General features: G+C 36.7%; 4 protein-coding genes across 4 annotated transcripts; 2 read left to right on the forward strand and 2 right to left on the reverse strand.

Annotated features, from left to right (window-relative positions):
- The first annotated feature begins 21,296 nt into the window (after positions 1–21,296).
- On the forward strand, positions 21,297–22,022 carry LOC112089705. Its single transcript, XM_024160455.1, has 3 exons — positions 21,297–21,594; positions 21,638–21,727; positions 21,790–22,022. Exons 1-3 carry the CDS (start codon positions 21,297–21,299, stop codon positions 22,020–22,022), a joined length of 621 nt encoding a protein of 206 aa, XP_024016223.1.
- A 27,204-nt stretch (positions 22,023–49,226) lies between these two features.
- LOC18025902 (25.3 kDa vesicle transport protein) lies at positions 49,227–52,073 on the reverse strand. Its single transcript, XM_024160456.1, has 6 exons — positions 52,001–52,073; positions 51,577–51,712; positions 49,727–49,887; positions 49,595–49,622; positions 49,414–49,529; positions 49,227–49,360 (listed from the first exon to the last, which is right to left on the reverse strand). The coding sequence occupies exons 1-6, from the start codon at positions 52,071–52,073 to the stop codon at positions 49,227–49,229; spliced, it is 648 nt and encodes a 215-aa protein (XP_024016224.1).
- Positions 52,074–55,428: 3,355 nt separating this feature from the next.
- LOC18025903 (defensin-like protein 50) lies at positions 55,429–55,982 on the forward strand. Its single transcript, XM_006409393.2, has 2 exons — positions 55,429–55,563; positions 55,736–55,982. The coding sequence occupies exons 1-2, from the start codon at positions 55,479–55,481 to the stop codon at positions 55,888–55,890; spliced, it is 240 nt and encodes a 79-aa protein (XP_006409456.1). The 5' UTR covers positions 55,429–55,478; the 3' UTR covers positions 55,891–55,982.
- Positions 55,983–65,664: 9,682 nt separating this feature from the next.
- Positions 65,665–69,310, reverse strand: LOC18025904. The gene is made up of 7 exons (XM_006409394.2): positions 69,048–69,310; positions 68,356–68,442; positions 67,456–67,644; positions 67,142–67,315; positions 66,982–67,035; positions 66,345–66,491; positions 65,665–66,199 (listed from the first exon to the last, which is right to left on the reverse strand). The coding sequence occupies exons 1-7, from the start codon at positions 69,153–69,155 to the stop codon at positions 65,822–65,824; spliced, it is 1,137 nt and encodes a 378-aa protein (XP_006409457.2). The 5' UTR covers positions 69,156–69,310; the 3' UTR covers positions 65,665–65,821.
- Between the last annotated feature and the right edge of the window lie 2,779 nt (positions 69,311–72,089).

The raw sequence follows: 72,089 nt of genomic DNA on the forward strand, positions 1-72,089 counted from the left end.
CTTGGAGTATCCTGGAGGATATTTGAAGAAAATATCAAGTTTCCTTCATCTTAGGAGAAGATAAGGAAGGTGAACATTCTCATGAAGATTTGGAGAAATCGGAAGGAGAGTCTGGGCGAGGAACAGCCGCAAGTCCTATTGTGTATAAATAGGTGTGTGAAAACTGTGTAGGGTTTTTAACAAAACTGAGAGAATTCTTAGCAAAGGGTGAGCGAAAATCTGTGAGAGTTTTTCTGAGCTAGTGTGCTAAGGGGTTTGGGTGAGAGGTTCTTGAATCACGTATCGATTCAAGAACAGGTGAGGCTAGTGTAGCAAATCAAGGTGTGTCTTGAGGTTGCTCTTAATCGGGTTCTGTATACTTGTAAGTTACAAACAGATTTACTAGTGAAATATTCTTGAAGAGAAAATCCCTGTGTTGTGTTCTGTTTTAGTTCCCGTATTACTACTCTTACATTTTCATTTGGTATCAGAGCAGTCATCTGTGTGTATTACAAACAGGTGAGATCCTGCGGAGAAAATAGAGAGCTATAAGGAAATGGTGAACAACTCCAGGATCATCCTGGATGATGGGAACTACGGGTTTTGGAAAGCTATGATCAGATCCATGATCAAAGGGATCGATCCACTGGCATGGAAGGCAGTAACTGATAAATGGGAAGAACCACTGGTAGCTGATGCCAACGGAGTCTTTCATCCAAAAACAGAAGAAAGTTAGACTGAACAGGAGTCAAAAAGAGCGAAGTACAATTCAAGGGCGCTGACTACCATTCACACCAACATATCAAGAAAGACATTTGAGCTGATTTAAGGTGTTGAGACTGCCAAAGAAGCATGGGACATACTTCAGATGCAGTACGAAGGAACAACAAAGGTTCAAAACTCCAGAAAGGACATGCATGCTTCTCGCTTTGAGAATCTAAAAATGGAGGAGGATGAAACCATTTCTGACTTCAGTTCAAAACTAAGTGCTCTGGCACAAGAAGCAACTGTGTTAGGCAAAAAATACAAAGATAAGAAGCTGGTGAAGAAATTCTTGAGGTGTCTGCCATCGAGGTTTATGGGGTACAAATCTGCACTCAGTGTGTCCAGCAACACAGAGAACATGCCATTCAGTGAACTTTTAGGCATGCTGAAAGCTCATGAGATGGAGCTAGACAGTCTGAAAAAACCTAAAAGTCTAGCTCTAAAATGTGAAAACCGCACCACTGAAGATGAGGAAGACGATCCCATAAGTCTTCTGGTTCGAAGATTTGATCGTGCTTTGCGGAAAACTGGGAAACCTCAGAAGAAGGTTGCCTCCTTCAAGAAGACAACTGAGGGGGACAAGCCTAACAGGAAGAGTGAGGTGCAGTGTCATGAGTGCAAGGGATATGGACATTTCAAGAATGACTGTCCTACTATCAAGCGACAAGAGATTCAGTGCTATGGCTGCAAAGGATTTGGACACACTCAGCTGGAATGTGTCAATGATCAAAATCGCAGGAAGGACAAGTCCATGTTGGCTGAGGAAGAATCGGATGATGACTCAGAGGATGACTCAGTTGAAGAGACAAACAACTTTGTGACGTTTTTCGGGATCGCTGATATTGAGGAGGGACAGGAGTCAGAGTCAGAGCCTGAAGAAGAAAAGGAGGATGATCTCATAAGCAGCTACAAGGAAGTACGTCATGTCCTGGTTAGCCTCAACAAAGAAAACAGTGAATTGAATAAAGAAAACCAGAGACTGTCCGTACTAGTAGACAAGCTCAGCAAAGATCTCAAAGCAGCAAATGCACTTGGCCAGGGAAGTGTCAACTTGATCAAGGAGAAGTTGGAATTAGCCAACGAAGCTGAAAGTCTGAGGCAGCATCTAAAGGTTGAAAAGCAAATATCGGAGAAGCTGGAGTCAGAACTAGATCAGCTAAAGAAGCAGATTCAGATATTCGCAGGGACCAAGCAACTAGACAAGATCCTAAGCTACGGATGTCAAGCCAATACAAAGCATGGGCTGGGGTACAGTGGATGGGAACAGAGGAGCTCAGATGAAATCAAGTTTGTCTCATCCGGATACAACCAGCCTGAAGGACGAAGATCTGCCACCAAACCGCGAAAAGGACGAGAATGCTATTACTGTGGTAAGATCGGACATATCAAGGCATACTGCTACAGCAGATGGAACAGGGTTCAGAAACTGATGAAGCAACGGAAGTTCAGTTGGAATGGATCCACGAATCAAGTCTGGGTCAGGAAAGAGGATTTGCGATTTAAACCTATGGGACAACTGAAGAAGAATCCCATCAGGCCAAGAGAATTCACTGTTAAGAGATCTTCCAGAGTTGATCCAATGTCAATGCTGTGACATGGATTCAAGTGCAACATGGCACAAGTTGAAAGCGACGAAGACGAGTCAGAGCCTTGGTACTTCGATAGTGGCTGCTCACGACACATGACTGGGAACCGAAGCTACCTACAAAATGTTAAGAAAATTAAGGGAGGAAGAGTTACGGTTGGTGATGGAAGTGTCGGTGCCATACAAGGAAAAGGTATTACAAAAGACTAAGATCAGCCTGATCTAGTTAATGTATACTTAGTTTAGGGACTTAAGGCGAATCTCATCAGCATAAATCAACTGTGTGATGAAGGGCTAATTGTGATATTCACCAACAAAGGATGCAGAGCAGTGAATAATTAAGAAAAAATTATCCTAGCTAGGGAAAGATCAGGCAACAATTGCTACATGTGGAACAAGTCAGGGTCGGTTATGAGCTGTTTTACTGCATGTGATAATCTGCAGCTGTGGCATCAGCGACTCGGACACATGAACATCAGGAATCTCAATGATCTCATCTCAAGGAGAGCATTAGAGGAGTTCCAAAGATTAAGGGAGGAGATAAGTTTGTGTGTGGAGCGTGTAACCAAGGCAAACAGGTCAAAGTTCAACACAAACGAGTACCTGATGTACAATCCAAAGCACCACTTGATCTAGTTCACATGGATCTGATGGGGCCAGTTCAGACAGAGAGTTTGGGAGGTAAAAAGTATGTGTTTGTGCTAGTTGACGACTTCACCAGATTCACATGGGTCAGGTTTCTCCGAGAAAAGTCTGACACGGCGGACAGCTTCAGAATCTGGGCTCTACAACTCATGAATGAACGAGGTTCAATCAAACGAGTCAGGAGTGATCATGGAGGAGAGTTTCAGAACGAGTTCATGAAGTTGTTCTGTGAAAGTCATGGAATAGCCCATCAGTTTGCTGCACCCAGAACTCCACAGCAAAACGGCGTAGTGGAACGGAAGAATCGAACACTTCAGGAGATGGCTCGTGCGATGATCTATGGAAATCAAGTTCCCAAACGTTTTTGGGCAGAAGCAGTCAGCACAGCATGTTACATAATCAATCGGGTGTACATGCGAAAGGGAACATCAAAAACTCCTTATGAATTATGGAAAGGAAAGACGCCTAACGTAAGTTACTTTCATGTCTTTGGAAGCAGGTGCTACATCTTGAATGATAAGGATCATCTCGGAAAGTTTGATTCAAGGAGTGATGAAGGAATTTTTCTGGGCTACTTAGGTCATAGCTCATCCTTTCGTGTTTTCAACATGAGGACGAAGGTTCTGGTTGAGTCAGTCAATGTGGTGTTTGATGACTACGCTCAGATGGAATGGGAGAAGCCTGTGATCGGGAGTGATTCTGAAGATGATGAAGTGGATCGGGTAACACAGACAGCAGAGGCGATGCAACAGCCATCTGTGTCAACCGAAGAGCCTCAGATCATGACTCAGGAGACCACCAAGCAAGTTCATCGGAATCATTCAGCCTCAGATATCATCGGTGAGGTGAATGAAGGGAGGAAAACTCATGGCATTCAACTGGATTTCAAGAAAATGGTTGGGAAGTTCTCTGAGATGGTGCTATACTCCTGCTTTGTGTCAGTGATTGAACCAAAATATCACAGACAAGCGTTGCAGGATGAGTTCTGGATCATTGCCATGGAACAAGAACTTGAGCAGTTTATTCGAAATGACGTGTGGGAACTAGTGCCACGACTGATGGACTGCAACATTGTGGGAACCAAGTGGATTTTCAAGAACAAAATTGATGAAAATAGAGCAGTGGTTCGAAACAAAGCTCGTCTAGTGGCTCAGTGATACTCCCAAGTAGAAGGAGTGGATTTGAAGAGACATTGCACCTGTGGCACGTCTTGAGTCAATCAGACTCTTCCTGGGAATGGCATGCATACTCAACTTCAGGGTATATCAGATGGATGTCAAAAGTGCCTTCTTGAACGGTCTGATTCAGGAGGAGGTGTATGTGGAGCAACCGAAAGGGTTTGAGGACGCAGGCAACCCGGGTCATGTCTACAAGCTCAAGAAAGCACTGTATGGACTGAAGCAGGCACCCAGAGCTTGGTATGAACGATTGACAAGCTTTCTAGTTCAAGAAGGATACATGAGAGGTAGTGTGGACAAAACCCTGTTCATTATGAAGCAGAAAGATAAGATAATGATTGTCCAGATCTACGTGGACGACATAATCTTTGGAGGGACCTCTCAAGAGCTAGTTGATGCTTTTGTGGCGAGCATGCAAGTGAATTTGAGATGAATATGGTGGGAGAGCTCAAATACTTCTTGGGGCTTCAGATCACTCAATCGGAAGAAGGTGTTTTCATATCACAGAGCACCTATGCTAGAAATCTCTTGGAAAGATTCAAGCTTGATTCAGCCAGAGAAGCAAAGACTCCAATGAGCACAGCCACCAGTCTCACACGAGATGATGAGGGAACAAGTGTTGATCCTACCTTGTATAGAGGAATGATTGGGAGTCTCCTCTACCTCACAGCAAATAGACCAGATCTCTGCCTAAGTGTTGGCATCTATGCTAGGTACCAAGCTAAACCTAAGCAATCTCATCTTGAGGCTGTAAAGAGGATCATCAAGTATGTCAAGGGGACAGTTGATTTAGGTATCTGGTACTCGAAAGGATCGAATCAGAACTTAGTGGGATACTGTGATGCAGATTGGACAGGAAGTGCTGATGACAGGAAAAGCACAAGTGGTGGGTGTTTCTTCCTCGGAAACAACCTCGTCTCGTGGCTCAGCAAAAAGCAAAACTCAGTGTCCTTCTCCACTGCTGAAGCAGAATACATTGCCATGGGGAGCTGCTGTAGCCAACTACTGTGGATGAAGCAGATGTCCGCTGACTATGGGATGGACTCAGGTCCACTTCTTGTGTACTGTGACAACAAGAGTGCTATAAGCATCTTTAAGAACCCGGTACAACACTCAAGGACTAAGCACATCGACATAAGACACCACTTTATTCGTGAATTAGTGGAAGAAAAACAGGTAGTGATCAAACATGTTGTCACTGAATCTCAACTGGCTGATTTATTCATAAATTCATTGGACTTTAACCGTTTTGTCACTTTGAGAAATGCGATTGGTGTTTGTGGAATCTAACAAGTGCTTTGAGATGTGCAGAACTGATACAGGTACAGACTCAGGATGAACATAAAGTTTCGATTCAGCCTTGAGGGTTAAAGGTCAGAGAAAAAGAGCTACCTATCTTGTCGTCATGTCTTGACATCAGTACAGGTTTCACGGAGAGAACCAAACAACCTGGAACCAATGTAAGTCGGTCTTTGAGAAGTCAAAGTGATAAGACTGAGCTACAGATAAATCTGTGCTGCTGAGACAGGCTCTACATCAAAAAAAAAAGAAGAAGACCTGTCCGAATCTTAAGAAAAACCCAAGGCAGAAAAAGAAAGGAAGCTGCCAAGTCACGGTGTATTTCAGCCAAAAGAAAAAAATAAAATAAAAAAATACACTGTGACGGTGAACCAGGGTTCTCTCTTGCTGAATAAAGGTTGAAAACTGATGAAGAGCCTGATAAAGACAAGATAATGTGAAAGCTAATCTCAGCATCAAACCTGGCAAGGCACAAAGAATCAAGAAGAAGCTGAATGATCATTCGAGTCATGTGCTGAGTCAGCCTATGTATCATCTGTGAACCTGGGTAAACAAACTGAACTCAAAAAACTGTTTTCAAAAGCCAGTTGAGGGGTGATGACATGAACGGTTACTGTCTATGTTAGTCATCACAAATTCTTCGGATTAAATGTGTCAATGACTGTCGTGTTCTTCGTGGTGTACTAATGGGGTTCTTTCTTTTAGAAAAATTTGTCATGGTTGAACAGGAAGTGGGTCTTGGACAAATGATTCTTATGCAGGTAGGCCCAACAGCAGCCCATGAAGAAAAAGGAAAATCAAAACAGAGGAGAGGGAAATTGAAGTTGCTATATTTGCGGGAGAGGAAGAGGAAGAGACGCAACACTGAATTGTCCCAAAACCCTAGGTGCAAAGAATCTGTGTGACTCAATTCGAAGCATCGCCTTCTAGATCTGCCCTTAAAATGGTGACAGGAACACGCAGAGGAGCCATTGGAAAGAAATCAAAGTCCAAGATGACGCATGCAGCCACCGATGCCTCACAGCCTCACATCATCGAAGATGGAAGCACCGATGAAGGAACTCCAACAGTTCCACTTGTTGGAGAACAAGAAATTCAGCCCAAAGATCCCTGTAGCGATGGTGATTCCTTCGCTACAGCCGAGGAAGGAGGTGAATCATCTGTCAAACCCAGCCGAAAATCAGAACCTGAAACATCGAAGGAGGTTCAGAATCCGACTGATTCGCCGAACCCAGTCGAGGCTCAGGAGAAGGATCTGAGGAACTCAACGCTGGAGATACTTTCGGAAAAGTCTACAGAGGCTAATTCGAAGGTTCCTGAAGCAACTCAGGAGGCAGAAACTCAGTCAGTCGATCCAACGTGTGATCTAATTCCGGAAGAGATGTCTGTTCAAGACCAGATCGAAGAACAAACAAGAAAACGAAGTCTGCAAGTAGCCCTGGTCTCTCCAGCTAAGCGACCCCGACAAGATCTCGATGACTCAGAAACTACTCCTCCGAGTGCACCAGCGGAGCCATCGCAATCCTCGAACAAGAAAGCTGAATCTTCCAAATCTGAGAAAAGGAAGAAAAAGAAGACAAATCTTCGGAAGAAGAAGAGGGCGGTGACTGACGAACGAATCCAACTTTTTAAAGATAGGTACATCTGGTGCGAAAGGATTGTTGATGTGGATGAGGCTGACGAGTGGAAGTATCATGAGGTACTTCTTCAAAGTGGAATGCGATGGTCAGTGACGGAACTCAAACCTTACATGAGTAAGGTGGTGCGAGAGTTCTACGCCGGACTACCATCTGAGACACCAAGTGACCCATCACAGGTGTTTGTGGTAAGGATCAGGGGAGCAAAGGTTTGGATCTCGCCAGGAATCATCAACGAGACTCTTCGTCGTGAGCCGTTGTCTGAGGCAGAGAGGAAGTAAGAAGCAGAGGCAGATCTTGTGCCAATCTCCGAGGTATCGAAGTATCTGTCTCAGGGACATCAGTCTGTCTGGTCTGAGCTGACTTCAAGGGACTTTCCACCCAGGATAGCTGCCCTGATGGTTATTGCTTCGTACAACTGGGTGCCGTCAACAAATAAGCACCATATCTCCGAAGAGCGAGCAAGACTGGTCTACAAACTGGCACACGGAGTCAAAGTAGACATAGGACGGATGATCTTTCAGCAGATGCTTGATCTGAGCAAAGTAATCAGAGGAGATCAGAGATGGCTGATGTTTCCCTGTCTCATCAGCAAGGTCATTAAGAGACAGTTGATCCTGCAGCTTGAAGAAGGAGAGATGTGGATCTTTCCAACAAAGTACAAGAAAGATCCACAAAGCAGAGAGACGTTTCTCAAGAAAGAAGCCGCAGCTGCTGCTACAGAAGTGAGGGCAAAGGGAAAAGAGAAGAAAGAGGCCCGGAAGAAGACTGCATCAGCATCAACGCCACATCAACCAAGGTCGAATCTGCGTTCTACAACAACTGCCCAACCGGACGTACCAGCTGGAGGAGTCAACAGCGTGAGTTTAGGAGTGATTCGAGTGCCAGAGGCGCCAGCTGATACAGATGGAATCAGGACAGCACTTGAAGATGTGGCGTCAGCACTTGAGCAACTTGGGGTAGTAATGGCAATGCTACGCACTGCAGTTACAAGTAAGCTCATTTAGACCCTATCTGAACTTTCAACTTATGTTTGCTCATCGATTAGTTTTTAACATCTGTGCTCACAAGCAGGGGGAGAAGATTGAAATCGATGGATGCGTAACTTATGGGGGAGTTTCTGGGCTTATTTAGGGGGTGTCTAATTCTGGGGGAGTGAGGAGATTTTTTTTTAAAAAACTTGGATACTTTTTTTTAAAAAAACTTGGATACTTTTGTGGTTATCTCCTTGAACTCTTTAATGTTATGACTTGGTACTCCATTTTTTTTTTGGAGATCTTTTGGTTAATCGGAATCATTTCAGAATTATGTGTGGCTAGTAGTCTGTTGGTTTGGTTTTTGCTTGTTTGGTCTCGATTTCCTGGAACAGGTACTTGTGAAGCACATATGCTAAAAAGGGGGAGATTGAAGATGCAAACAAGGCAGAAGCAGCACATGTAGCAGTCCGACTAGTCCAGGAGCTGACACGGGAAGACTTGCAAAGCAATCTACACACGTGGAGGTAAGCTGGAAGCTGAGCTGGAGCTGCAGGACGTGCTGGACACTTCAAGAGACGAGAAGCTGACGTGGATAGGAAGCTTGGAGTATCTTGGAGGATATTTGAAGGAAATATCAAGTTTCCTTCATCTTAGGAGAAGATAAGGAAGGTGAAGATTCTCATGAAGATTTGGAGAATCGGAAGGAGAGTCTGGGCGAGGAACAGCTGCAAGTCCTATTGTGTATAAATAGGCGTGTGAAAACTGTGTAGGGTTTTTAACACAACTGAGAGAATTCTTAGCAAAGGGTGAGCGAAAATCTGTGAGAGTTTTTGTGAGCTAGTGTGCTAAGGGGTTTGGGTGAGAGGTTCTTGAATCACGTATCGATTCAAGAACAGGGGAGGCTAGTGTAGCAAATCAAGGTGTGTCTTGAGGTTGCTCTAAATCGGGTTCTGTATACTTGTAAGTTACAAACAGATTTACTAGTGAAATATTCTTGAAGAGAAAATCTCTGTGTTGTGTTCTGTTTTAGTTCCCGTATTACTACTCTTACATTTTCATAGACATATTCATAGACAGTGTAGATTTATTGGATTTTAGGAAGTTTGTCTGGTAGACTTATAAATGCAGTACTTACGTGAAGGTACACTCATCACGTAGATATATATGTAGACAGTGCTGATTTATTGGATTTTAGGAAACTTGTGATTTTAGATTTATGTTTTGGTAGACTTGTATGAGAAATTTATGTTAAGGCAGATTTCTTAGATTTTAAGATACTTGTGCTGATAAAGTTCAGTTTCAGTAGACTTGTTATGATAAATTTAAGGTAGACATATCAGGTAATTATATTAGTTAGACATTTTGTTAAATACTGTGTAGATTTATAGGATTTTAGGAGATTTGTGGTGGTAGACTTGTATGATAAACTTATGATAAAGTATAATTATTTTGTCGACATATTTGTAGAAGTTGCAGATTTATTGGTTTTTAGGAAATTTGTGTTAGACTTACGTTTTCGATAAACTTGTATGATAAACTTATCTTAAGAAAAATTTATTAGATAGACATATCTGTAGAAAGTGCAAATTTATTGGATTTAAGGGGATTTATCTGGTGGACTTATGCATTCTGTAGACTTAAATGATAAACTTATGTTAAAACATATTTATTAGATTTATAAATGGTATACTTATGTTTTCGATAGATTTAAATTGTATGGTAGACTTATGTTTTTGCAGATTTATTAGGTAGATATATATTCAGACGATGCAGATTTATTAGATTATAGATTTGTTTCGTAGGACTATAGACTTTTTAGTTAGGAGGGAATATTTTTTTTGTAGATTTATTTTTGAATTGTAGAGCTATTGTGTCTTATGCTGTATATTTTGCAATTACCTGCACTTGTTATACTGGGTATAGAAGACTTGCCATTATCTCAGAGAGGCACAAAACAATTGGTAACCATCATAGGAAATGTGTATCCTAAAAAATTTACACATGTTCGAAATGTAGTCAAATAGGCCATAATGTGAAGACATGTTCTTCTTAATTTTACGTATTATAATTTTCTGGATGGAGAGTCAACCATTGTTATCTTAATTATGTTTCAGCATTTTTTCGATAAAATTTTGAACAAGTGAACCTTGTATCTAATCGTCCGCATGTGTGTAGAAAAAACTATGTTTACCAATATATCAAAAAGTCTACAAAAAATTGTATGAAGAAGTCAAAAATGTATTGAATAATACACATTTTATACATATATAATAAGTCTGCGTTTGAGTATGAACTAATTTAAACTACATTAAGTCTACGAACTCTTGAAAAAATTAATATAAGTCTACAAAATAAATCCCAAATAAATATCATCCATGCATTATATGGATGTTCCACTCGAAGCTCTAGATCCATTGTTCATCCTCACCATCGAATTTAAACCTACAACAAATCTATCAAGGTAATTAAATAGAAGTTTCTATCAAGTTTTCCAAATCTAACAAATATACATGTAAACATTTTCTAATAACGTCAAACAAATCTACAAATAATAGCAGATTGTTATAAACAAATGGACTTCTAGTAACCGGCCCATTAACCATCAGGTTAATATCTCATGGCCCATTAGGGTTTCTGATACATTAGTTATGTAATGTATATATACACTGCTTATGGAAACAATAAGATAAGAGTTTTCCCTTAATACGTTATCAGCACGAAGCTCAACTTCAAACGATCATATCTCTCAAAATACAAGGAGTTAGAAGGCGATCTCATATCATTTTGAAGCCCTGGATGAGAAGAATCTAGTGGTGAAAACCGCTCCTCAATCCGACACCAGACGCGCCCTCAAGACTCAAAACAATCGGCGCTGTCCCACCTTAGCGGGTGATTCTTTCCAAGCGGTGGTTCCTCCATTGTAGCAGCTGTTTGTCCTCCCTTCTGGCCATCATTCTCAGGAGTTTCCAGTAGATATCTGTGGTCTTTAGCTCCCAGATCATAAGCCGGTCAGAAATCCATTTGGCGAAAAGATATGCAAGACAATATGGATATCATTGTGGATAGTGGATCGAGCCACACCATTCTAAAAGACAAGAATTACTTCATAAATTTAGTAATCAAAACCGCAAACATTAGCACTATAGCGGGTAGTTCGAGCCAAATAGAGGGCCATGGCCAAGCTAATGTGCTGTTATCAAATGGCACATATCTAGACATCTCTGATGCCTTATACTCACCCAGTTCTAAGAGAAACCTATTGAGTTTCAAAGACATAAGATTGAATGGTTTCCATATCGAAACTCAGGATGAAGGGAACAAAGAGTTTTTAATTATCACTAAAATGATAAATGGCCATAAACAAGTTTTTGAAACTATACCCGCCGTATCTACTGGCATTTACCATGCTAAAGTCAGTATGATTGAGGCTAATGCTGCTATCAAAGCACGGTTTTTAGATTACACTATTTGGCATGATCGTCTGGGTCATCCCGGTGCGAACATGATGCGTAAATTAGTCCAGAATTCTAAAAGGCACAGCCTTAAACCAAATGGTATTTTCCCTCAGCACCTCAAGTGCACAACTTGCTCACAAGGAAAACTGATTACCCGACCTTCACCAGTCAAAGTGTCTAAAGAGACCTTGAACTTTCTGGAAAGAATCCAAGGAGACATATGTGGACCAATTCACCCACCTTGTGGGACATTCAGATATTTCATGGTCCTCATTGACGCATCGACCCGCTGGTCGCATGTCTGTCTGCTCTCTTCTAGGAACCAGGCTTTTGCTAGTTTATTGGCCCAAATCATCAGATTACGAGCCCATTTTCCAGACTTCCCATTAAAGACTATACGTCTTGATAATGCTGGTGAATTCACTTCCCAAGCGTTTAATGAATATTGTATGTCCATGGGGGTAAGTGTTGAACATCCCGTTCCACATGTCCATACACAAAATGGATTAGCTGAATCCTTCATTAAACGAATTCAATGGGTTGCTAGACCATTACTCATGAGGTCACAACTCCCGGTCTCAGCTTGGGGACACGCAGTCTTACATGCCGCTGAACTAATACGCATACGACCATCTAGTGAGCACAAATATTCACCATCCCAATTGCTAACGGGTCATGAGCCAGACGTCTCCCATATTAAAACATTTGGGTGTTCAGTCTATGTACCCATTGCACCACCACAGAGGACTAAAATGGGACCTCAAAGGAGGATGGGAATATATGTTGGTTTTGATTCTCCCACCATCATAAAATATCTCGAGCCAACTACAGGAGATCTGTTTAAAGCCAGATATGCAGATTGCCGATTTGATGAATCGGTATATCCTAGATTAGGTGGTGAGACAGACAAGCTGGTAAAAGAACTTTCATGGAATCAAACATCCACACAATGGCAAGATCCTCGGACTCTAGAATGTGATTCAGAGGTCCAAAGAATTATACATTTACAAAAGCTAGCTAATCAATTGCCAGATTCCTTTGCTGATCCGAACAAAGTTACCAAATCGTACATACCAGCTTGTAATGCACCAGTACGAATAGATGTCCCCTCAGGGAAAAGTCAAGTTGCTACAGAGTCTGACGCACGTAAGAAACGTGGTAGACCACCAGGTTCCAAAGATAAGAATCCCCGGAAATCAAAGAAAGGTGCAATGATTGAAACCGGGATTCAAGAGAACACGGATACAGCCTCAGCTGATACTTACCCTATCGAACCATCTCAAGAGGTTTGGGACGCCAAAACTCAAGGTTCTGAAGGGATTGATAATAATGAGATCTCAATCAATTATATCATATTCGGTTCTCTATGGAACAGAAAAGATGTCGACATCAATGAAACTTTTGCATACAAGGTAGCACTTGAGATTGCGCACACGCAAGAGGATCTAGAACCCACGTCTATAATTGAGTGCACTCGTAGATCAGATTGGCTGAAATGGAAAGAAGCCATAAACGTGGAGTTGAATAGTTTAAAGAAACGGAATGTGTTTGGTCCGATCTTAAGGACACCATTCGATGTTAAACCAGTGGGAAACAAATGGGTCTTTGTGCGTAAAAGAAACGAACTCGGCGAAGTCGTTAGATACAAGGCACACCTTGTAGCACAAGGATTCTCACAGAGACCCGGAATCGATTATGAGGAGACTTATTCTCCAGTGGTGGATGCAACTACATTTCGATTCCTCATAAGTCTGGCCATAAGAGAAAACTTAGATTTGCGGTTAATGGATGTTGTAACTGCATATCTTTATGGACCACTGGACAGTGAAATCTATATGAGATTACCAGATGGTATTGAGCTCAAAGATAAGCATGCATCTCGTGATAAACACTGCATTAGGCTGAACAAATCCTTATATGGACTGAAACAAAGCGGACGTATGTGGTATAACCGGTTAAGCGAATATCTCATCAGAGAAGGCTACGAAAACGATCCGATCAGTCCATGCATCTTCATCAGAAAATATCAAAACAAAGGATTTGTAATCATAGCAGTATACGTGGATGACTTGAACATCCTCAGAACATCTGGTGAAATCGCCCAAACGGTTGAATGCTTAAAAGCAGAGTTTGAAATGAAAGACCTAGGCAAAACTAAATTCTGTTTGGGATTACAACTTGAGTACGTCAATGACGGAATCCTTGTGCATCAATTGGCATACACTGAAAAGGTACTCAAGAGATTCAATATGGACCAGGCCCACCCATTGACCAGCCCAATGGTTGTGAGGAGCCTTGGATTGGATAGTGATCCATTCGGTCCAAAGAAGGACGATGAAGAAATCCTCGGTCCTGAAATGCCATACCTCAGTGCCATAGGAGCATTAATGTACTTGGCTAGTCACACTAGACCAGACATCTGCTTTGCCGTGAGCCTCTTAGCTCGCTTTAGTTCGTGTCCAACTCAAAGGCACTGGAACGGTATTAAGCACATCCTTAGATACCTTCAAGGTACTAAGGACTTGGGATTATTTTATTCTAACCATAACAAGGATGGTCTAGTTGGTTTTGCTGATGCAGGATATTTGTCATATCCGCACTGTGCCCGGTCTCAAACCGGTTATGTTTTCACGCATGGAGGAACAGCCATATCTTGGAGATCCATGAAGCAGACTATTGCCGCTACCTCATCCAACCATGCGGAAATCTTGGCCATTCACGAAGCTAGTAGATAGTGTGTTTGGTTGCGGTCCATGACTCAGCATATCCGATCAGATTGTGGTATGGACGAAGATAAGGAGCCTACGGTGATGTATGAAGACAATGCAGCTTGTATCGCTCAACTCAAGGACGGCTACATCAAAGGTGACCGGACGAAGCATATTCTGCCCAAATTCTTCTTCACTCATGAGCTACAGAAGGATGGTCAGGTCAAGGTTCAGCAAGTCCGATCAAGCGAAAATTCAGCCGATCTATTCACTAAATCATTACCGACTTCTACACTCCGGAAGCTCATTCATCAGATAGGAATGTGTAGACTTAGAGATCTACAGTGATGCCTAAACCAGGGGGAGTAATGTGTGTTGTACTCTTTTTCCTTCACCATGGTTTTTCCCACTGGGTTTTCTTGGTAAAGTTTTAATGAGGCAACGTTCCCCAGCGCATTATAGAGATCCCGGTTTTGTGACAGGCACGGTTACCTTGTCCAAGGGGGAGTGTTATAAACAAATGGACTTCTAGTAACCGGCCCATTAACCATCAGGTTAATGTCTCATGGCCCATTAGGGTTTCTAATACATTAGTTATGTAATGTATATATACACTGCTTATGGAAACAATAAAATAAGAATTTTCCCTTAATACAGACTTATTTTTTATTCATGTATTATATGCATATTTTTTATAAACTATATAAACAAAAAATAGCTCAGATTTCACAAATTTGTGAATCAAATCTGAGCTACATTCTTAACTTCAATCTCTAAAACACAACATGACATATCCAGATTTCAAAATGAACTATTTAAAGGAAAACAAATCCCAAATTTTCAAAGTTAGGGTTTTGATTTTCACCCAAAACAATGTCCAAACGAGAAACAAAACCAAAATCTGCCAAAAACTCACCCTACCCGTTGCAAATGGAGAAGAAGAGTCACGATAAATCTCTCAAGAAACCGAAAAAGAGGAGAAGAGGAAACCAGAAAAAAATAGAGGAAATCAGAGAAGGAGAAAAGACAGAAGGCGGAGAAGAAGAAGGTAAAACACAGAGAAGAAGAGAATAAAAATCTGTAGGTAACACCGACAAAATCTCTGACAAACCTCGGTGACTTCCAGTCGTCACGATATCTTGTCGGAGAACACAAAGGAGAAGAAGGAAAAAAAATAACAATTTGGGTTTTAGTTTTTGTTTTTGTAATTGTTTTTGTCAAAAATAAATCATAATGGCATAAAAGGTAAACACCTAAATTTTTGATATGTTAGATGTATTTTTTCCAAATATTTTTCCGTATATCGTTAAAGAGATATATCCCAGTAATTAAGAGAAACTTTTGGTATATTCTATGTAATTCTCTAATAACATATCGTAATGATTTTTTGTTGAATTTCATATTTTCTTCATTCTCTAAATAAATTAAAAATCAGAGTATAAGCTATAATGAGACTATGGTTTTCATCTTAAAAGTTTCAGTTAATAACTTATAATAATTATAGTTACAGTTTTATGAATATTTGTAAACAGACACTATTATTAAAAGAGAACAGTGTCTCTAACGATCATTTATTACACAAGAAACGTTGATTAGAACATTACTCTTGTGTAAACATATATAAATATATCATTATTAAGCTTATAATATTTCACAACAAAAATTCAAAACAACAACTAAAGCTCAATAGTTCAAAAATATTTTGAATTTCCAAAAAATGAAGATATTTCTTTTTTTACTTTTCTAGTGCTTATTTTATCAGGTAAGTTTTATTTGTCGCTAGTAAATATGATACTTAAGGAATTTAACATTTTTTACAAGCACCATAATATCATAACTACAAATTGTTTCAAATTTTTTAAAGGTGCGTCAAATATTTTGACAAAATTTATTTCTGGAGATAATAATCATTTTGGCAATCCAATAGTGAGCCCTCAAATAAGAAACCAACTCCCATCTATTTAATTTTATGGACATCGTGCTGTTATAGACCGATCTGATTTTTGTCGAAAATGTGCACGTCATTGTTTGAAAAAGATAAGTATATGAAAAACTGTCAACATTTTAGATGTTATTGTAATTATTATAGAGGCTGTATTCATGGATAAACTGTTGTATTTTCTTTAAAATATAATTTAATAAAATGAAAATAAAAATAAATTTATTTCCAATCAGTGTTAGTTCTTTGGTTTTTACTTTACATTATATACTATATATAAAATAGATATCAATTTACCAGCAATTAAAATTTAACTAATATCCTATATCTTACCCAAAATTTTAGCTGGTATGAAAAGTGGAAAGCTTTGAATATGATGTGATCCTTTCCAATTTCAGATGAATTATTTTGATGTTCAAATTTTTTCTTTACATGATCTAAATTATGTTTTTGTGGCATATCTCCTTTATATAAAACGGACTAGAGAATGACGCGAAGACATGTTAACTTGTTTTTTCCCTTTTTTGAAAAATAAATTGTTTTTTCGTAGTTTAATATTTTGTCTTTGTTTGTGATAGATTTTTTTAATAGTTTTTAAACAAATTATACAAATAAATGTACACTTTTCTCCTTTTTCTGTTTGCTGTCAATTTATGCAATTGCTGATTTTTCTTAAAATTTAACTTTTTGTGTTTGCTTAGTAAATGGTTTGATATTTGCTTAGTAGAAAACATCAGGAGTCTCTAATGGATGCATTTTTTATTATTTAATTTATATCAGTTGGAGTATGTGTGAAATATGTGTAGTAAACAATTTCTAAACTTTTTTTATTATATAATGTTATTTGCTTTTAGTCTTGTAGTTAATTGAATTCTATCTCTGAGCTTAAGATATTTTTTTTCTTTCTAATTTCTGAAATATATGATCATGTATATGTTTTTTTAGTGGATGATACACATAAGAAATATGCTTTTTTCTTTTGGCTGATAATTTTATGCGATTAGTTGGGATTTTAAAGGAAAAATTTTAACATTTTAACTTTTTCGTTATATAATTTTTGTTTTTTCTTTGTTTCATATAAGAACTATTTGTTGAAGTCCATATATAATATGTTTCTAACTTTTGTTTTTGAATCTGGTAGTTAATTGAATTCTCTTTATGAACTTAAGAAATAAGTGTTTTTTTGTTCTATATTTAATTTCTGAAGTATAAGATCATGTCTATGTTTGTTTAGTGGATGATACACATTTTAATCCTTTTTTTCTTTTGGCTGAAAATTTTATGCAATTAGTTGGGGTTTTTAAAGGGAAGATCATAACATTTTAATTTTTCGTTGCATTATTTTTGCTTTTTATTTTGTTTTATATAAGACCTATTTGTTGAAGTCCATATATAATATGTTACTAAATTACATTTTTGGATATAACTTCAGCTTTATCTTGAACATATGATGCAAACTAGACCTATTCGTATTAAATTACTTATCTCTAGACTATATACGCTTCATTTGAAATATATTTAGAATTAACGAACTTCAATAAATTAAATCATACGTTTTTTATTTGTGTGTAAGTATTAGATGCTGATTAAAGTGTAAAAATGATACATGTTTTCCTTAAACCAAAAGATAATATATAGATTTTTTAAGGAATACAATTTTTTAGCTAAAATATTTGTAAAGAAAAAATAATCTAAACTAAATTAATAGGTCATTAAATTAGCTGCTACTGCACTAGAGTTACCGGTAACTAAGCAATTCCTTGGATAATCCTGGCAACTATAAAATTGGTTGCCTTGGCATTAAACATAACATGCTTGTACTGAAATCATTGAACAATATAAAATCGACTGTACACTATATTAACGTAGCAATAGATTTGATGGTTGGCGTGAATGTTAAGTTTCCTAGAATTCGTAAATGAACATTAATAGTAGACGGATTCATCATATTATTATCAAAACGCTCGAACTTGGTACTTTGCTGGTCATGCAGTCTTTATGATTCTAATGAAGTGTTTGTCTTGAATGGTTGCATGTAAGTATAGCTTGATTTTTCTTTTTATAAATAGATATTTTGATTTTATATATACTCATATCTTTTTTTATGTTTATTTTTTTAATTATTCAATATAAAATGAATCACAAATATATTAACTTTATTTTATATTATATACTTTATCACATATACCAACGGAAACTAATTTTAATAATTTTTTAAAATTGGTAGATATCAATGATTTTATTTTTTGTTAAAATTGATCTGTATTTATTATTATGCTCTTTGTTTTATGTGTATGAAGAAATTTATTTATTAATGATCTTAATAACGTAATCAAAACCAATTATTGAAAACAAAAAATTGAAAATTTTGTCAAAAAAACCAGCTAAAATTTGACATGTGGATACAAAGGTGGCAGCAAAAAAAAAGAGAAAAAAAATAACTTTTTTATATATATATATATATATATATATAACTTTGGAGGCCTTTAACACTATCCATATAGGTAAAAAATACGGAAAAAGAATCAACTAATCATAATATGCAAATCCACCAATCATAGTATGTCAATCCGCCACATCACCAAAAATAATATCCATTTCCAACAAAGTCCATCACGAAAAAATAAATATCGTCAAGCAACAACAATTGTTAGAATTGGATTTATCCAACTAAATCCAACCTATTAAGCCAAGCAGATAAATTAATTTTTTAAATAATTTAATATATTCGGAGTTGAGCCGAGTCAATATACTGCTCAAAATATAGGTTTTAGCCCAGCAGCAACCCGTGCAATCAACTAAAATATACTTTAACATTGGCATCCAGCAAGCTCCGAACTACCAGTTGCCGAGTAAAACAAACTTTTGGCTTGGTCCTATGTTTACTTACAATGATTCAGGATCGTTACAGAGATCACGGAGGAGGAGTGCCAAAGAATAGCATGGGAGTCGTGGAGGCTGTTCAGACCTCAATGGAGCTATAAAAAGGAGCTCAAGACATAGCTAAAATCAGATATTTTCTAGCTGTAAATGACACTACGCTACTTGAGTTCTCGTTGTAATCAATCTCTTCGAGGTTCACTTGTATTCATTATCTCATCAATACAAATCTAATTTCTTCAATAGTTTTCTATACACAATTGTACTCAAGATAAACCTCGCCCATTATTATTAATTCTCAATCTAAAACTATATAAAAATTTCATAGTGTGAAATTTTGCAACCACTGCTTTATTTTAATTTGACACCACCGCAGAGAGATGAAACGATATAAGCTCATTGTATAAAGATCCAAAATAATTTTGGGACCAGCCCAATTAAACCAGAAATGAAGCATAAAGTTCAATCGATAAATCATATGCTGTTACAAACTAGCAAAAATATCAATAGCTCTTCATGGTAACATCCGATTTCTAGTATATATGAAAAGGTTTATAAGAATTAATTTGGCTACCTATGTCATCAAAGTGCACTTATCGTTTCCGGTCAAGTGTCTTGAGAGAACTCCAGAGTTAAGCGTGTTTAAGGTGGAGCAATTTCAGGATGGATAACCTATCGGGAAGTGGTACGCGGTACCGTGTGAGTAAGGACAAAGCAAGGGAAAAAATCACATGGTGATTGCAGAAACTGTAGACAAGTCTTACGAACCTTCCGGAATAACACACTGACCGCTGGACAGTAGTGGGCCAATGGACCTAGAGAGAGGACGTTGGACCAACGGGCCTAGAGAGAGGACATTGGATCCACGGGCCTAGAGAAAGGGTGTTGGGTTCACTGGGAGGAGCAGTTGGGACGTTCATAGTTATTGATAGCCAATCCGATGAAAGGCGGAATCAAAGTCTCATGAATTTGATAGTCAGTCCGTCTGATTCCCGGAAATAAAGAAGGGAGCGGAGTCTCACACTCATCATGAAAAATCTAAACCCTCTTAAATCTCTAGCGAGCTTCTCAGTTCCAATCTCAAGCCATAATGCTCTAGCCGTTTCAAATCGCAACCACCACTATGCCCTCTGTATATATACTCAGTTTTCCGGAGTCCAAACTCACACTCTCTATCCTTAATTAAACACTTTCGGGCCCCTTCGATCTCTTAAGACTTCTTATTCAAGCTCAAATATTGTCAAGGTTTGAAGAATTATACAAGCCCAAATGTTTTCAAGGTTTGTGGTGACTTTTCCCTCATCTCTATCTAGTATCGGTTGTTTTAGCTTCAAAAGATATATAAATCTCATTGTCATCTTCTCCCATATTTACCCTTTTGACAGTCTATATGAACAAAACCTCGGCTTTTCTTAAACAAAATACAATGGCTCTCGTGCTTACACAAAAGACAACTCCTTTCGCATCAAGTAAAAAAAAATTCAGAGTGAACAGACCATCATAATCGCATTCTTTGCATAGTATAACGTTTCTATCTCTGAAAATTTTCATATATGTTTCCAACTTTCAGAAACCAAGCAAAGGAGATGAAGTTACATGGTCACTATAAATGGTGGATTCTTTGGATACATGAGACTTAAGTGTCAACAATGACTCTCAAAATTAGTTCAAAAAAAAAAAAAACAATGACTCTCAAATGCCTCCATATCTCCATATGTTGTTAAAGAGCAATGCAGTTCTCAAAAAGGAGGAGAAAAAGTAGAAAATGAAGTCGAGAGTCAAGAGTTTAGGCGAATAGAATGCTTTCCTTATGAAGAGCCATCAAGAGATAGTTCAGGTATATATTGATACATAGGGTATCGTTCTATTTTTTTTTTTTGGGAAATCAAATATATTGATATTATAAAAAGTGTATATGATATAAAATTATTGTCAATACAACCGTTAACGCAAATAAAAGAAATTGAAACAATTTTGATAAAGGAGTAGAGAGTAACCAAGCTTTTCTTTCAGAGTCTTCAAGACTAATAGTCTGTTGTGTCCCCTTTCATATACACTTTCATAAATTTTTTGATCATTGGACAGGCTAATTTTTGGGATTTGGATCCTCGGAACTCTGGAAGCTGGATTTGTAAAAAGCTCTGCAAGATTCATTCGGTGGCTAGGCCTTTCATCGTGTGTGAGATTGGTTCAGTAGTAACTGCAAACTTCTGGAACAATAACTGGACGGTCTTGGTCTGATTATTGACATGACAGGGGAGAATGGCCCCAGAGTGTCAGGCCACCCTATTGATGCCTCTGTTAGAGATGCGCTTAGCAATTGTTCCTGGTGGGTGTCTGCATTTAGGAGCCGAAACCCAATCATCAGTCTCCTTAAGGAGTGCCTTCCACCGGTGGCTCCTATTCTCCACTCTGAAGTGGATGATCTATACTTGTGGCAGGTGGGAAATCATACTACCACAAACAAGTTCTCTGCAAAGGATATTTGGGCTTCCATATTCCCAAGTAACGTATCAGCTCCATGGTCCACTTCGATATGGTTCAAAGGTATGATTCCAAAATATGCTTTCATGACTTGGTTGGTGGCTAGGAATCGGTTACATACTCATGATCGTTTACAAAGTTGGGGTGTCCCAGTCCCTTCATCATGTCTCTTATGCAGCTCCGCAGATGAATCAAGGCAACACTTGTTTTTTGACTATTTGTATCGCTCGGAAATTTGGTCCTTCTTTATGAACAAAGCCCATCTCTCTCCTCCTAACGCTTTTGAAGATGGATTAAGATGGATTAAAGACCCGGTTAGAGATCCTAACATCTCCCTGATTATCAAGCTTCTGTATCAAGCTTCGATTTACGCCATTTGCTGTGAGCGTAACTCACGGCTTCACTCTGATTCTTTGAGGCCTCAGAGTGCTCTAGTTTCTGACATTCAACTAATTCTCCGATGTCACCTTGACCCACTATCTCGTGCATAACGGAACCTTCTCTCGGTTGTCTCTCTGTTAACTTTTTGGTTTACGGTTTTCCAGCCCCCTTGACTTTTCTTTTTTTGTCTGAAGCTTGTGGCGGATTTTTGTTGCAGCTTGTTGCTGTTTGTCCCTCCGTGGTTGTAGTTTTTTTGTCGCATGGGTGTAATTCCGCTTTTAGTATAAATGAAAAATCCTTTAAAAGAAAAAAAAATTTTGGTTGGGTATCGTTCTATATATAACAAAAATTTTGCATATTTGGCTGGTTTGTTTTAAGTATTTTAACAATCTGCATCCATTTGGCTGCATCAATGCAATTATTGTTGACTTAAGCTTGAAGTTAACATTCTAGAATGGTCTAGAATAAGCTTGAATGTTTCCTGTTAGGATTAGGAATATGTTTAGGAGTTATCTAAACATACTTAGGAGTTATCTAAGAAAAGGAAAGTTGTTGTTCTAATAGGAAAAGGAATAATCCACTATATAAGAAGATGCAAAAGTGTTGCACAACTTATGAGTTTAAGGATTAGAGAGCTTAAGTTTTGAGTCAGTTTCTTAAGCAATAAAGAGAGTCATTATTTTATCTTGAGTATTTAATCTTTGAGTTCTATAATTGGTATCAGAGCTTACAAAAAGATCAATCACAAATTAAACCATGGGAGATCTAGTTCCTGCGGCTTCTGATCCACGTCCAAAGGAGGTGAGCAGCTCTGCAATTCAATGTCTTATGCTAACCGCTACAAACTATACGGTATGGGGCATCATGATGAAAATTCTGCTCAAAGTACACAAGGTCTGGGACGTGGTAGAGACCGATTCAACCGACAACAAGAAGAACGATGTAGCCACAGCACTAATATTCCAATCAGTACCCGAAACCCTAATACTTCAAGTTAGAGCACTCGATACTGCAAAGAAAGTGTGGGAAGCTATTAAAACAAAATACGTAGGGGCAGAACGAGTTAAAGAAGCGAGGTTGCAGACTTTAATGGCGGACTTCGACTGGCTCAAGATGAAAGACACTGAGACGATTGATGACTTCAGCGGAAAGTTATCAGAGATTTCATCTAAATCGGCCGCTCTAGGAACCACCATTGAAGAATCCAAACTCGTAAAGAAGTTTCTTAAAAGTCTTCCCCGCAAACGATACATACATATGGTGGCATCACTTGAGCAAGTGTTAGATCTTAACACAACAACTTTCAAAGACATCGTTGGTCGTATGAAAGCATATGAAGAACGCATTCACGAGGAGGAAGATGTGCAGGAAGATCAGAGCAAGTTGATGTACGCAGACACAAACGCTCAGTCTTCACGCGATTACAATGAAGAAAGTAGAAGCAGAGGCCGAGGAGGACGCTTCTACGGTCGAGGAAGAGGTCGAGGAAGGACCAATGGACCGAGAGACTGGTCCAAAATCACTTGTTACAGGTGTGACAAAACAGGACACTTTGCTTCAAATTGTCCTGATCGATTACTTAAGTTGCACGAGACACAAGAAGAAGACAACACCGACACACAAGATGCAGATAAGTTGATGATGCATGAAGTAGTGTATTTAAACTAAGGGAAGATCGTGCCGAGCAACTACAAAGTAGAACCCGATGAAGAGAATATCTGGTACCTTGACAATGGAGCCAGTAATCATATGACAGGAGACAGAAGATACTTCTCCACAATTGATGATTCAGTCACCGGAAAGGTGAGATTCGGAGATGACTCACGGATCGATATCAAAGGAAAATGGACAATCGAGTTCATCGACAGAAATGGGGAGGCAAGAACAATGACCAATGTATATTACATTCCAGATTTGAGAAGTAATATCATTAGTCTTGGACAAGCGACGGAATCAGGATGCGAAGTGTCAATGAAAGGGGACTACTTAATAATGCTTGATCGGGATGGAAAGTTACTAGCAAAAGCAATAAGATCAAGAAATCGGTTATACAAAGTGTTTGTGGGAATTAGAAATACTATGTGTCTACATTCAACAACAGCGAGCAACTCAAACAGATGGCATGAGAGGCTGGGACATGTGAACTACGACACAATCAAAAGCATCATACAAAAGGATCTTGTATCAGGGATTCCGAAAATAACAATTGAGAAAAGCATCTGTGGCTCATGTCTGCTCGGAAAGCAAGCAAAACATGTGTTCCCTCAAGCAACTATGTATCGTGCAACCAGAATACTCGAGCTAATTCACGGCGATTTGTGTGGTCCTATAACACCATCAACGGCAGCAGGAAACAAGTACGTTTTTGTCCTCATCGACGATCACTCCAGATACATGTGGACAATTCTACTAAAGGAGAAAAGCTATGCCTTTGAAAAATTCAAAAGGTTTAAAGCTTTAGTGGAACAAGAATCAGGCGCAAAAATACAAACATTCCGGACTGATAGAGGAGGAGAGTTTCTGTCAACAGAGTTCAACTCTTTTTGCGACAACTCGGGTATAAAGCGACATCCCACAACACCTTATACGCCTCAACAAAACAGAGTTGTTGAGAGACGTAACAGAACCCTAATGGAGATGAAAAGAAGCATCCTAAAGCATAGATTGGTCCCAAATTACTTATGGGGGGAAGCCGTGAGACATTCGACTTACCTCTTGAATCGTATATCTACAAGGGCACTAAAAGAGAAAACTCCATACGAAGTTTTCCACGGAAGAAAACCGAATAACAGTCACCTTCGAGTTTTTGGCTGCATCAGATATGCAAAACTAGAATCGTCGCAGCTGAGAAAGTTAGACGACAGATCAAGAATGCTGGTTCACCTAGGAACAGAACCGGGATCAAAGGCATATCGAATTTTCGATCCAAAGGTCAGGAAAATAGTCGTGAGTCGAGACGTTTGCTTCGACGAAGGGAAAGGATGGATTTGTAGCCAGACTAGCTTGGAACAGAGCACTAGAAGTTTCAAAATCAGTCTTGGAGGTTATGGGAATCACGGTATACAAGAAGAAGAAATTATCGAAACAGAGCACGACAAAACAAGGTCTGAAACAGAGCAGGATGAGTTCGACGAGCACATCGAGAACAATGATGAGTTCGTGTAAGATGATAATCTCGAACAGGGAACAGAAACTGAAGTGATTCAACCTGTTCTAAGAAGATCACAGCGACCAAGAACATTACCCAAGCATCTTGAGGACTTTGTGATGCTCGGAGATGATGAAGGGGAACTTCTGCTGTTATGTCTGAATGATGAACCGAGAAGTTACAATGAAGCTAAGGAGAGACAAGAGTGGATAAAAGCATGTGAGGATGAGATACAATCGATTACAAGAAATCATACATGGGATCTCACAGAACTTCCTAAAGAAGCTAAACCAATAGGCCTAAAATGGGTTTTTAAGATCAAAAGAAACTCAGATGGAAGCATCAACAAATACAAGGCTAGGTTAGTTGCTAAAGGATATGTGCAGAGATATGGGATAGATTTCGATGAGGTATTCGCACCTGTAACGCGAATCAAAACAATTAGGCTTCTTATTAACCTCGCAGCGTCACATGGTTGGGAAATACATCATCTGGATGTAAAAACAGCATTTTAACATGAAGAGTTAAAAGAAACAGTCTATGTTACACAGCCAGAAAGTTTTGAATTAAAGGGGAGTGAAGGCAAAGTATAGAGACTCAACAAAGCTTTGTATGGGTTAAGACAGGCACCAAAACCATGGAACCATAAGCTGAACCAAATTCTCAATGAACTACAGTTCAAGAAGTGCTCTAAGGAACCATCAGTTTATCAGAGAAACTTCGATGCAGATCTTCTTATGGTTGCGGTCTATGTAGACGATTTATTTGTAACAGGTACAAATACAAAGCATATCTATGAATTTAAGGATCAGATGGCATCCAAATTTGAGATGAGCGACCTTGGCAAGTTAACCTACTATCTTGGAATAGAGGTGTATCAACACAAAGATGGAATCACGCTGAACCAGAGACGTTATGCATTCAAAATTCTTGAGGAGGCTGGAATGAAAGACTGTAACTTAGCGCACACACCAATGGATCCTGGACTTAAGTTGTCCAAATCAGAAGAAGAGAAAGACATTGATGCCACTAATTACAGAAAGAATGTCGAATGCTTGAGATATTTACTTCACACCACACCTGACCTTGCTTATTGCGTTGGTGTTCTAAGTAGATATATGCAACGGCCCAAGGAGTCTCACGGATCCGCAATGAAGCACTGCTTAAGATACTTGCAAGGAACTATCAGTTACGGCTTGGCATTTAAGAAAACTATTTCAGGAATACCAAGGCTTGTGGGGTATAGTGACATTAGTCACAATGTGGATCCAGATGATGGAAAGAGCACAACTGGTCACATCTTCTACCTTGGAGAAAGTCCGATCTCTTGGTGCTCGCAAAAACAAGAAACTGTAGCTTTATCATCATGTGAAGCAGAATTTATGGCAGGAATAGAAGCTGCAAGACAAGAAATATGGCTTCAGGATTTACTTGGCGATATTACTGGTTCATCAAGTAAGAAATTTCTAATTCGGATTGATAATCAGTCTGCAATCGCACTTACAAAGAACCCTGTATTCCATGGACGAAGCAAGCACATCCACACCACATACCATTTCATTAGAGAATGTGTTGAGAATGGTCAAATAGAAGTTGAGCATATTCCAGGAAGCGAACAAAAGGTAGACATATTGACAAAGGCCTTACGAAGAATCAGAATCAAAGAGATGAGAGATCTCATTGGAGTTCAAGGAATTTCAAGTGAAGAGTTCAAGCTTAAAGGGGAGAATGTTGAATTAAGCTTGAAGTTAATATTCTAAAATGGTCTAGAATAAGCTTGAATGTTTCCTGTTAGGATTAGGAATATGTTTAAGAGTTATCTAAACATACTTAGGAGTTATCTAAGAAAAGGAAAGTTGTTGTTCTAATAGGAAAAGGAATAATCCACTATATAAGAAGATGCAAAAGTGTTGCATAACTTATGAGTTTAAGGTTAGAGAGCTTAAGTTTTGAGTCAGTTTCTTAAGCAATAAAGAGAGTCATTCTTTTATCTTGAGTCTTTAATCTTTGAGTTCTATAATTATTTCCACAGTTTCATGCACACAACAATTAAGATAATGATTGATCTCGATATTTACGTCTTACTGTCTTTTCTCAAACACAAAATTGTATTTATGGTATTTCACCCATAATTTGTTCAACACCACTAACAAAGCCCATTACTTTAGCTCCCATTGTAAAACAAAAAAAAACCTAATTTTTCAGTAATTACTAACCTCCACATGCACGGTCTCCGACGTAGTAATCACTGGCAAAGTTTTTTTTTTCTTTTGTTTCCCAAATTGATTGTAGTACATTATTCGAAACTCGAGAGGAAAACCTGGAACTGTTCGATGTTGTTTTACAGGAAACAATGGTACGATCGAATGTCAAGGATCGTTTTGGTGGCAGAAATTCCACGGTGGCAAACTTAAAATACACTCGGCCGTACCTGATTAAGTTAATGTTCTCCGATACTATTCAGATTTCTAATCTAACGCTCCTTGATTCTCCATCCTGGAATATCCACCCGGTGTAGAGTCAAGGAGCGGGAATTACAAAACTCACGCTGTGGGAAAAGGAGCTTTCGTAAAGAACATATACCTGAAAGGGATGAATCTCCACACGATGAAATGGGTTTTCTGGATGACCGGGAATTACAAAGCTCATGCCGATCGTCATTACGATCCTCCTGCTTTAACCGGAATCAATTGCAGAGATATCAACGCAGAGAATATTTCAATGGCTGGGAGGTTAGAAGGAATCTCTGGAGATCCGTTCACTGAGATTTGTATCTCGAATGCTACGATTTCTATGGCGGCTAAGCATAAGAAGGCGATTTGGATGTAGCGATGTGGAAGGAGTTACGAGTGGTTTCGATCCTAAGCCATGTGATTTGCTTGACGGACAGCAATCGGAGAAGAAGAAGAAGATCGATGGCGGATGTGATTTTCGTACTGATGTTTTGGATATTGATAATGTTGAGCTCAAGAGCTCTAGTAATCAAATGAACTAGATAGAAAGTCGTACTCCTTCTTAACCTAATTTCCAGGTTACGAAAATTCTCTCTCCATAGATTAATTGTTTATGATTCTGCTTTGATGAAACCAATCCATGAGAATACGTCTATGTGTGTGTTTATGGAAAATGAAGTTCAAATCAAACTGATATCTGGTAGTTGAAACAGAGAAACTGAGACTAGATTGGACTCAATGGTTACTTGTTCTCAAAGAAACAGAACCAGACCAGGCTGATAAGAACTCCTCACTTGACATTGATTCATCTTTGAGAGCGGCTGGTTAAATGAAATATTGATTCATTGAAAATTCGTGTCAATTCACTTGTTAACAAACGTGATAGCGTTGAAAATTTCTTGTTGTGGAGGCCTTCAAACCCTTTCGGCTGCTCCATATCCACCTCCTCCTGAATCAGACCGTTCAGAAAAGCACTCTTGACATCCATCTGATACACCCTGAAATTGAGTATGCATACCATTCCCAGGAAGAGTCTGATTGACTCAAGTCGTGCTGCAGGTGCGAATGTCTCTTCAAAATCCACCCCTTCTACTTGAGAGTACCCCTGAGCCACCAGACGAGCTTTGTTTCGAACCACAGCTCCATTTTCATCAATTTTGTTCTTGAAGATCCACTTGGTTCCTACAACATTGCAGTCCATCGGTCGTGGCATTAGTTCCCACACATCATTCCAAACAAACTGCTCTAGTTCTTGTTCCATGGCAATGATCCAGAACTCATCGGCAATGCATGTCTGTGATCTTTTGGTTCAATCACTGACACAAAGCACGAATATAGCACCATTTCAGAGAACTTCCCAACCATCTTCTTGAAATCCAGCTGGATGCCACGAGTCTTCCTCCCTTCATTCACCTCTCCAATAGTATCTGAGGCTGAATGATTCCGATGGACTTGCTTGGCTGCCTCTTGAGTCACGTTCTGAGGTTCTTTGGTTGTCACAGATGGCTGTTGTATCACTTCTGCCGTCTGTGTTACTCGATCCACTTCATCACCTTCAGAGTCATTCCCGATCAGAGGCTTCTCCCATTCCATATGAGCATAGTCATCGAACACCACATTGACTGACTCAACCAGAACCTTTGTCCTTATGTTGAATACTCGAAAGGCAGAGCTATGACCTGAATAGCCCAGAAAGATACCTTCATCAGTCCGTGAGTCAAACTTTCCGAGATGATCCTTGTCATTCAAGATGTAGCACCTGCACCCAAAGACATGAAAGTAAATTACGTTAGGCATCTTTCCTTTCCATAATTCATACGGGGTTTTTGATGTTCCCTTTCGCATGTACACCCGGTTTATTATGTAGCATGCGGTGCTGACAGTTTCTGCCCAAAACCGCTTGGGAACTTGGTTTCCATGGATCATCGCACGGGCCATCTCCTGAAGTGTTCGATTCTTCCATTCTACTATACCGTTTTGCTGTGGGGTTCTGGGTGCAGCAAACTGATGGGCTATCCCATGACTTTCACAGAACAACTTCATGAACTCGTTCTGAAACTCTCCACCATAGTCACTTCTTACTCGTTTGATCGAGCCTCGTTCATTCATAAGTTGTAATGCCCAGATTCTGAAACTGTCTGCCGTGTCAGACTTTTCTCGGAGAAACCTGACCCATGTGAATCTGGTAAAGTCGTCAACCAGCACAAACACATACTTTTTTCCTCCCAAGCTCTCTGTCTGCACTGGTCCCATCAAATCCATGTGGACTAGATCAAGCGGTGCTTTGGATTGTACATCAGGAACTCGTTTGTGTTGGACTTTGACTTGCTTGCCTTGATTGCACGCTCCGCACACAAACTCATCTCCTCCCTTAATCTTTGGAACTCCTCGTATGCTCTCCTTTGAGATGAGATCGTTGAGATTCCTGATGTTCATGTGTCCAAGCCGTTGGTGCCACAGCTGAAGATCGTCACAGGCACTGAAACAGCTCATAACAGACCCTGACTTGTTCCACATGTAGCAATTGTTGCCTGATCTTTCTCCAGCAAGGATGATCTGTCCATCATCATTCACTGCTCTGCACCCTTTGTTGGTGAATATCACAATAAGACCTACATCGCACAGTTGACTTATGCTGATGAGATTTGCCTTAAGTCCCTGTACCAGGTATACATTGACTAGATCAGGTTGATCTTCGTCTTTTGTAATGCCTTTTCCTTGTATAGCACCGACACTTCCATCACCAAACGTCACTCTTCCTCCCTTAATTTTCTTGACATTTCGGAGGTAGCTTCTGTTCCCAGTCATGTGACGTGAGCAGCCACTGTCGAAGTACCATGGTTCTGACTCGTCCTCATCACTTTCAACTTGTGCCATGTTGCACTTAAATCCATACCACAACATTGACATTGGATCAGCTCTTGAGGATTCTTTGACGATGAATTCCCTCGGCATGGTGGGATTCTTCCTCAGTTGCCCCTTGTGTTCATACCTCAGGTCCTCCTTCCTGACCCAGATTTGATTTTTGAATCCATTCCAGCTGAACTTCCCTTGCTTCATCAGCTTTTGTACCCTGTTCCATCTACTGTAGCAATACGCCTTGATGTGTCCGACCTTGCTGTAGTAATAACATTCCGGACCTTTCTGATTTTTGGTGGCAGATCTCCGTCCTTCAGGCTGGTTGTATTCGGATGAGACAAATTTGATTTCATCCGAGTTCTTCTGTTCCCATCCACTGTATCCCAAACCGTGCTTTGCATTGGCTTGGCGTCCATAGCTCAGAATCTTATCTAGTTGCTTGGTCCCTGCGAACATCTGAATCTGCTTCTTCAGCTGATCTAGCTCTGACTCCAGCTTCTCCGATATTTGCTTTTCTACCTTTAGATGCTGCCTCAGACTTTCAGCTTTGTTTGCTAATTTAAGTTTCTCCTTGATCAAGCTGACACTTCCCTGACCAAGCATTTTTGCCGCTTTGAGATCTTTTCTGAGCTTGTCTGCTAGCACGGACAGTCTCTGGTTTTCTTTCTTCAATTCATTGTTCTCTTTGCTGATGCTGACCAGGACCTGGCGTACTTCCTTATAGCTGCTTATGAGGTCATCCTCCTTTTCTTCTTCAGGCTCTGACTCTGACTCCTCCTGTCCCTCCTCAATCTCAGCGATCCCGTGACAAAGTTGTTTGTCTCTTCAATTGAATCATCATCTGAGTCATCGTCAGATTCTTCCTCTACCAGCATGGACTTGTCCTTTCTTCGATTCTGATCATTGACACATTCCAGCTGAGTGTGTCCGAATCCTTTGCAACCGTAACACTGAATCTCCCGTCGTTTGATGGTTGGACAATCATTCTTGAAATGTCCATATCCTTTGCACTCGTGACACTACACTTCAGTCCTTGTCCCCCTCTGTTGTCTTTTTGAAAGTAGTGACCTTTCTCTGCGGCTTTCCAGCTTTTCGTAAGGCACGATCAAACCTTCGAACCAAGAAACTTATGGGATCGTCTTCCTCATCTTCAGTAGTGCGATTTTCACATTTTAGAGCCATACTCTTTGGTTTCTTCAGATTGTCTAACTCCATCTCATGGGCTTGCAGCATACCCACAAGTTCACTGAACGGCATGTTCTCTGTGTTGCTTGACACACTGAGCGCAGACTTGTATCCCATAAACCTTGATGGTAGACACCTTAAGAATTTCTTCACCAGCTTCTTATCTTTGTACTTTTTGCCCAGCACAGCTGCTTCTTGTGCTAGAGCACTCAGCTTTGAACTGAAATCAGCAACGGTCTCATCCTCCTCCATTCTCAGATTCTTAAAGCGAGAAGCAAGCATATCTTTTCTTGAATTCTGAACCTTCTTAGTTCCTTCAAACTGCATCTGAAGTATGTCCCATGCTTCTTTGGCAGTCTCAACCCCCTGAATCAGCTCGAACGTCTTTCTCGATATGTTGGTATGAATGGTAGTCAAGGCCCTTGAGTTGTACTTCGCTCTTTTCGACTCCTCTTCAGTCCAACTTTCCTCTGGTTTTGGGATGGAAAACTCCGCCTGCATCAGCTACCATTGGTTCTTCCCATTTTTCGATTACCGCCTTCCATGCCAATGGATCGATCCCTTTGATCATGGATCTGATCCTAGCTTTCCAAAACCCGTAGTTCCCAGCATCCAGGATGATCCTAGAGTTGTTCACCATCTCCTTATAGCTCTCCATTTTCTCCGCAGGATCTCACCTGTTTGTAATACACACAGATGACCGCTCTGATACCAAATGAAAATGCAAGAGTAGTAATACGGGAACTAGAACAGAACACAACACAGGGATTTTCTATTCAAGAATATTTCACTAGTCTGTTTGTAACTTACAAGTATACAGAACCCGATTTAGAGCAACCTCAAGACACACCTTGATTTGCTACACTAGCCTCATCTGTTCTTGAATTGATACGTGATTCAAGAATCTCTCACCCAAATCCCTTAGCACACTAGCTCACTAAAACTCTCACAGAATTTTGCTCACCCTTTGCTAAGAATTCTCTCAGTTGTGTTAAAAACCCTACAAGTTTTCACACGCCTATTTATACAAGATAGGACTTGCGGCTAATCCTAGCCCAGACTCTCCTTGCGATTTCTCCAAATCTCCATGAGAATCTTCACCTTCCTTATCTTCTCCTAAGATAGAGGAAACTTGATATTTTCTTCAAAGATCCTCCAAGATACTCCAAGCTTCCTATCCACGTCAGCTTCTCGTCTCTTGAAGTGTCCAGCACGTCCTGCAGCTCCAGCTCAGCTTCCAGCTCACCTCCATGTGTGTAGATTGCTTCGCAAGTCTTCCCGTGTCCGTTCCAGAGCTAGTCGGACTGCTACACATGCTGCTCCAGTCTTGTTTGCATCTTCAACAATTAGCAAACAAAATCGCTAGAAGATTTTTATCAAAAAAAAAATATTTATCAAAAAAATTGCTAGAAGATCCATGAAACTGGTAAAAAAAAAACATATTGAAATACGTGACAATTCAAATAGGTTTTTATCTAACAAAAAAAAAACTCATATAGGTCACATCCAGTTTTATTAAGGTAAAATCCTATCTTATCACAGTATCCAAATGTAAGCTGTTATTAATCAACAGTAAATATCATTTAAAAAGTATCAAACTCTTATAAATTAATAGTTTTGTTATCCTATCGATTAAATGAGAATGTAGTTTAATGAAAAAATTATATGTGTTTTAATTTGATTGGTTTTAAAGAAAAAGTCATTGCTTATGTCAATGATGACATATATACCACGTGAAATGTGACATGGCAAAAACGCTGATATGGACAATTCTGACTGGTTTCAATTTAATAAAAAAAATAATCAGATTAATTATATTAATATTTATTAATTAAAGAAAACAGATAAACACGCGGATCTTTTGATCCAACCCACTAAAAACACGCAAATCTTTTATACCCGACCCATATAATTCAGATTCTTTTATTTTTGTTTTGGAAAGTATTTAATTAATTGAAAATATATTCAAAAATTCAAATTCTCCATTAAATTTGGAATAATCAAATTAATGCAAATCCAAAAAAAATGCTAAACAATAAATGAGATATTAAGATTGAATAAATTTTAAAATTAAATAAATATATTAAATTTTTCTTTTACTACCATCCCTATTTAATTTTAAAATTTATGTATTTATTAATTAAAATTATTTTTGTAACTAAATAAATTTAAAATAATAATGAAATATTTGCAGGTTTGCCTCTAAAATTTTACAATTTAATATAAATAAAAATAATATAAAAAATATCTTTAAGATCTGATTTTGAAAATTAAAAGTTTCACTTAAAAAATGAAATTTCATTTCAAATATTTAAAAATATAAACAATATAAAAATTAGTTAATAAGAAAAAATGTATTTAAATATGCAAATCTACATATCTTGATATCTCTGCATATATTTAATAAAAAAAATATTTAAATATATTTAGTTATTTTTCTAATAAAATATTGTTGTTTCCTAAAATGGAGGAATGATTTATTACGATATCATCTATTTAATATTTTTTTCCTAAGATTAAATCTATAAATTTAATTATGTGTTGTATATACTCTTTGAATCTTTTTCAGCAAGTCTTTTTAATTGCTATATCTCTTAAATCTTTTAAAATATTTTTAAAATTATTGTGTTTCTTTTTTTGTTGCCATTAATGATGTTGTTAATGATTTTGAAAACTTTCAAATATTTGAACAATAAATTCGTAACAATAATTTGGATATAAAATCTGCATCTAATCAATGAATATTTTGATTTTTTTTTTTAAATTGATAAACTTAAATCTTCTTATGTACGCTTCCCTCCTTATAAATATACATTATACCAATGTCAGTTTCACCATTCTGTTCTCTCTGCATATTTTTTTTACTTTTGTATGGCTACTAATATTTTTTATTTAATTCTGTGTAGGAATAATTTACGAATCAGTGTTAATATACTCAGACTATGAGATAATGAAGTCATGGTAAATCCCTAAACTCTATATTACTTCATGAATATGTAAGATAGTTTTCAATTTTTTGACAAATTTTTTTATTGGTTAATTGTTTATTCTCTATTTTTGTAGGTTAACATGGTTGATTATCAGATGGAAGTTAAGCGTACATTTTATGATCAACATCTTCGCCATCTCTGTCATAAAAATGTTAGTAATTTTTTTAATTTCTCTAAGTATAATTTTAATTAGATGAATAATGTATTGCTTAATAAACAAACTCATAATCAAGATATTTTTTTGTATGCCAACAGATTGTAGTTGTATGCGATGTGGTTACTTTCACCACTGCGAAGACATTTCATTGGTGTTTATATGAGCAATGAGTTTAAAGACACATTTTTATTGATACATCAGATCCACAAAAATTTAACAAAGAAAGATTGGTAACTTTTCTCAGCTTCATGATTAATAGTAATTTCTAAAGTAGAAGAAATATGAATCACATTTACATGGCATTTCTCACTAATCATGTATTCTTTTTTTTATTTCAGTGTTTTGGATATGCAGGAACTCTAAACTCTCATTGCTTAGTTAATATTATAAGCCACAATTCTTGAATATGAATAAAAAAAATTGCTTGATTTTGAGGAAAAAAATATGGATAAAAGGGAGTAAGATTTTAAGCGTATGACGCAGAAGTATTCATTTGGATTGACATTTTTATTGGTTTGGATGTATTGATTAGAGAAACGTTGCTTTATTTTTAGTTGTTTTATTAGATATCAGAGTTTGGATTTCCCTTTAAACCAGCAATTTGTAATTTGTAAATTTTATATGGTCTTACATTGTACAAAGTCTTTTTGTGGACAAAAAGTACATTTTTATATTTGTATAAAAATTGTTGTAAAGTCTATAATTTTAATCTCAATATAAATTTATTGTTGTAATCTAATGTTAGTGTAATAACCTCAATCTATGTCTTATAATCTCTAAAATTTATATTATATCCCTAAAAAAACGTGAATTTGTTTTTAAAAAAAGATTTATTAGCCAAGAATAAAATTTTAAATATATACTAATTAATTATTTTGATACTATATTTGTTGCCAATATTTTAGGTGTTATTAATTTTAAAAATTTAAATATTTTTGAACAACAAATTTGTAATAATCAATACTTAAGTTTACTCGCATATAGTGCCTTCAATATTATTTAAATATCCATTGTTTTGTTTCCTAATTTTCAGCCTAAAATAACTAAGCATTAAATAAAATAAATTATGTGATTGCAATTTTTATTATTTGCATTTATTTTAAAATATATTCAAATTTGATTATCTATGATAACTACCTAAAAAGAAGGTATACAAATTTGCTTAGAAAAATTATATATTGACCAAAAATAAATTCTATTTTATTAAGTTAGTTTCCATGTTTTATGTTGTAAGTTGATTGTTTCTCTCCAAATTTTAGTGGAAATTTTTTAATATAAAATACTTTCAGAATACATGGAATACATATAGAAATACATGCAGAATACATGGAACACATATATAGAAATACATTCAAAATATATACTAGATATTTATTCTATAAGGTTCTGTTCTAAACCGATTCTAAAAGGGATGGGTGGTATGTCCGCACGCATGTGCAGACGAACCGCCTAAACGCACTTAGGACAAGTTAAGTATGTTAACATGTGCGGGCGAACCACCTAAATGTACTTAGGATAAGTTAAGTATGTTAAAACAATTATATTAATATAATTACGACTGAGTTGGACCAAAATTTATTAATTTATTATTTTTATTGAAATACTACCTATCCTTTATTATATATTCCTAACATTTTACTAAAATTAAAAGAATTACAAAGATTTCATAAACTTATACAATTAAAATATCCGAATAAATTTGATAAAAAAGGGTATGAAATAACACAAAATAATTTACGTGATTGTTGTAAAATTCCAAAAATGGTAACCCACTGCAAACATAATGTTTGTGAGGTAAGGGGAGAACCAATCAAAATCTAAGTATTATATGTGATTGAGTGATAGATTTTTCGACGTCCGGAGACTTAAGTTTTAACAAATATTTGATATCTGTACATGCGTGATGACCAACTATTTAGGGTCATTAGTATATAGTGGTCATTATAATAAACTTACTTTATATTTATGTTTAACACATATAAATATCAAGTATATAAAAAAATTTGTAACACCAATCATGTCCGCACATACGTGCAGGCCAATATCCTAGTTTCATTTGGATTGTGTATCCAAAAATAATCAAATGATACTAAAGTAAAAGTAGATCAAAGCAATATCGTGAACTAAGATGATAGTGCACTAAATTTGCATAAAGCTAAACATTTTTCATGATATGTCAAACAAATCATACATAAAAGCTAGACGGGATGATAATCCAAGAAATGCTGAAGCTCGTTACTGAGAAAGATCCACCGAGAAACATATTGCTTATTTGGGGTGATGTAGACTTCAGCTCACCTCTGACAATCTTACAACAAGTAGGTTACAACACCTTCCTCTTAGAGGACAGAAATGCTAATAAATCACTGACAAGAGCTCAATTGAACAATTTCATGGTACTGGGATAAGGTTTTACACTGTTACGCATTACCCTTTCATCCGGGTAAGTTGCAAGTTCTTAATTTTGCTTTGGGTTTTTTTTTAATATGTAAACCATAATTTCATTGCTATGTATTTAAAGACATTATTCAAAGATTTAACGGCTTCAATCTCTGAGGAAACTCTCCGCAATAAACAAACTGCATGGAAAAAAGCACTGACTCAAGCTCGTTTAGCTACTAGTCTGCCCCACTACATCACTGAAGGGCGAAAGACCCTGCAAAAAAAAAGCCATATCGGGTTGGGTAAGGTACTCTCTCTCTCTCTCTCTCTCTCTCTCTCTCTCTCTCTCTCTCTCTCTCTCTCTCTCTCTCTCTCTCTCTCTCCGATTGTTAAACAGTCGGCATGAAGAGAGAATTGTATAAAGATTACAAGAATGGGCAAGCTAGATTAGTAGCTCCTTCTCTTTCTTGTATTCCCTAAATCTAAATGTTTATGTTCTTGTTGTTGCTTTTGGCGTTCTTTAATTATGCTAAGTATACTCAGCTCAATACGGAGCCTTTTTTTGTATGTATTTTTAAACAACCAAAGGAAAAGGATTCTGCGAATGGTAGAAATGCATTTCACCTTAACTGCAAAAATTACGAAACAAAGGAATATCTTCCTTGTTGTTCAGTTATTACAATTTCACAATAAACTAACGATTGCGTAATTGTATAAAAGTAACGAAGAATGGAGGTAGAGGTTACTGAAGCTGAACCATTTCCCAAGCTGAACCATTTCCCAAGCTAAAGACATTGAAAGGTGAAGCTTTCTGGATCGGAGAGGCAACAGAGTAACCTTGCATAGACTTTTTCAGCTTAATCAAATCAGCAGAACTTGTGAGACGCTCCATTAGAATCTCCCAGGTGGTCTGATTGGCTTCACATGACAGCTCATTCATCTCATCCATCAGTTTAAACAACGTCTCCTTTTGGTTCTCCCCCTTAAGACACCTGAACAAGGCATTGTATGTTTCAACATTTGGTCTCACCATTTTCTCCTTCATTTCCTCTTTCAGAAACAGTGCTTTTCCGAGACTCCCAAGCTTTCAAAATGCGTTTATGAGAATGTTGTATAACACAGTGTCTGGATTTACCTTGGAGTGCAAACCCATGTCATTGAATAGCTTCAATGCCTCGTTTATATCCCCAGCTGAGCTATAAGCTTTGATTATCGCTCCATATGTCATATCTCTCTCTCTCTCTCATGCTGACTATTCTGTTTTTGTAGAAAATCTGCATGAAGAGAGAATTCTAGTAGGATTACAAGAATGGGAACGTGATGCCGTCGCAGTTGGTCATGAGTAAGCTAGAGAAATTGTTTGGAACTAGATTCAAGCTAGATTAATAGCTCCTTCTCTTTCTTGTATTCCCTGAATCTAAATATTTATGTTCTTCTTTGTTGCTTTTAACGTTCTTTCATTATGCTAAGTATACTCAACTCAATACCGGGCCTCTTTTTTATATGTATTTGTAAACAACCAAAGGAAAAGGATTCTGCGAATGGTAGAAATGCATTTCACCTTAACTGCAAAAATTACGAAAAAAGGAATACCTTCCTTTTTGTTAAGTTATTACAATTGCACAATAAACTAACGATTGTGTAATTGTATAAAAGTAACGAAGAATCGAGGTATAGGTTACTGAAGCTGAACCATTATCCCAAGCTAAAGACATTGAAAGGTGAAGCTTTCTCGATCGGAGAGCCAACAGAGTAACCTTGCATAGACTTTTTCAGCTTAATCAAATCATCAGAACTTGTGAGACACTCCATTAGAATCTCCGAGGTGGTCTGATTGGCTTCACATGACAGCTCGTTCATCTCATCCATCAGTTTAAACAACGTCTCCTTTTGGTTTTCCCCCTTAAGACACCTGAACAAGGCATTGTATGTTTCAACATTCGGTCTCACCATTTTCTCCTTCATTTCCTCTTTTAGAAAAAGCGCTTTTCCGAGATTCCCAAGATTGCAAAATGCGTTTATAAAAATGTTGTTCATAGTGTCTCATTTGACCTTTGATAACACCATCCATCGACCACTTTTATGGATCATTTTGAAATACTTTTTCTATGTTTTTTATTGTTTTAAAGTGTTTTTATTATGTTTTTCTAGTACTTTTAGTTTCAAGACTCTTTTCAGGAAACTTAAGAGAAAGCTTATTAAAATGGATAGAAGACCAGATTTCAGCTCAGAGTCAAACCGTCAGAAGTTCATCTTCAAATAAAGACATTCTCACCATCTGATCCAGCTCAAATTTAGAGATCTTAAAGATGGAACTACCAGATTTCCGTCAAACTTTACATCATGGCAATCCAATGGTTTAATCAAAAGTTACGCGAAGAGCAAGATGTCCTGTAAACCAGCCAGCAAGCATTCCTACCAGTGGCCAACACCTAATTCGCACCGGTCCTGTCCTTCCTGACCGCGGATATTGGTATGTCCGTCCTAGAAGTCCATTTTCAAGCCCAAAACAATTTCCTCATTTGGAGAAACCCTAAGTGATGCTCATAAATTACTTGAATATTATAAATACATGCTTTAGGAGCCCTAGACGAGACACACATATGCAATTTCTCTTTTAGCAGATTTTAAGTTTATGTCTTTCATTTTTTTAGTTTTAGGTTTAGGGAGATAGAGATCTATCTCTTGAACCATTTTTGTTCTTTTACCATAACGATTTCAATACAACTTTTCATATAATGTTTTTGCTTTTTTTAATCATGTCTGAGTATTTTTATTGTTGGGTTTAAGGGATTTTTGATGTGGGCTATACTATACATGTTTGATGAGGATTCCATTATCTATTGAAGTCGAATCCTATAACTTTTTCTTCTAAATTTATTTTTAATACATGAGAGTAGCGTCATGAACTACAATCTGATCTAGGTCCTTGGTGTTGTGAAAGTATTCATCCGGGGCCAGATCTAGTTTGAGAAGAGCAGATCAACCATAGGAGGAAACCTAACTATGGGCAAACTGTGAATGTTGACGAGTCTTAAGCAAGCTTGCATCTTTTCCCTTCCAGAGCCAGAGTGGAAACCTACTGGTCAGGGTTGCAAGAGATAGTTGGTTATGATCACGACAGTGGCGTACGCATACGTTCGTGACTCGAGTTCTAAAATTTTTAGCTAGGATCTTTTAATTTACTCTTTAGCAATGTTTTGAACCGTTCATCCCTGAAGAGAATTTCCCTGAAAACCCAGCATATCATCTCTATAAGTTTTACAGTGATTTTATTTAAGTTTTTAGATCTAGTATTTTCTTATTCCAGTCGATTTTATTCAAGCAATTTAGGTCTAGTTGTTTTTCCTGTTTTTAGTCGATTTTATTAGGTTTAATTACTAGGTCATTTTGATTCCTGTATTTTCCCGTTTAGATTAGTTTTTACGTTTTAAAGACACCACCAAAACCCCTTAGAATATCGCCTGGTTCTAGACTTCCTTACTTTATATTTCTTTCGAAGGCTTTTGCAGAAAAGAACCTCTTACCCTGTGGATTCGATCCCTAAGTACTACAATCGATCAACTGTGCACTTTAGCCTTGTTGATTTCATTAGGGTAAAACTTGACACCCTAACAACGCACGCATCAACCTTGGAGTGCAAACCCATGACATTGAATAGCTTCAATGCCTCGTTTATATCCCTAACTGAGCAATAAGCTTCGATTATCGCTTCATATGTCATATATCTCTCTCTTTCATGCCGATTCTTCTGTTTTTGTAGAAAATCGGCATGAAGAGAGAATTGTATAAGGCTTATGAAAATGGGAAAGTGAAGCCGTCGTATTTGGTCCTGAGTAAGCTAGAGAAATTGTTTGGAACTAGATTCAAGCTAGATTAGTAGCTCCTTGTCTTTCTTTTATTCACTGAATCTAAATGTTTATGTTATTGTTTGTTGCTTTTAACGTTCTTTCATTATGCTAAGTATACTCAGCTCAATACTGAGCCTTTTTTTTTATATGTATTTTTAAACAACCAAAGGGAAAGGGTTCTGCGAATGGTAGAAATGCATTTCACCTTAACTGCGAAAATTACAAAACAAAGGAATATCTTCCTTTTTGTTCGGTTATTACAATTACACAATAAACTGGCGATTGCATAATTGTATAAAAGTAACAAAGAATCGAGGTAGAGGTTACTGAAGCTGAACCATTATCCCAAGCTAAAGACATTGAAAGGTGAAGCTTTCTCGATCGGAGAGGCAACAAAGTAACCTTGCATAGACTTTTTCAGCTTAATCAAATCATCAGAACTTGTGAGACACTCCATTAGAATCTCCCAGGTGGTCTGATTGGCTTCACATGACAGCTCGTTCATCTCATCCATCAGTTTAAACAACGTCTCCTTTTGGTTTTCCCCCTTAAGACACGTGAACAAGGTATTGTATGTTTCAACATTCGGTCTCACAATTTTCTCCTTCATGTCCTCTTTTAGAGACAGTGCTTTTCCGAGATTCCCAAGCTTGCAAAATGCGTTTATGAGAATGTTGTATATCACATTGTCTGGATTTACCTTGAAGTGCAAACCCATGTCATTGAATAGCTTCAATGCCTCGTTTATATCCCCAGCTGAGCAGTAAGCTTCGATTATCGCTCCAATGTCACAACAGACAAGTTTAACCCGTCTTCTCTCATATTCTCCATCATTTTCTGAACACTCTCGAAGTCCAGTTTGCCGAAATACGAAATCAGAGTGTTGTAAGTGATGGAATCCGGTTTCAACCTTGCTTCCTCCATATCGGTTAGCATCTCATACACTTTCTCTCTGTTATTCTTATCACAAAACAACCCAATAAGCATATTGTAAGTCAATAAATCAAGAGAAAACCTAATTGTTTCAGTTTCTCCACCACTCCCACGGCATCATGATCTCTTCTAGCTTGGCACAACCCAGAGATCAAAGCATAATAGATCTTTGCATCAGGAGAACAACCACTAAGGGTAGTATCATCACCTTCGATGTGAAAACACTTAGGGTAGCTGATCTCCATTGGCGTTTTGTAGAGTCAATTTAGTGACCTTGTGAGCTTCACATGTAATCTTCCGTGTAGATCTCTGAGCGACAAGGCATCTCCTTTCATGTGAACCTCACAACCATTCGCAGTTGCTTGTCCAAGATTTATGAGATCCAAGTTGTGCTTTAGGTCAGGGATGTAATAGATGTCTTTGAGTGCCTTTTTGTCTTGTATTGCCCACAAAAACAATTGTTCCTTTGCCTACTATATCAACATAAGAGCCATCGCCAAATTTCACCTTCCCTTTGATGTTCTCATTAAGATTTGAGAAGAAATCTCTATTCCCAGTCATATAATTGCTCGCACCATTATCTAGATACAATATACTTGCATTGCACTTATTGGCATCATAGTTCTTTGGCATCACCTTATCCTCATTCAAAAATACCACTTCATGTATCTAGAGAGCTTCTCCTTCCTCTGCTTCGTTGAGGTTTGATTCTTGGTTTTTATTTTTCCATTCAAGAAAAAGTGATGCAAAGTGTCCAGGTTTGTCACATCTCCAACATATGACTTTGGATCTATCTTTCTTCTGTTTCTGATTTGATTCTCCGGGTGCTCATCCTTGGTTTTGGCCACTAGATCTCCATCGACATCTTCCTCTGCCTCCACCTCCTCTGAATTTTCCTCGGGAACCTCCATAACCTCCACTTACTTACTTTGATCATTGTTAGCCCACATAAGCTTCCCTAGATCTTCTTTTTGAGTATCTTCCCCAATACGTTCTTCATATGCCTTAAGCCTACCAAATATGCCTTCAAAACTCGTTTTGTTGAATTCTAGGACTTGCTCAAGAGAGGCCACAATATGAATGAATTTGCTTCTTGGGAGTCCTTTTAAAAACTTCTTTACTAACACAGGTTCTTCGATGGTCGGTCCTGCTGATTTCGAAGCTAAGCCTGATATCTTCCATGCGAAGTCATCAACTGTGTCTGTGTCATTCATCTTCAACCTGTCGAATTCAGCCATAAGTTTCTGTTGTCTCGCCTCTCTTACACGGTCAGCTCCAAGATGTCGTGACTTGATGTCATCTCAGACAGCTTTTGGCGTCGTTGGTTCTTTAAGTTGCAAGATTAGGTTCTCGGGTATCGATTGGAATAACAAAGCTATTGCAACATCGTTTTTTTTTGCATCGGTTGATCCATGATCAATTGTATCCCAAACTTTGTATACCCTTAGCATAACCTTCATCCGCATCGACCAAATTATGTAATTGGTCGAACTTAACATCGGACACTGGATCGCTGAAGATCCAATGTTTTTGTTCGTAGTGGTCAACTTCAAGATGTCGTGACTTGATGTCATCTCAGACAGCTTTTGGCGTCGTTGGTTCTTTAAGTTGCAAGATTAGGTTCTCGGGTATCGATTGGAATAACAAAGCTATTGCAACATCGTTTTTTTTTGCATCGGTTGATCCATGATCAATTGTATCCCAAACTTCGTATACCCTTAGCATAACCTTCATCTGCATCGACCAAATTATGTAATTGGTCAAAGTTAACATCGGACACTGGATCGCTGAAGATCCAATGTCTTTGGTTCGTGGTGGTTGACCTTGCTCGTCCCCCATCGTTTCTTGATACCATAGAATCTTTGTGTTCGATCTCTTGTGCTTCTAACGTAAGCTCTGATACCAATTCTAAGTTTGTAACTTGCTAAAACACATCTTCTTTATAACATTTAGAAATTTCTTAAAACTAAAATTTGTGTCTTACTTTATGGAACAACTCTCCAATAGACCTCTTTATATAGAACTTAGCTTCTCCTAATTCTATATGATATAGGAATTATAAAACCTTAACTAGACATAAAAATATATTTAAAACTTATTAAATAAATTATATATTTATCTTCTAAGCAACTTTTTAAGAGATAATTTAATCTTGAATTATCTAATATCCGAGCCACACGCTCTCCCAGAGAAAATGTTGCACATGCGCTGTAACATGTGGACACGTGTCCCACTCACTGTGTCATTTCGCAGCATATGACTGGTCTTCGCGTAGTAGAGCATCATTTTTAGGTTAAAAACCTTATTAGGTGTTCTTTGAAAAAAAATTATTAAATATATTTCATTTAATAATTATGCAACCACGTGAGCTGTTATCTAAACATGATCATAAAAAGCGAGAGCATCTCATAACGTGTGACCAATGTTTGCATACAACAAATGTACACTATAAAGAAAATATATCAATTTCTGACTACGAATATAGTCATAATTTGGTAAAAATAATTGTTTTTTTATCTTTTTCGACTAAAAACCGTTGTTAGAAATCTTGATGGTAGAAAATAGTTTTTAGTCAAAAAATGGTCAATGTTGTGAAAACTTAGAAACTTTATTAATCACTAGAATGTATATATAGAGTACATAGGGAATCTAGGTTAAGTACAATGCCCTGATGGACCTAATGGGCCGGTATAAGAGTCCATATATGATATGTGTTATAACACTCCCCCTTGGACGAGTGAACCGGGCCAGCTACTCAATCGGGATCTCGATAATGCGCTGGGGAATGTTGCCTCATTAAAACCTTACCAGGAAAAACCCAGTGGGACAAAACCATGGTGAAGGAAAAAGAGTACAACACGCATTACTCCCCCTGATTGTAGCATCACTACAGATCTCTAAGTCTATACATTCCTATCTGTTTGACGAGCTTCCGGTGTGTTGAAGTAGGCAATGATTTGGTGAAGAGGTCAGCTGAATTCTCACTGGATCGGACCTGCTGAACGCTGAGAGTGCCGTCCTTCTGCCAGTCTGAGGTTGAGAAGAACTTCGGTAGAATGTGCTTCGTCCGATTTCCTTTGATATATCCTTCCTTGAGCTGAGCTATGCATGCCGCGTTGTCTTCATACATCACCGTGGGCTGTGTGTCTTCGTCCATACCACAATCTCTGCGGATGTGCTGAGTCATGGAGCGCAGCCAGACGCATTCCCTACTAGCCTCATGAATGGCTAGGATTTCAGCATGGTTTGATGAAGTGGCAGTGAGTGTCTGCTTCATTGATCTCCAAGAGATGGCTGTTCCTCCATGCGTAAAAACGTAGCCAATTTGAGACTTGGCAGTGTGCGGATCTGATAGATATCCTGCATCGGCGAAGCCGACTAACCCATCTTTATTTTGGTTAGTATAGAAGAGTCCTAAGTCTTGAGTACCTCGAAGGTATCTTAGGAGATGTTTTATACCGTTCCAGTGCCTCTGAGTTGGAGATGAACTATATCGAGCGAGGAGGTTCACGGCGAAACATATGTCTGGTCTAGTGTGACTAGCCAGGTACATTAACGCTCCTACAGCACTGAGGTATGGCTTTTCAGGACCAAGGATTTCTTCATCATCCTTTTTGGGACCAAGAGGGTCATCACTTAAGCTTCTAACTACCATTGGGCTGGTCAATGGGTGAGCTTGGTCCATATTAAATCGCTTGAGTACCTTTTCGATATAAGCCGATTGATGCACAAGGATTCCTCCTTTGATGTACTCAAGTTGTAATCCCAAACAGTACTTTGTTTTGCCTAGGTCTTTCATTTCGAATTCTGCTTTTAAGCAGTCGACTGTTTGGGAGATCTCACCAGATGTTCCGAGGATGTTTAGATCATCCACGTATACTGCTATGATTACAAATCCTTTGTTTGAGTACTTCTTGATGAAGATGCATGGACTGATGGGGTCATTTTTGTAGCCTTCTTTGATGAGGTAATCGCTGAGGCGGTTGTACCACATACGCCCACTTTGTTTCAGTCCATACAAGGATTTGTTCAGCCTGATGCAGTATTGATCTCGAGATGCATTTTTGTCTTTTAGTTCAATGCCATCTGGGAGTCTCATATATATTTCGTTGTCCAGGGGCCCATAGAGATATGCGGTTACAACATCCATTAACCGCAGATCAAGATTTTCTCTTATGGCCAGACTTATGAGGAATCGGAATGTTGTTGCATCCACCACTGGAGAATAAGTCTCCTCATAATCGATTCCGGGTCTCTGTGATAATCCTTGTGCTACAAGCCGTGCTTTGTATCGAACGACTTCACCGAGTTCGTTCCTTTTGCGCACAAAGACCCATTTGTGGCCCACTGGCTTGATGTGTGATGGGGTCCGGAAGATCGGACCGAACACGTTTCTGAGTTTGAGACTCTTTAACTCCACGTTTATGGCTTCTTTCCATTTTAGCCAATCTGTTCGATGTGTACACTGTGTTATTGACGTGGGTTCTAGATCCTCTTGCGTGAGCGCAACATCAAGTGCTACTTTGTATGCAAAGAGTGCATTTAAGTCGACTTCTTTTCGATTCCATTGTATTCTGGACATATTGTAATTGATGGAGATCTCATTGTTATCTTCTGAACCTGGAGATTCGGCGTCCCGAACTTCCATTGAGGGTTCATTAGATTGAGTCTCAGCCGCGGCTATGTCTGATATTGCAGGAATCCCAGTTTCGGTTATTGCACCTTTCTTTGATTTCCGGGGATTCTTATCTTTGGAACCGAGAGGTCTGCCCCGTTTGAGACGTGGTGCAGACTCTGTAGCAACTTGGGTCTGTCCCGTTGGGACAGCTATTCGTACTGGTGCATTACAAGCTGGGATGTACGATTTGGTTACTTTGGTCGGGTCAGCAAAGGAATCTGGCAATTGATTAGCTAGCTTTTGATAATGAATAATCTTTTGGATCTCTGAATCACATTCTAGAGTCCGAGGATCTTGCCAATTTAATGATGTTTGATTCCATGAAAGATCTTTGACCAGCTTGTTTGTCTCACCACCTAAAGAGGGATATACCGATTCATCGAATTGGCAATCCGCATATCTGGCCTTGAAGAGATCTCCAGTGGTTGGCTCGAGATATCTTATGATGGTGGGAGAGTCAAAACCAACATATATTCCCATCCTTCTTTGAGGTCCCATTTTGGTTCGATGTGGTGGAGCAATGGGTACATATACTGAACACCCAAATGTTTTGAGATGGGAGATGTCTGGCTCATGACCCGAGAGTAGTTGGGATGGGGAATATTTGTGTTCACTAGATGGCCGGATGCGTATGAGTTCAGCAGCATGTAATACTGCATGTCCCCATGCTGAGGCCGGGAGCTTTGATCTCATGAGTAATGGTCGGGCTATCCATTGAATGCGTTTAATGAATGATTCAGCCAATCCATTTTGAGTATGGACATGTGCTACAGGATGTTCCACGGTTACCCCCATGGCCATACAGTAGTCATTAAACGCTTGTGAGGTAAATTCACTAGCATTGTCAAGGCGGATAGTCTTTAGTGGGAAGTCAGGGAAATGGGCCCGCAATTTTATGATTTGGGCCAAGAACCTAGCGAAGGCTTGGTTCCGAGAGGACAAGAGACAAACATATGACCAACGGGTCGATGCGTCTATAAGGACCATGAAGTACCGGAATGGTCCGGAAGATGGATGTATAGGTCCACAGATATCGCCCTGGATTCTTTCTAGGAAATGAAGTGTTTGTTTAGAGATTTTAACTGGTGAAGGCCGAGTGATCAATTTGCCTTGAGAACAAGCTGTGCACATGAGGTGTTGAGGATAAGCTCGGTTTTCTTTGAGGGTATGCCCTTGAGAGTTTTGAATTAGTTTACGCATCATATTTGCACCGGGATGACCGAGCCGGTCGTGCCAAATGGTATAATCAGTAAACCGGGCTTTGAGAGTGGTATTAGCTTCAATCATACTGACTTTAGCATGGTAAAGTCCAGTAGAGAGCGCGGGTATGGTTTCGAGGATTTGTTTATGGCCGTCTACGGTTTTAGTGACTAGGAGGGATTCTTTGTTCCCTTGACCTTGGGTTTCTATGTGGAAACCATTCTGTCTTATATCCTTGAAGCTCAGAAGATTTCTCTTCGAACTAGGAGAATATAGAGCATCTGGTATTTCAAGTTGTGTGCCATTTGATAGCAACACATAGGCATGGCCATATCCTTCGATAAGGTTTGAGGGACCCGCGATGGTGCTAATATTTGCGGTTTGATAGGTTAGGTTTATGAAGTAACTTTTGTTTCTTAAGATAGTGTGGCTGGATCCACTATCTACGACTATGGTTTCCATTTGCTGGTGTGCTTTTCTACCTTTGGATTTCTGACAGGCTAATGAAACTGGGAGCTAATAGACCTCAGTTAGCCGCTACAAATTCCAAGGATTGATCACCAAAACTGGAGAAGCTGCTGGTTGAAGAAGGAAAAACTCGGATCTGGTTTTTTTTTTTTCGGTTGATCGTCGTGTACTGTAAGTGTGCGTGAGGGCGCGTCCGACGTTGGATCGACAAACGGTTTTCACCAGTAGATTCGTCTCGTCGAGGGCTTCGATTTGATATGTAGATCGTCTTCTGGTTCCTCACGGTTTGGAAGATATGCGTCTTTTAAGTTTCGACTTGCTTTTAGGGTTTTGGTGGTGGCCGGATTTATTAGGGTTTTTCGCTCAGAGAGTCTTATCGTGCTGATAACGTGTTGTGAAAACTTAGAAACTTTATTAATCACTGGAATGTATATATAGAGTACATAGGGAATCTAGGTTAAGTACAATGCCCTGATAGACCTAATGGGCCGGTATAAGAGTCCATATATGATATGTGTTATAACAGTCAAAATTTTTTGACCAAACAAATTGGTCGATCATTTCTGACCAGACAAATTAGTAAAAATTTATGATTATTCTTTATTTGGTCAAACATTTATGACTAATTTATTTGGTCAAAAATTTATGAGGTCAAAAGTTTATGACTCTCACTTGGTCGAAAATCCGTGGGTTATTTAATAAAAAAATTATAATTAAATTTGGTAATACATAATTAATTAAATATTAAATATAATATTAAATACAAAAAATTAAATTGTTGACTCATTTAAAAATTGAAGACTTATTAATATTATTAGGGCCCAATATCAGGCACAATCACGTCTAATATTTACTACAGCCTACAATATAGATGAATAAATATTAAAAAATGATTAAAAATAATTAAAAATAAATCTAAAAATTAATCTTCGATTAATCTCCGATTAATTTCCGATTTTTTTCTAAGCGCTAGACGGATTTCAACTGCCCGACTAACGTCTAGCACTTTTTTAAACATGGATAAAATCTATGGTCGATGACAATGTTGGATAGGATGAGCACAGACTGTGGTGGATGGCACCGGCGGTCAGTGGTGGTGGTGAACATGGAGCGGCGGTGTACACAACTAGTGATTCCTGTTCTCCTGATTCAAAAAGCGTAATGAATGATCATAGAGAAAGAGTAGATGGGGCTTACGGTCCAGCTTTTCACCAACACCTAGAACTTCCTGCACATTCCGCGTCATTATTTGATGGAACTCATGGAGTTCATCATTCAACTTGGCTATATTACGTTGCATACGTGTGTCATACCTTTTGACTCAACTCTACTCTAGTAGTCAATAGAGTCACTAGAATAGTCCATCCGGCTACGGTACAATTTCTTGGTTTTCTGTATGAAGGTATCTACAAAAAAAAAAAAAAGCAAAGGGAAAAGTATAGTGAGAAACCTGGTAATGTATGTTTCTAAGACACTGATGAATACAGAAGAGAATCTACAGTACACATACCAAATTTAATAAAGGCATAAGGTCGAGCAGCTGTTTCAATGTTAGGCCCATTGACACGTTTGAATTCATTCTTGAAATCTTCTAGGTATTGGAACGCGAGTTTCTTTGAGTAAGAGCGGTCACACATTTGCAAGTAGCAAACACGTCCTTCTATGATGTAACTAAAGTTTTCTGACCAAGCAAGACCATAGATATTTGGTTCTTTCTTGCTTCATGGTTTCAAGATAAAAGCATACCGATACGACAAAATCGGGATATAAATAATCACACGTAAAAACTAGTCAGGGATATGTTGGGAATGTCCCCAAATCATCTGTATTTTTCTAGTTTAAAATTGTAATGTCAATGAAAATCATATAATATTAGTTGGTTATAATGTTTTGCTAGAAACCGTTTATAATCTACGAACTATGTTACTAATATTATATCAAGGTCACACACCTAAGCAATTACAGTAAAACCTTTATAAATTAATACTCGATAAATTAATAATCATTATAAATTAATAAATTTTGCTAGTCCCAAGTCGGGGCAATGTAAAAATCCATCAAATTCGATAAGATAATAAGATAATAATTTTTTTGAAATCCTTATGTAAATTTATGGTTCCAACAAAAACATAAATTAATAATGATATAAAGTTATGCAAATATATGTAAATACAATATTCTAAAATATTACTAATGTTTTTGTCTTTACTTAAAGTTGAAATCTCATTGGTTTTCATCTCTCTAATTATTATATCAGTAGCTTTTATTGCTCTTTTACTATATATATTCAACATTTGTGATGATTTTTTGATGTGATAATTGATTTTCTTACCTTTAAATGTTTTTAAATGTATTGTAGTATTATCTTCATTTTTATCATCAGTAATACTGATAGTAGCCATGGTTTTTTTATAAATTTTAAACTTATGAACATGTATGTTTTTACACGGATAATCCAATATGGTGTTAAAAACTATTTTATTATGATAGTTATGATTCTTAATCATAATTTATATCATGTGATTTGTTAAAATTTTAAAATATAACATTATTATAAAGAAATTTTTAAAAAATTATATGTGGAAAGCAAATTTTCTCTATAAATTAATAATTATTAATTTAAAAATAAATTAATATCACGATAAATTATTAAATTATTATGGTCCTAACATTACTAATTTATAGAGTTTTACTGTAGATTGATGATATGTTGGGTTTTTTAGAAAAATATGTTATATAAGACATAGAATGCATATATACTATACATTGATATAGATATACACGTCACCAATATGTGGTGATCACACACACGTGAAGAGAAAGTAAATCAATTACTCTTGTTAAAAGAGTTTTGGGCTTGGGCTATTAAACAAAAACGTGTTACCCTAATACGTGTGTCTTCATTATAAAAGGTTATAATGAGATTTTGTAAAAGTAGCCTCTCACGAAAAAACCCTAAAGCATAATTAGTGATTAATTGTTTATCAAGTTTTGAAATCTGATCTAGTTTGTGTGTGTGAATACCAATAGAGGTACGATGTTTGGAGTGTTGTACAACCTTGTTTTTGTTCATTTCTTTGCAGGTAAACTCTAAATCTGATAATATAGATTCAATTTAGTATTTGTATAAGATCTTGGAAATTGAATTCATAGTTAGTTTTATAAATATTTACAAACCAATATGAATTTCACCAGCATAAAACGACATCTCAAACATAATGCAAAAGGACTGAAACGTGAAACTACACACAGATGCAAATTTTAATCAAACATCAATATGAGATCTATCAATGAACAAGCTTTTGCAAGCAGAATACAACCAATAAGAAATGGCTAATAAATAACCGATGTTAAGGATACTGGAAAGCATAGGGGCCAGATTCAACCACCATTCTTGAAGCTTCATTTTGACCTCTGGAAAGATTCTTAAACAGAGCCTTGACATGTTGCTTATACATGTCGGAATCTGGCAAGTCATGGCCATCGTCTAGGCCCTCTAAACATGATCAATTCAGCGCCTTCGTATTTACTAGGTAAACTTCTCTTATACATAAACACTAAGTCCTTCAACAATATCAATAATAGTAGTCGATCCCTAAACAAAATCAGGAGAGAAACAGAACCAAAAACAAAATTTACATCAATCAAATCCAATTCGAATAGAGATAAAAACGAAATACCAAACGAATACGAATTCACAACGCAGGCGGAGGCATAAGGATTGAGGTTAGGATAGATTTGTACCAAAAATTGCAAATGAATCAAAAGAAACAAACAAAAAAACGACGATTCAGAAACCAATGCTGAGATGGAGCGTAATAGGCATTGTCAGAGAAATCCTGAAGCTCCCATGACATCATACTCTTTGATTACACGACGAGACATGATACAGAGAAGAGATCGATTCTAGAAGCATGTCGTTGGAGAACTTGAATTTGATCGGTTGAAGAAATAATTTTTTTTGCTTCTCAATTTCTCAACCCAATAAGCTATTGACATGTGGCCTTTAAGAATTGTTTCTTAGAACAGCTCCATTAGTGAGCTTGGTAAAGAGATCCTTAATAATTTTTTTATTAATTAATTTGATTAATTAAAAGAGAGAGAATGTGTAATCTACGTGTCTGGGAAAGGAATTCACTAAAGGAGAGAGAGCATTTCGAAAAAAACAAAAAAAAAACAGAACCAATCAATATAGAACATGTGGCTTAGGGACCGCTCTTTAAAATCCTTATTTAAGGATCGGTCCAAAATAAATGTGGATTTTTTTTAAAAAAATTTAATTGTGTTTATGAGTCCGGGTCAAAAGATCCTGTTAAAAATGATCTTAAAAGCCTTAAATAAGAGTCGTTCTTAGCCAAATCATGAATTTATATTTATTTTAATGTTAATAATTCCTTAAAATTCTATCTAAGAAACTGCGTTAATGAATAATGATAGTCTAAAGCTACGAGCAACAGTCTTTTCTTGTTCACGCTTGAATTCTGTAACATTACGTTATTCCCCTGATTATTAAACGTTTAAAATTATCAAAGATTAATTAGTAATCTGATTTCGTTTAATCCTATCTTCTATTTTTATTTTCTACCATCCTATATATACTACAAGCATATGATTCACATGCTCTCAATCAAAACTATAAATATCTGATTATGTGAATTATAATAAAACCAGATAGTGCAATATGCACAATTAGTATATTCCATTTATGATGAAAAAACCAATTTATAAAATGCATAATGCTTTGGAAAAACTATTATTGTATACATTATTATACCGCTAGTAAAAATATTCTTTCAGAAAATTTTCCAGAAATGAAAGTATGGATGATGTGTTTGTGGAACTACTGCTTTCGTTGCTTCTAAGCTGTATTATATACATATGCATGGTCTTAAACTCTTCTACGTAGCATGATTTGTTGTAGCAGATGTATGATGATGTTAGCTTTCTAGTTTCTAGTTTCTAGGTTTTATACTTGATAAAGTCATAACTCATAAGCGTCTCCATATAATTAATAATATAGATTGCTTTTCTTTTTAGATACACTAGCCATTCCAGGAATTATTGGCTTTTGGAGTTCGGCTTTAATCATTCCTAAACAGGTGCTCAAGAAAATAAATACCCTCGCCAGCGCTTTCTTTTGGCATGGATTCCTCGACTCTGCTAGGGTTGCAAAGGTTTCCTAGTCTTCTATATGCTTCCCCAAAAAAGAAGGAGGCCTTGGTATGAGAAAGTTGAGTTAATGGAATGACATCTGTGGACTGAAGCTTATCTGGATGCTGTTCTTCAGAGCAGGATCTATCTGGGTTGCATAGATAAGGAGAAAATACCTCTCCCATTCACCTTTCTGGGCTCTAAATGACAAAAACTTGCTTTCTATCTTGGATGTTTCGAAATCTCCTAAGGCTTAGAGGTAAAGCAGCTTCTTTTCTTTGGATTTTGATCGGAAACGATACCTTTTTCTAGTGGGATCCAAGGACACCGTCCATTAATTCAGTTTTGAGACCGGATGGTCCCTCAAGGCTTGGCATTCCTCTCTTCTCAACAGTCAGCTAGCTTATTACTTCTCAGGGATGGCATCTTCCTCCGGCTCGGTCTGACTGGATACTTCAGTTATTCGCCTTTATCACTACACTCTTTATCTCCTTCGAGAGTGACAAAGCAGCTTGGATTCTTGATGACAAAATCTAGACACTACAAGAAAATGAGCCTTTTACAACGGCTATAATCGTTGTAAATTCAATGTAAAATAGGGGTTTGGACGAATTAGCGAGGATTTCTAAATTATATAGATCATCGTATATGACCAATTGTATTTCCAAATCTTCGTATATAGATCATTGTAAAATCAACGTATCATTTTGGACACTGTTCAAATCAACGTATAATCAACGTATAGTCATAAAATCAACGTATAGTCGATGTATATTTACGACGGTTTTGTAATCGTCCTAAACGGTCGTCATGAATTGATTGTTCTATTGTACTGAGAAATCTTTTTCCTCCTCCCTATTTTGGAACAAGATTAGGGAGTCAAGAGAGGTAGTTCCTTGGTTCCCTCTTGTCTGGCCTAAGATTAGAATCCCAAAACATGCCTTTGCGGCATGGCTTTTTGTTTTGGATCGCAACCCGACTCTTGATCGTTTATTTAGATGGGGCTGTGATGTAGAACAATTAGGTCTTCTGTGTGGTACGAGCAATGAATGTTGGGATCACTTATTTTTCTGACTGCTCGTTCTCGGAGGTGGTTTGGAAAGCTGTCATTGGGAAACTATTGATTGTGGCCCCTCCTTTGTCATGGAGCTTGTTTCAGCCCTGGCTCTTATCTGCATCTTGTAGCAATGTCATCTCTAGTGCTTTGATCCAGGCATGGCAACCCTGCATTTATGAGATTTGGTCAAAACGGAATCGCCAATATCATATATAGTGGTATTTCTTGGCCTCCGTCAAAAATCATCGAGCTTGTTCTGTCGGCTGTGAAGAACAAAGTCGCACTCACCGGTCTGATGCTCTAGCATTTAATGTCCTCTCCATTTTTCTCTTCTTATTATAGTATTTCTATTTCTTTTCTGGATTGTAAAAGATGAGTGGTTTCATCCTGGTCCTATGTAAATATTTTAAAATTTATGAAAGCCCTTTGACAGAAAGGAAAAAAAAGAAATTTTTTTAACGCAAGAATTGAGTGAAAATTTGGTAAAGTGTCAAATAAGTTCAGAATTGGAAATGTTAGATCTAAAACAGAGGTTTACATCCGTTTTACTATATAAATGCCAGAGCGAACCCTGTGTTTTAAATAAAAAGAGTAGTTTTACATATTATCATATATATTTTTAAACTTCAAAAATAATTTTCCAAAAAAATGAAAAAAGAAAGATTGACCGACTTTTTAAGTTTTGGAAGAAAAGTTCCTTTGGTAAAAAATAGATGTTGTGATCTAGGCATATTAATTATACCATTAGACCAAAGAAACTTTGCTAAATAAATTAATATGATACCATATACAGAAATAATTAATTAAATTTAATACTTATGTTAACAAATGTGGAAGACATATATGGTAATTATAGAGACAATCGTGTAAATATTGACATTTGGAAGGAAACAAAATAATAGACTTTTTCTTGGTCAACAAAAGAGAATGGATATTTATGTGTTTAATTCCAAGATTAAGTGTTTTATAAAGTGGCTTATTCAAGATCTAAAAATTTCAAGATTATTTTGTTTTCTTCAACAGAGACTTTATACAAAAAATAAACAAGAAGAAAATGAGTTACGCAAAAATCTTAGCGATTTTTCTTCTTGTAGTTATATTGGATGTTTCGTTGTACACCCAAAACGCTATGGCATCAGGTCTGTTTTATTTTAATATAATAGTTATTGCAATTAATAATTTTTGATCATATAAAATTTTAAAAGGAATATACAACATGGAGAAATGTGAGAAATTGTAAAAAGAATAGGAGTTTTTGAAATTATAATTTGGTATGTTATATGAATGTGGAATTTCTATATATATGTACAGAGATTAAAGCAACGAACGGCCTAAAATGCTTCAATAAATGCACGGCTTCATATAATATGTACGAATGCAATGTGGATTGCTTATCATCAGGGTACGCGGCAGGAGGATGTCGCTCCCAATCTCCTTCAGGACCTGAATATTGTTGTTGTTATTAGTTAAAAACTGATGATCCGTTGGTCTTCATTAATGTATCCTTTAACTATGATAGTTTCTTTGCTAATAAAAATATCATGAAATAAAACCATTGTTTGACCTGATGTTTTCGTAATCTTAGAAATCACAATTGTGAGTTGATTTGTGTTGGTGTCCACGCTTTTATATCCTAGTTATTTATAATTGTTCTGTTTCAATATTAAATATTTTTTAGTGTAACTATGTAAAGTCTGATTTTATCATATCTAACAAACTGGTAAAAATTCTCTCTAACATTTTTTTGTTATTGTTCAAAACCTTGATCCAAAAGCGCAAACTAATTTTGATGTTTACATTAGAGAAGTTATAACAATGAGTGTCATTGTATTCTATAACTGCAAAAGTATTATTAACACTGCTCTTGAACGGATATAGTTTACCCCTTTCTCATTTCCTTTATTTATTTTTTTTCTATCAATTTCTCTTTCCTAATATAATGACTAGGAGGTTTTGGGCTTAAAAGCCCGTATACCTCTCAGTCTACCTTGGAAAGCAGACTCCTCCTAAAGTGAATCGAATCTGTGACCTCCAAGATTCCTACGTTATTGGTAACCCAAGGGCTTAACCACTAGGCCAACTCATTGTTGGTTCCTCACAAGTTCTTCCATTTATCCCCATCTTTTGCACTCTTACTATATACAGTACTATCTAAATTATGAAGGTGAATTGTACAACTACCTCGGGGCCTATGATATTTGGGGTCCAGTTTATTGTTTTTAGAGGTTTTGATATTGATTTTTTTTAATAGGTGCAAATTGTTGTGAGTGAGAGGAATGGGATGATAAAAAGAATAATTATAATGGAACAAAATAGAGTAATTAGGCATTTTCACTCTAACGCTTTTACTTTTCTCAATTGTAGAAAACCAAATTCTAGTTGAATTAAATTTAGGGAGAATGCTTTTATAATACCACTTCAATTAACACTTGCCTCCTTAATGTTTTTTTATATTTTTTGTTAATTCTTGACATAATTACTCTTTAGTTATGGCTGTTTTAATTAGAAATAAAATCAAAACTATTTTTATTTTTTTTGGAAAATTCCTAAAAATAAAATAAAATATTCTCGGAAATTATTTAAAGAATAAAAATATTAAAAAAATATTTTCTACGTAATGGAGAATGCATGTTCTACGTTCTTTTCTTTTATAACTCAGGTATATCAGCTGAATTAGGGGACCGCCGGCAGCGCAGTTACGGATTTCAAATCCTGACTATAGACCAGCGTATTATCCCCCCCAACACCAACTAATCATGGGGCTCAGAAAGACCATGTGAATGCCCCGGTGACCAAATGGATTAAATGTTGCAATTTCTGCTTCTATGGGGAGTTGATCCATGGCCTAGACTAACAGGGCAACTCTCACCAAGGAAGGGAACCACCCCACTACCACCATTTAGTTCATGTTCTACGTTCTACATTTACGTAGAATCTGATTTCTTGTTCTCTCTCATTATTCTACAAGCATAATTGTGAAAAAATTTCCACCTGTTGGTTTTGTAGAGGTCTTTAAATATTCTACCTATTGGTGAAAAACATATTCTATGCGTTACACTATATTCTACATTATGGTAGAATATAAGTTTTACAAATACACTATATTCTACATGTTGATAGAAAATAAGTTCTACTGAATACAATGTATTCTACATTCTCATAAAATATCATTTCTATTTATTAGACTAGGTTCTACGTTATTGTAGAATAAATCTTATACATACAGTCTGTATTCTACATTAATATAGAATACGAATTCTACCAGAATCTGAGAAAATCTAGAAAAAGTGGTTAACAACCAGAACTGAATATTTCCAAAAATCTTTTAATTTTCTTTTTTTCAGGTTTTTAGCTTTTGTTTTATGTTTTTGTTTTTTTTTTTTGGCTATCATCGCTATCTTCTTCTTCTATTCCATTGATAAGCATATTTTCTCTATGTTTGACTAACTTCTACTTTAAACATGCTACATTTCTATGTCACTAGTGGGTCATGGAAATATGGAACAGATAAGAAGTGGATTTTTATGGCTAATGAAGAAAAACGAGCAAGGTTAGTTGCTGTTGAATCAAATATCACTCTTGCCAAGTTAGAAACGATGGTTCTACAAGACTATAGAGTAGTCAATCACAAAGCTAAATTTAGTTATCTACCGAGTGATTTGATTGATATTGTAGGTTCTCCACCAGTGAGTATCACCAATGATTGTCAGCTCAAAAATTTTGTTGGGTAGTCTAGAAATAGAACCTCGATAAATATGTGTGTGACATTCACCTCGTATGCTGAATATCATGAGATTCCTATGAACATGAAATTCATGAAGAATCCATCTGAATCTAGCTGTATGAAAAACAATGACGCAATGGTTGTGAAGTCAAACGATGATGATATTAGAGGCAGTGGCCAAAACGTGGAGGAAGAGTTAAATGAACCTGTTATGGCTGACAACAAAGTTGACAGTGATAAGAATGTTCGTCTTAACTTGCTTGATATTGTAAAGAATGATCAAATTTTTAGAAGCAAAGTTGAAGGCTTCTTTGGAAATTACTGCGATGAAGGATAATTTTGAATACAACGTATTGGAATCAACCAAACGAGTGTGGTGTATACGCTGCAAAGAGAAGTCATGCAACTGGTGTGTTCTTGCACAATATCTAGAGGGGTCACTTTATTTCAGAATCAACAAGTATGTTGCTCAACATACATGCGCTCCTTCTACTAAAGACGAAGTCGGTAGGACAACTTCAGCGAAAACAATTGGTAATCTGATTAAGAATAAGTACGAGGGTGATAATGAAGGTCCTAAACCAAAAGAAATCATTCAGATTATTCATACTGAGCATGGATGTGACATCTCTTACGACCATTCATGGGAATCTCGTGAGTATGTGATTAGTGTTATCACAGGCATTCCTAGGAAAATCTATGCAAAAATTCCTAAATATTTGCACATAAGCGAATCCAGGGACCCATACGCAGATGAAACTGATATTATTGGACGGTTTAAATTTCTGTTCATCTGTTTCAGTCAATCGGTTTGATATTTTTACAAAGCTATTTGCAGGGTAATCGTTGTGGATGGGACATTTTTGAAAAGCAAATACAAAGGGGTTTTCATTTCAGAGAACGACATGTCATAGGAGTGGTTTATGGTGCAACTGAAAATTTTCATTGCGGATTAAGTGGGTTTGGCTTTTGTGTCAGATAAAAATACTTTCGTAATTAAAGCACTTGAGAAAGTGTACCCACAATCTAGCCATGGAATCTGTATCCACCATTTTCTGAATAATGTGGTAACATATTTCAAGATACAGGGTTTGACTGGTTTTATTGCAAAAGAATCTATAGAGTACATGGTTGCTGATTTTGAGACCAAGTTTGCTACCATTTTCTCTAAGTCCAGGTGTTGGAAAGTGTCTTCAGGAAGCAGGTGTTACGAAATGGGAAAAATGAAAATTCCTTGGATATAGGTATAACGTTAGAACCGATAACCCAGCTGACTCGATAAATAATACATTGCGATCTCCTAGAGAGTACCCAATTATTCCTCTACTGGAAAGTCTCAGAGAAATGTTAACTAGGTGATTTGGGTGCAGTGGGCAACTAAAAGTTTTACCTTAAACAAGCTGCAAGTGCACAGAAAACGCAGTAGTATTTAGGTATTGAATCCGTAGGGATTTGTGTGTGACGACTCCTAACTGATACTAATAACAATTGTAAACCTAATCAGATTAAAGGGTGTTTTGTGTGTCACTAATTCTACTATACTAAGCAAGAAATAAAACTAAATGCAAGAGATTAAAGCTATATGTAAAAAGCGCTGGGTATTAGGGTTTATCTCTAGGGTTCATGATCTTTAACATAAGGAATTTAGATAAAGATTTTCTATGATTTTAGAACTAGAATAGACACAGGTAAGATTAGCCAATTGTCGTCACCCTAATCATCTAATCACTCAAACTCGACAAATAGCTTCCGTCTCTTGCCACGAGAGAGATCATGCATTAACTAATTGGAATTCATCTCGGCTCACGTTTCCTCTGTAGGTAGCTTTCGTCTCCTATGACAGTTACGTCCATAAGATCCAGATCAGGCAATCTGATATAACATTGTCGTGGCTCTGAGTAAACCTTAAACCAGATGCTATGTGATCAATCCAGCATACATTTATAGGATCGGGATGAATGAGAGAATCATTTAAAAACGAAATCTTTAATCTAAAAAAGCCTAGATGTTTTCGATCATGGGGTCCCTTTTGATGACCTTTTACCCAACAAGGTAACTACTCAGACATACCTGAGCTTAATATCATCATTGGTTTTAAAATAGAAAAACAGTAAAGTAAAGAGATAAAGGATGAAGAAAAGCTTCTCTTATTGAAGACAGAGTTGGCAAGAAAGCCTTCTACAAAATCCTTTCCGAACTTAGACCCACGAAGGTCAAGGCTGCCATTTATAAAGCTCCTTTCAGGATTGTATTGTTTGGTTACCTTTAATTATCAAATAAAACGACCAAGTGTCGTTAGTTCAATTGGTAAAAAGGTCTTAAGCAAAACCTAGAAATTACAGGATCGAGTGACGCTTGGGACAGAACTAATATAGCATGTTGTGGTTTTGGGCCTGAGGGGATTACGGGCTTTGGTCCAAAATCTCCTAAAAATTATCAATAAAATGCAAGAATTTTCTTAACTTTGACACAAAGCTTTTGTGCTTGCCATCACATTAAAACCCTTGTCGAAACCAGGTCCTCCAACTCTCCAAATGCTCTTGATTCGTGATTATCTCTAGGCTTTCACACCTTGGGTGGTTCACTTCATTCCACTTAGTTCATCTGTCCCTGCCGTTTAGGAATTAACCAGTTGAGCATCTCACTTGGTGAAACCTGACCCTTGCTTGTGTCAACGTTCACTCCGAGCCCAATCTTGTATTAATAATCTACCTAGTCCAAGCCCATAATGAAACTATTCACACAACAAACAAAAGCAAATACATTAAAGGAAGTCATTATGTAATGGAGATTACGACGATTAATATCTTATATATAAAAGTCTCAACTCTCTCCATATGAATGCCACATCAGCATTTAAGAGTTGATATGAGAATGACATGTGTCATATTTTTTAATTTAAAATTACAGTTTTTAAAGAAAATTAATTAAGAAATTTTAATATTAAGTCACTACAAAATGAAAGGTTTTTTCTATTAGTTGATTCTTAAATAACATTTATATAATTACTAAATGAGATTTTATGTTATAATTAATTAAAATTGTTGTTTTTTTAATAAACTCTTCATTTTTAATGATATTATATTTTAAATTAATTGATTTATAATAATATATTAACACATAACAAATGATGATCATATTTTTTTAGGAAAATAAAAATATATAAATTTGAAATAGTTTAAAAAAACGCATTTAAAATTATATTTAAAAGAAACAAAATAATTAATAAATTTTAATATTAAATTTTAAACCACTTCAAAAAATGTATTAATTTCTTATTAAATAACATTTATGTAGATATTAACAAGAATTTATGTTATAATTAATTAAAAAATTGATAGTGTTTTGTATAAACTCTTAATTTTTTTAATGAGATTTTATTTTAAGTTGATTGATTTATATTAATATACTAACACATAACAAATAATGATTTTTATTTTTATAGGAAAATACAAAAATATATAAATTTGAAATAGTTGAAGAAAAAAACCCGCACATTATGTGCGGGTATTCATATAGTTTAAAACAAAGAAAGCTTACTAGATCATTGAAGTGGTCAAAGATCCAACAAAAATCTTTGGTTTTAGAGTAGAGCTAGGGAGGATCGGAATACCCTTTAAAACTTAGTTCTAAAATGTGCAACTTAGTATTTATACAGAGTACATAGTCGACCGGGTCAACCAAGAATAACCCAGATCGACCCAGGACAAAACAGGTCGGGTCAATAATAATAAAGAGATGCAACTCACATAGGCCGTGTGTGGTGGTCATGTGATTGCCATGTTAATCATAAAAATACTGTCTTTCTTCTTTTTATCTTCATATTTGGGGCATCGCTTAGGCGGCGTTATGTGGACCAGTGTGAACGCCTCCAGATTATTGGTCCTTTACTGCAGCTTGACTCTTTCCATTGGATACCTATATCGCCATTTTGACCCTTTTCTTTCACCAGAAAATTTTGCTCCATCTTCAACACTTTGTGTCGGCTCTCTACACCGGTCTAGCAATCAATGCAGATATCTCATAGGATGTTGGAATAAACTTGAAGAGCAAGTTATCTAATTCCTAATTAAGTTGTGTATAAGAAAAAAGAGGTTTTTAGGAAATATTCTAATTTGTAGTTCTATTAGGTTTAGGAAATATTTCCTATATAAAGAGTTGCAGAGGATGAAGGTTCTACTCAAAATCCACAAGGTCTGGGAAGTTGTGGAAGCAGAGTCGAACAAAGGAGAGAAGATCGACATAGCTATGGGTCTAATCTTTCAATGAATACCTGAAACGCTCATATTACAAGTTGGAGAGTTAGATCGGTGAAAAAAAATTGGAACACGGTCAAGACAAGGCATTTAGGAGCAGAGAGAGTCAGAGAAGCTCGACTACAAACCTTAATGTTCGAGTTTGATCGATTGAAGATGAAGGATACCGAAACCATAGATGAGTTGAGTGGCAAGCTATCCGAAATTTGCTCAAAGTCAGCTGCTTTGGGAACAAGTATCGAAGAACCTAAGCTGGTTAAGAAATTTCTCAAGAGTATTCCTCGAAAGAAATACATACACACTGTGGCATCACTCAAACAGGTTCTCAATTTTAATGCTACAAACTTCGAGGATATCGTAGGATGTTTAAAGGCTTATGAAGAACGTATACACAAACAAGTGGAGGAAGCTCAAGAGAACCAAAGCAAGTTAATTTATGCGAATACAGAAAAACAACCAGACCAAAATTAAAACGTTGAAAACAGAAGCAGAGGTTTTGGAGGACACTTCTATAATAGAGGAAGAGGTCGTGGAAGATCATACGAGGCAAGAGATTTGTCAAAGATAGTATGTTATCGGTGTGATAAAACAGGGGACTTTGCCTCAAACTGTTCGGATAGACTTTTAAGCTCTAGGAAACGAAAGAGAATGATGTTGATGAAACACAGCAAGCAGAGAAGCTAATGATGCATGAGGTAGTGTTTCTTAACGAGAAAAACGTGAAGCCAAACAACTTTGAGACATCAAGCGACCGTGAAAACGTGTGGTATCTAGACAATGGGGCTAGTAATTATATGTCCAGAAACCGAAATTAGTTCTCCAAGATCGATGAGAATATCACAGGAAAAGTGAGGTTTGAAGATGATTCACGCATTGATATAAAAGGTAAAGGGTCTATACTCTTTGTGACTAAAGATGGGGAAAGAAAAGTGTTAGCAGACTTCTATTTTATACCAGATTTAAAGAGCAATATCATCAGTCTAGGACAGGCCACAGAATCGGGGTGTGATGTCAGAATGAGGGAAGACTACTTGACCTTGTATGATCAGGATGGAAAATTACTGGTGAAAGCAAACAGATCGAGAAATCAGTTATACAAGGTATATATGGAGGTGGAAAACACTAAATGTCTGCAGATCATGACATTGAGTGATTCAGCGAAGTGGCACGCAAGGCTAGGTCACGTTGGTATAGAAAAAATGAAGACCATGATCAAGAAGAATTTGGTTACTGGTATACGGAGTATCAAAGTCGAGAAAGAAACATGCCCTTCGCGTCTACTTGGCAAGCAGATCAAGAAATCTTTCCCTCTAGCAAAAACATACCGACGCGCACTTGAACTCATTCATAGGGATCTTTGTGGACCCATTACACCTGCAACTGTGGCACAAAACAGATATATATTTGTCTTGATTGATGACTATTCCAGGTATATGTGGTCGATTCTCCTGAAAGATCAGGGTGAAGCATACAGCAGATTCAAGAAATTAAAGGGGTTGGTTGAAGAAGAAACAGGAATGAGTATCAAGACGTTTCGAACTGATCATGGTGGAGAGTTCACGTCTCAAGAGTTCCAAGATTTTTGTGCAAACTCTGGTATACAAAGACACTTGACTGCTCAGTATAGTCTGCAACAAAATGGGGTCGTAGAAAGGCGAAACAAAACTCTTTTGGAGATGATAAGAAGCATCATGAAGCATATGAATATTCCAAACTACTTATGGGGAGAAGCAGTCAGACATGTTATATATCTCATAAACAGAGTCGCGACAAAAACATTGGATTCACAAACTCCATATGAAGTTTTCAAGAATAAGAGGCATAATGTCGAACATCTACGAGTCTTCGGTTGCATCGGCTATACAAAAACATCAGCTCCTCACTTAAAGAAACTAGATGATAGATCACAAATCCTGGTTCTCTGGGAACAGAACCTGGATCAAATGCTTATCGGCTGTTAAATCCAAGGAACAAGAAAATAGTGGTAAATAGAGATGTCGTTTTTGACAAAAAGAGGAGCTGGAAGTGGAACAACTCAAGAGAAGAAGGAAGAGACTGTGGATAATTTAGGTCATATCTTCTACCTAAATGCTTGTCCAATCACTTGGTGCTCTCAGAAGCAAGAGATTGTGGCACTATCTTCATGCGAGGCAGAGGTTATGGCAGCTACCGAAGCAGCCAAACAAGCAATCTGGCTTCAAGAGTTGCTCGGCGAAGTCACATGTACAGAGTGTGAAAAGGCAAAGTTTTGTATATATAGATAATAAGTCAGCAATAGCATTGACTAAAAATCTAGTCTTTCATGGGCAAAGCAAACATATACCCCGGAGGTACCACTTTATATGGGAATGTGTAGAGAATGAGCAAATATTTATTGAATATGTTCCTGGAACTGAGCAGAAGGCTGACATTTTGACAAAAGGCGTTTGGAAGGATCAAGTTCAAAGAGATGAGAAATCTCATTGGAGTTCAAAGAGTATCCAAAGAGGACTTCAAGTTTAAGGGGAAGATTGTTGGAATAAACTTGAAGAGCAAGTTATCTAATTCATAATTAAGTTGTGTTTAGGAACAAAGAGGTTTTTAGGAAATATTCTAACTTGTAGTTCTATTAGTTTTAGGAGATATATAAACTTATATAAGGAGTTGCAGAGTTGTTGCAGACCCTTAAAAAGTTTGTGAGCTTTAGTTTTTGAGTTATTTTTCTAATGCAATAAGAGAAGAAGCTTTTATTAATCTTGTTATCAAGTGTTCAAATAATATAGGAATTGGTTGAAGTCGTCCCTCTCTCTTGATAACGCCTTTTTGTATCGGCCCAAGAACCAGTGCAAGCCTCTCTTCTCGTGTTTCTTCCTTCTCTCTGGCTCCTCTTCGGCTCTTCATCATCTACATGCTTCTCTGCTCAAAGTTTCTTCTCTTCTTGCCTCAAAAGTACCTAAAATGACCAAAATGTAATTGCAAATCCAATATATACATGATACATCCTAGGATTCTTATATGCAACATGAGAGAAATCTAGACTAAATTGCCTAGAACAATTGCCACAGGCACATTTTGAAAAAGACTAAACTCATTGATATTTTGAGAAAAAATTTGGGTCGAAGAGAGTTTGAATATTTTCTTCTCTAACTGAGAGTTTGTAATCTACACACTTCACCATAGGAAAAAAGGTATTCTGCCATCAATGGGCTCATTTGGTCGTTGTGTAAATAACAACAAGGTCAAACTTGTTTCTTGTATTTAAGACATTGCTATAGTACCTTTATCAATAAGAAACCTCTTTACAATTTAAGGCTTCTTGACAATGTTAGTTATTACAAATGCCATAAATCTCAGAGACAGAGAAAACAAGGTAAAGAGTCTTACAACACAAACGAGTTTATTTCACATATCTCACTCCACTCAAAGAAAACCCGAAACCTAAGGACATAAGACATTGAATCCCGGGCCACCATAATAAAAATGAGTTCCCCACTCCTTAGTATAAGCCTTCAACGCGTTGTAACATGTGGTGTTCCGCGTCTGAAGGATAAAGTCTTGGACCGGTTGCAAGTAGTAGAGGTAATCAATGATGCCAAGATTTCGAAAGAAACTGGCTTTTCCGAAGCCTTCCTCGGCAAAGTGGCCTGAACCCATCTGTGTGGTCGTATGCTGGCCATAGCTGTGTGTGTTCACAACCTCGCCACCCAACTGCACCAACCTTGCAGGGCCATCAGCTAGATGTGTAAACAGTTTTGCCGGCCAATAGCCAACAAATGATTGGCCAATACCCAGCCCCCAGTTCCCATCGTTAGTATCCTACACAATTCACAAAACAAAGTAACAAACTAAACATAGATAAGCAAGACAAAAAAAAAAAAAAAAAATCAAGGGCAAAGCATCAAATCAAATAAGAATTAAATCATTCGAATCTAAACTGAATCAAAATGTCTACAAAAAGTACCTTCCATATGACCATGGTTAGGTCATATTGGTTGCCGCCATAAGAAGAGATCGGAGAAAAGGCACCACCTATCGCAAAGTCGTTACTGACTTGTACAAAACCAGGACAATCGAAGTTGAGACACCCTGTCTTTTGATATGTGTCTCTCTACAAAACATTTTACACGTTATTTTCATAATCGTTAGTAACTTTATAAGAATAATACCAACAAACAGTTCCTAATATATTCGCATTTTAAAAGCGGACAAACGGTATAGTTAGTTTAGTGTTTATCGTAATATAACAAAAACTTGAAAATTTGAGTGTTCGTAAATTATATATGCCTCTTTTTGATAAATATATACTTCATTGTTCTTCCTTTTTTAACTTCAACTTCATTAATCAACAAATGATTATACTTCCCACAAGTAAGAATCGAAAATAAACCAAATTCGGTTAACAATTCACGAGATTTCTTTGATAATAAATATGCAATACCATTTAGAACATAAAGTCGTGCGACGCACACATAAATATGATTAACTTAAGTTCAGTTTCTTGATCCTAATTAGTATTAAACAATAACACAACTCATGTGTGTGCTTGAGTCTATAATATTAAAATCAAGGAAAAGAATTGCAAACTAATTAAACCATACCGTCCAATAAATGAAAAGTCGTGGCTGGGTGTCATGATAACGATCAGGAAAAACCTAAACAATAGAATTATCACATTAATGTTACTCTTTTGTCCATCGATCTTTGTACACAATCTAAATAATTATGATGATTTATAAAGAAGAAAAAAGGAAATCAAACCTGCCAACCAGCTTCAATGGTGTTAAGATCAGATTCGTTGTAATGTCCGGCGACAAGCCAAATCTGCGACAAACTAAACTCGTTTGTTCCTTGTTCTACAACTGGATCCCACACATTCATCGTCGCTTGTGTTCCATATATTCCCCGTAAATATACCATCTCTCCAATGGCGTACTATTATTTACACCAAGTTAAACCAATATTAATAGGTCAAATTAAGTCAAATTCCTAACCTTATTCTTTTTTTTTTTAACAAAGAAGAAAACAACATATAGGCATGTGTAATACTGTTGGTATATTTATTAGAAAGTGACCTCGTGTCCTTCCTCGGCGGGGTATGGAAAGTCGGTCCAATGTTTTTTACCAAATTTTTTGGCCATGCTCGTGCTACGTCTTATGGGCACGGTATTGTCTGGACAGCTTGTGCCATTTCGGTTCCACATTTGCGACACTCTTTTCTCTTCTATTTTTGTGATCATCTTTGGTAATCCTGCAGGTGCATACTGTATTGGAAAAATAATTAGTATTGAAAAAGAATAAAATACCATAAAATATCATTACAATAAGATGAGATCAAACCACACAAACTGAGAATCTACAAATATTAGTGTCCTGGCTATTGGTTATCATGCTAGCATTACGATCCTCCCTTTTCCTCCTAGAACAATCTACCACATGTCTCAGATTTCTCTGTTTTTCTGCATGCTTTAATGTGGTTGAAAGTCATATTTTCATACAACAAGTAGATTTTTTTTATTTGGTTCATCTCAAGATATTCATGCATGCGCCTACAAAACAGATTTCGTTGAGGCAAAGGCTTAAAAGGATTCTATTACATTGTCAATGGTGTAAATTTTGCTCTACCGTCACTTGTTTCAGTCATAGTATGGTTGAGGAAGGTAGAATGCAATTTCTTTCAATCCATAGTCACTTAGTCATAATATCCATAAGGTTCACTTTTGAACACAATTAGTCATAATCCATAGACTATGAGAAGGAAGGCGTACAACAACTTAAGCTCCAATTCAGAGCCTATGTGAGAATGGAGTATAGTTTTTCTCCCAAGACTTTTCCCCACGATTTTATATATTTCATGAAATTTATGTTTTATGTTGAATTAGGTGACTTCATATGATTAGTTATGTTAGCTTATAACCCTCGTTGAAAGCCTAGATCAAATGCTTTTTTCAGTTCAGGTTAGGAACCAAACGTACCTGAATCTTGTGATTTCGCAGGAGCGGGTGATCAAACGCTGGCTGCTCTCTCACAGGGACGCAGTCGATGATGTCGCCATCTGGACTCTGTTTGATAAGAAGAGTATCATTATATTTCTATGTTTCTTATATCAATATCTTTCTAGGTGTTCCATTTTCGTTTACAAAATGAATGTTTTGTTTGTTTTGAAACACACAATGTTTTGATCTTATTTACTAAAACAAAGTTGCTACTATGGCATGTAAACGTGTAACACAAAAGTAAACAAACTAAAATATAAAATTGAGTCTCTAACAAAATTAATATGATGAGAGTACATATTTGATTGTGCAGTAACAAAGAAAAAAATGTAATGACTACATACCATTTCATGAAGTTTACCAGATCTGGGTAAGTAGAAGCTTATCATTATAAAAATATAAGTTAAATATTTCTCACCCAAATAAAACGTTAATAGAAAATATGATAACTTGCCAAAAAAAAGAGAGAAAGATATATACTAGCTAGTAAATATGGAAGAGCCATTAATGATATTTAATTAATTTTGTTCGTATTAAAGATAGTTAGGTTCGGATGTTTGATTTCGTTTGAAAAAGAAAGTAAATTCTCCAAAATCAAATCGAACAGATGATCCGAATCAACCTATACCAAATTTTAATCCTCATGGCTACGTCGATCTCAGTAATATTACCTCGATGGTGAGGACAACGGTAGGCTTCTTCTGAGTCATCTCAACTCTCGAACTGGAGAGTTGTATGAAGCAAAGACTTAGTAATAGCTTGGCAATTAATAGCTCCATTATCGAAAGAGGAAGAAGACCGAGTATTTAGCTCCGGTCCAATTTGGTATCAGACTTCAGAGTGATCTCAACTCTATGGATGAGCTCAATTCTCGATTCTCAAGTTTTTGGCAACGGAAGCTACAATATAAAATCTCCGATTATTGGCTAGCATATTTTCTCTATATGGTAAAAATGATCTAATATATCTGCATGGAACCGCCTCTCTATATATGGCGCAGTGTTGCTTTCAACTTTTGTAAAAGAATCTAATTTTCGTAATTAAGGACGTGTAAGAACTATAGTTAATTGAAATTAAATTACTGTAGAAAAAATAGATTGAAATAACAGAAAATATCGAGTATAGATTATTATATATTAGGTGATTACCCGCGTTATATCCATAGTAAATATCAATCATAATTCTTTTATTCGAATATGTAAATATAATATATATATATATATAGATAACTACAAAAATGTTGGCTGGTATTTATAATTACAAATATATGTGCTGATTATGCAATTGTAAATAATGATTAAAATAATATTTTTTTTCATACAATTACATAAATACTAGCTAATTATTAGTTTTATAATTAATCTTCTATTATTATTAGGTTTTTCATCCACGCTACAAGTGGATATGTTTTTATATACTATTTTTATAAAAAATATTATATGAAATTAAATATATTTACTAAGATAAATTTATGTATATTATTAAATGTAATAATATGTATAAATAATTACAGTTTTAATCTTAAAAATTATATCTAATTTGTGAGGTTTTATGATCTTATTTTGAATATATAATATATTTTGTTTAGAAAACTTGTAATTTAGTATAATATTTATAACTAGTATACTAAAGCTAACTATAATAGTATACTAAAGCTAACTATAAATATAACAAAGTAATCAAATGCTATATAATAATCATAATATTGATACAAAAATGAAAAGTTATACATCAGTTTTCCTAATAAATAAAATCATTTTTTCATCGTTTTAATTAATTTCATCCTTGTTATATATATTTTCTATAAAAATAACAAAATAATAAATATAAAAATTATTTTATTTTCTTAATTAATTTAACCAATACAAACTTCTAATTTGTTATACTACATTGAAAAACAAATTAATAATTACAATTTTTGCTTTTAGATTCATGACAACTTTTGTCTTGTATCATATTATCTACGTTAACTTTTATATAATTTTTAATGGTTATACCTCACTTCTTCCAATCAAAGTAAATAAGTTTTTTTTTTCATTTTATTTAATTTCATTATCATTATATATGTTTTCTATGGAATACAGAAAAGGCAAGATAATTAAAATTTAGCTACTTTATTAATACAGATCTTCAGTTTAACTTATAAATTTAGTTACTTTTATTAATATTGAGTGTGTTTAATAAGCACAAATCTTACTCTCGTATCTAAGAAAAAATTAGTTTTTGAAACCAAAACAAAAATAGTTATGTAATGAACATTAAAACAAATTAATAACTAAAAAACCGACAGAATAAATATGCTTTTCATTTATGTGGAACATATAGAAATTGTAATTTTGTCCAATGACATATATCAAATGCACTCACAATTATGTAACTTCAATTAAGTAATTTTAACTTTTAAATAAAATTTGAGACCCATATGTGGTAGAAATCAAAGCGGAAAGATCCTGCATGAGATCCTTTGCGGCAACTGGTTGCGGTCACTCTTCCTTGTGATGAGGCTTACTGATTGTAATCAGATGCTGTTTGGTTAGCTAATTATTACCATTGTGGTTCAGGTTGAGTTTTTTAAAACTCTGTCAGATTCCATGTTATTCCAAGGATCTCCTCGAATACCTCGGTCTCTTCTGCCTTAATGGCAGAACTTCTTCTTCTATTCCCAGCGTTTTGTTTTTCAAAATTTTTGGTTATCAATTCACACTGGATGTACTCCTAGTTTCTACTGCAATAGAACAGTGATGTAGTTGTATTATAAAGGATTCGGAATCCAGAGGACCAGTGTTACTCTATGTCTTTGCGAGGATTGAATTAAAGCTAAGACAAAAGATGGTTTGTTGTGAAAACTAAAAAGTAAACAGAATGGCAAACAACGATTTAAATTCAAATTAAAACAAGCACTAGACCAAAGCAATTCGCAGGAATTTCAGAGATAAGAACCAGATGACTATTCAGGGCACAAGTGTAACGCAAGTCTCGAACTCAAACAGAAAAACTTATCGATCCACTGTCGTGATCTCGATAACTTTGTCTAACAACCTAAATCCTAAACTGTCGTTTGAACCTAGAAAATTGCAGACAAGCATTAGCTAGCAGGTTTGATATGTTCACGATTTGCCTTAACTTCAACTGTCGTTGGCTAAGGACAAATCGCTCACCAATGTTTATTCTAGCAACCTATTATACTTTTGATGAATAGATTAACCTAAAATCGCAGATTGAGTGATCAATTCAACCTAAGCAACAAGTCTAACAATGGCGAAGACGAAAGATATCAAACCCTATTTGCATCTAATCCTTTAACTCATCAAAACCTTTGAACGCTTTAATCTAGCTAAGAGATCTACTCAGACATGGAGAAAAGAAACACAGCAACAGATGAAAAGAAATTCATGGATTAAAATCGCAGAAGAGATAATAGGGTTCAGAATTCTTCTCAAAGTGTAGCAGATTTCTTCTCCCAAAAGCTTACAAGTAAAAACTCTATGGTTCAGGAAATTGTAAAAAGAAAGCATAAAAAGTCTGTAGAAAAACGTGATGATAAAAGGTAGGCGGCTCTGGACTTTTTATTCTTTTTCTCCTCCTAAAATTAGGTAAAAGTCGATTTCCTTATTTCTCTCCAGGCGGTTGGAGCAGGTGCTCCACGAAAGGGTGAAATCGGGAGCAGGTGCTCCCGACCAAGAATGATCCAACTTCGTGTAAATTGGCCTCTT

This window comes from Eutrema salsugineum, unplaced genomic scaffold, assembly GCF_000478725.1.
Source record: "Eutrema salsugineum unplaced genomic scaffold, Eutsalg1_0 scaffold_11, whole genome shotgun sequence".
In the NCBI taxonomy this organism is placed as follows: domain Eukaryota; kingdom Viridiplantae; phylum Streptophyta; class Magnoliopsida; order Brassicales; family Brassicaceae; genus Eutrema; species Eutrema salsugineum.

What these genes read in the sequence shown, in the direction of transcription:
- LOC112089705 (XM_024160455.1), top strand. Translation starts at nt 21,297, where the DNA reads ATGACAGGGGAGAATGGCCCCAGAGTGTCAGGCCACCCTATTGATGCC. An exon ending in CACTTCGATATGGTTCAAAG is followed by an intron (nt 21,595 to 21,637) that starts GTATGATTCCAA and finishes GTTGGTGGCTAG; the next exon opens with GAATCGGTTACATACTCATG. An exon ending in AGCTCCGCAGATGAATCAAG is followed by an intron (nt 21,728 to 21,789) that starts GCAACACTTGTT and finishes TTATGAACAAAG; the next exon opens with CCCATCTCTCTCCTCCTAAC.
- LOC18025902 (XM_024160456.1), bottom strand. Translation starts at nt 52,073, where the DNA reads ATGTCATGGGAGCTTCAGGATTTCTCTGACAATGCCTATTACGCTCCA. An exon ending in GCATTGGTTTCTGAATCGTC is followed by an intron (nt 51,713 to 52,000) that starts GTTTTTTTGTTT and finishes GATCATGTTTAG; the next exon opens with AGGGCCTAGACGATGGCCAT. An exon ending in TTATGCCTTTATTAAATTTG is followed by an intron (nt 49,623 to 49,726) that starts GTATGTGTACTG and finishes TTTTTTTTGTAG; the next exon opens with ATACCTTCATACAGAAAACC.
- LOC18025904 (XM_006409394.2), bottom strand. Translation starts at nt 69,155, where the DNA reads ATGGAGCTATTAATTGCCAAGCTATTACTAAGTCTTTGCTTCATACAA. An exon ending in CCGTTGTCCTCACCATCGAG is followed by an intron (nt 68,443 to 69,047) that starts GTAATATTACTG and finishes CTTATCAAACAG; the next exon opens with AGTCCAGATGGCGACATCAT. An exon ending in CCATTGAAGCTGGTTGGCAG is followed by an intron (nt 67,036 to 67,141) that starts GTTTGATTTCCT and finishes TCTATTGTTTAG; the next exon opens with GTTTTTCCTGATCGTTATCA.
- LOC18025903 (XM_006409393.2), top strand. Translation starts at nt 55,479, where the DNA reads ATGAGTTACGCAAAAATCTTAGCGATTTTTCTTCTTGTAGTTATATTG. An exon ending in CCAAAACGCTATGGCATCAG is followed by an intron (nt 55,564 to 55,735) that starts GTCTGTTTTATT and finishes ATATATGTACAG; the next exon opens with AGATTAAAGCAACGAACGGC.